Source organism: Lolium rigidum, chromosome 3 (genome assembly GCF_022539505.1).
Source record: "Lolium rigidum isolate FL_2022 chromosome 3, APGP_CSIRO_Lrig_0.1, whole genome shotgun sequence".
NCBI classification, from domain to species: Eukaryota; Viridiplantae; Streptophyta; class Magnoliopsida; order Poales; family Poaceae; genus Lolium; species Lolium rigidum.
This window is the reverse complement of record NC_061510.1, coordinates 297,660,746-297,732,834: the sequence shown is the minus strand read 5'-3', so window position 1 is coordinate 297,732,834 and position 72,089 is coordinate 297,660,746. Positions and strand designations below refer to the sequence as shown.

Below are 72,089 nucleotides of genomic sequence, written 5' to 3'. Positions count from 1 at the left end.
TGTGTCTCTATCTTTTTTGATTTCTTTTTTATTTCCGAAGAAATTTGTTGTATATTGCAAAGTGCTCTATATTGTTGGAGCCCCCGAGCCTTCTGGCTAGAGTTTGTACTGTTTTTTCCATCTCGAAGATTTTTCCTTCTGTTGTAATAAAACATCCTTGTTTTTTCATTGATGGATAGCAAGCCCTCGAGTATCTTAGTGTCGGAGTTCTATATTTTTGTTGCGAGGTTCTTGGACCAAAGCAATAAGATTTTTGACGTGTACACTATATTTATAATTGTTAGCTTCCGATTTTTATATTTGGCGAGGTATTAGTGTACCAAGGCGAAATATTTCGGTAAGTCTAGTTTGTCTATATTGTACGTATTTTGAGATTTGAAGGCGTTGAGCCCCCGAGCGTGTCGAAGAATAAGAAGTATATCTCCACTATCTTTATTATATTGCAGCACCGCGAGCCCGCCTCATTAAAAACCTTTCCGGCCCCACTCGGTGCCCCGAAAAGGAAAAGAGTGCGTCCGAAAACTCGCGGGCGTTTCAAGTACATTGTATTTTTACAAAGTAGGACTATATTTCGACTCTAGGCGTAGAACCGCTGAGTTGTGCCACGTTCCAGGGGTTTTTCTCGGGAACCCTCGTTTTTGTCCTTGATCCTGTACGCTCCTCCGTCGATGACTTCCGTGACAACGTAAGGTCCCAACCATGGTGACTCGAGCTTCTCTGTACTTTGCTGGTTGAGCCGTAGGACCAAATCGCCGACCTGGAAAGATCTCGGCCGCAATCGTCGACTGTGGTAGTTCTTCAGGTCTTGCTGGTATTTGGTGACTCGTGATAGTACTTCATCTCGAGCTTCATCGAGTGCATCCATATCATCCTCCCGAACTTTTCGTGATGTTTCTTCGTCATACTCTGTTACTCTTGGAGAATCGTGCTCTATTTCAATTGGTAGTACGGCTTCAGCTTCGTGGACGAGGAAGAACGGGGTTTCTTGTGTCGCCGTATTTGGTGTTGTCCGGATGCTCCACAAAACACTTGGCAATTCTTCTGGCCAGGTGTGTCGAGCCTTTTCAAGCGGTCCTAGCAGACATTTTTTAATGCCATTGCAGATGATACCATTGGCTTTTTCAACTTGACCATTAGTTTGGGGATGTGCAACTGACGCGAAGTGCAATTTGATGCCTACTTCTGCACAGTACGCCTTGAACTCCTTCGACGTGAAGTTGCTGCCATTATCTGTTACGATGCTCTGAGGTACTCCAAATCGAAAAACGATGCCCTTCACGAACTTTATTGCTGACGCTGCATCTGGTGAATTTATTGGCTTCGCTTCTACCCACTTGGTGAATTTGTCGACAGCAACCAAGGGTACTCATATCCTCCTGGCGAAGCTTTGTGCAACTTGCCTACCATGTCGAGTCCCCATTGGGCAAAGGGCCATGACAATGGTATTGGCATTAATTCCGCTGCACGGAGAGTGCGGTTTTGCGGCAAATCTCACGGCACGCGTCGCAAGTTCGTACTATCTCTTTTGCGTCCTCAATTGCTGTCAACCAGTAGAATCCTGCCCGAAAGACCTTGGCTGCAATAGCTCGACTGCTTGCGTGGTGACCACATATTCCTTCATGTACATCCTTTAGGATTATTCTTCCTTCTTCGGGTGTGACACACCTTTGCAAGACGCCTGAAATACTGCGCTTATATAACTCCCCTTTGACCACTGTGAAAGCTTTGGAACGTCGAATAACTTGCCTTGCTGCAACTGGATCGTCGGGTATTTCCTTCCTGAGGATTAACGATATGTACGCTTGCATCCAAGGGACTTCTACCATCATCACAAGTTCTTGATCCTCTTCGTCCTCCACGGTTTCTTTGAGAGACGCCGAAGTTTTTTCTTCTTTTGCTTTTTTCTGCATCTTCTTCGGCTTCGTTGATCTCTCCGCTATTTCTTCCCAAAATACGCCTGGTGGGATTGCTAGGCACTGCGACCCGATGTTTGCGAGGACGTCGGCTTCATCGTTGCTCAATCTACTGATGTGATTTACCTCGCATCCATCAAACAGCTTCTCAAGCTCATTGTACACCTCCTTGTATGCTATCATGCTATCATTGACTGCATCACATTGGTTCATAACTTGCTGAGCTACCAATTGTGAGTCGCCAAAGATTTTTAATCGAGTTGCACCGCAAGCTTTCGCCATCTTCATCCCGTGTATGAGGGCTTCGTATTCTGCTTCATTGTTGGATGCGTTTGACAATGTCATCCGTAGGACATATTTTAACTTGTCGCCTTCAGGTGATATAAGTATCACTCCTGCGCCAGCTCCTTCTACTCTCTTGGATCCGTCGAAGTTCATGGTCCAAGTTCTCGACAAATCTGGGGATCCCGTGTTTTGCAGCTCCATCCATTCCGCGATGAAGTCCGGCAAAACTTGCGACTTGATTGCCTTTCTTTTTTCATACGTGATGTCCCGAGGGGAAAGTTCTATTCCCCAAAGGGAGACACGCCCGTAGCTTCTGGATTGTTCAGTATATTTGAGAGAGGTGCTTCATTGACTACTATTATCGGGTGTGCCGAAAAATAGTGGCGCAACTTTCTTGCTCGTTGTAATCACTCCATATGCTAGTTTACGGTACTGCGGGTACCGCTGTTTGGAAAGGCGATAAAACTTCACTAATGAAATATACCGGCCTTTGCACTCCATGGAGTTTTCCTTCTTCTTCTCTTTCGACAACTAGCACCGTGCTAACCACTTGGGGTGTGGCTGCGATGTACAACGAGAGAGGTTCCTTTTCCTTCGGCGCCACCGATACGTCTCCGACGTATCGATAATTTCTTATGTTCTATGCCATATTATTGATGATACCTACATGTTTTATGCACACTTTATGTCATATTTGTGCATTTTCCGGAACTAACCTATTAACAAGATGCCGAAGTGCCGGTTCCCGTTTTCTCGCTGTTTTTGGTTTCGAAATCCTAGTAACGAAATATTCTCGGAATTGGACGAAACAAAGACCCGAGGGCCTATTTCGCCACGAACCTTCCAGAAGACCGAAGAGCATACGAAGTGGGGCCACGAGGTGGCCAAACCACATGGCGGCGCGGCCAAGGGGGCCCGCGCCGCCCGTGGTGTGGGCCCCTCGTCAGCCCCCGACTCGCCCTTTCGCCTACTTAAAGCCTCCGTCGCGAAACCCCCGATGCGAAAAACCACGATACGGAAAACCTTACCGAGACGCCGCCACCGCCGATCCCATCTCGGGGGATTCTGGAGATCTCCTCCGACACCCCTGCCGGAGAGGGGATTCATCTCCCGGAGGACTCTACACCGCCATGGTCGCCTCCGGAGTGATGAGTGAGTAGTTCACCCCTGGACTATGGGTCCATAGCAGTAGCTAGATGGTTGTCTTCTCCTCATTGTGCTTCATTGTTGGATCTTGTGAGCTGCCTAACATGATCAAGATCATCTATCTGTAATTCTATATGTTGTGTTTGTCGGGATCCGATGGATAGAGAATACAATGTCATGTTAATTATCAAGTTATTACATATGTGTTGTTTATGATCTTGCATGCTCTCCGTTACTAGTAGAGGCTCTGGCCAAGTTTTTGCTTTTAACTCCAAGAGGGAGTATTTATGCTCGATAGTGGGTTCATGCCTGCATTGATACCGGGACGAGTGATGAAAGTTCTAAGGTTGTGTTGTGTCTGTTGCCACTAGGGATAAAACATTGGCGCTATGTCCGAGGATGTAGTTGTTGATTACATTACGCACCATACTTAATGCAATTGTCTGTTGCTTTGCAACTTAATACCGGAAGGGGTTCGGACGATAACCCGAAGGTGGACTTTTTAGGCATAGATGCAGTTGGATGGCGGTCTATGTACTTTGTCGTAATGCCCAATTAAATCTCACTATACTTATCATGTCATGTATGTGCATTGTTATGCCCTCTCTATTTGTCAATTGCCCGACTGTAATTTGTTCACCCAACATGCTTTTATCTTATGGGAGAGACACCTCAAGTGAACTGTGGACCCCGGTCCATTCTTTTAATACTGAAATACAAATCTGCTGCAATACTTGTTTTACTGTTTTCTCTGCAAACAATCATCCTCCACACAATACGGTTAATCCTTTGTTATAGCAAGCCGGTGAGATTGACAACCTCACTGTTTCGTTGGGGCAAAGTACTTTGGTTGTGTTGTGCAGGTTCCACGTTGGCGCCGGAATCCCCGGTGTTGCGCCGCACTACATCCCGCCGCCATCAACCTTCAACGTGCTTCTTGGCTCCTCCCGGTTCGATAAACCTTGGTTTCTTTCCGAGGGAAAACTTGCTGTTGTGCGCATCATACCTTCCTCTTGGGGTTGCCCAACGAACGTGTGAAATACACGCCATCAAGCATATTTTCACGGCGCCGTTGCCGGGGAGATCAAGACACGCCGCAAGGGGAGTCTCCACTTCTCAATCTCTTTACTTTGTTTTTGTCTTGCTTTATTTTATTTACTACTTTGTTTGCTGCATTATATCAAAACACAAAAAAAATTAGTTGCTAGCTTTACTTTATTTACTGTCTTGCACTCTATATCAAAAACACAAAAAAATTAGTTACTTGCTTTACTTTACTTAATATCATGCATGTTTTTATTTCACTAGTTAAGCATAATGGAAAACAACAAAAATATGAGAGATCTTTATGAACTTTATCTTGAATTAGGACATGATGTGTTTGAAGAGAGAATTAAAAAACCCATGGAACTTTATATGCATGCTAATGGGAATGTTATTACTATGGATGCTTTGAACACCATTGTTGCTAATGCTATGGAAAATTCTAAGCTTGGGGAAGCTGGCTCGATGAGCATGATCTTTTTAGTCCCCCAAGCATTGAGGAGAAAATTTTCTTTTATGATTACAATATGCCTCCTATATATGATGATAGCCACTTTGTTGAATTTGCTCCCACTACAACTAATAAAATTGATTATGCTTACGTGGAGAGTAATAATTTTATGCATGAGACTCATGATAAGAATGCTTTATGTGATAGTTACATTGTTGAGTTTGCTCATGATGCTACTGAAAATTATTATGATAGAGGAAAATATGGTTGTAGAAATTTTCATGTTACTAAAACACCTCTCTATGTGCTGAAATTTTTGAAGCTACACTTGTTTTATCTTCCTATGCTTGTTACTTTGCTCTTCATGAACTTGTTTATTTACAATATTCCTATGCATAGGAAGCATTTTAGACTTAAATTTGTTTTGAATTTGCCTCTTGATGCTCTCTTTTGCTTCAAATACTATTTCTTGCGAGTGCATCATTAAAACTGCTGAGCCCATCTTAATGGCTAAAAAGAAAGAACTTCTTGGGAGATAACCCATGTGTTATTTTGCTACAGTACTTTGTTTTATATTTGAGTCTTGGAAGTTGTTTACTACTGTAGCAACCTCTCCTTATCTTAGTTTTATGTTTTGTTGTGCCAAGTAAAGTCTTTGATAGAAAAGTAAGTACTAGATTTGGATTACTCGCGTAGTTCCAGATTTCTTTGCTGTCACGAATCTGGGTCTATCTCCCTGTAGGTAGCTCAGAAAATTAAGCCAAATTACGAGCATGATCCTCAGATATGTACGAAACTTTCATTCAATTTGAGCATTTTCGTTTGAGCAAGTCTGGTGGCCTAATAAAATCCATCTTTACGGACTGTTCTGTTTTGACAGATTCTGTCTTTTATTTCGCATTGCCTCTTTTGCTATGTTGGATGAATTTCTTTGATCCATTAATGTCCAAGTAGCTTTATGCAATGTCCGGAAGTGTTAAGAATGATTGTGTCACCTCTCGAACATGTGAATTTTTATTATGCACTAACCCTCTAATGAGTTGTTTCGAGTTTGGTGTGGAGGAAGTTTTCAAGGATCAAGAGAGGAGTATGATGCAATATGATCAAGGAGAGTGAAAGCTCTAAGCTTGGGGATGCCCCGGTGGTTCACCCCTGCATATTATAAGAAGACTCAAGCGTCTAAGCTTGGGGATGCCCAAGGCATCCCCTTCTTCATCGACAACATTATCAGGTTCCTCCCCTGAAACTATATTTTTATTCCGTCACATCTTATGTACTTTGCTTGGAGCGTCAGTTTGTTTTTGTTTTTTGTTTTGTTTGAATAAAATGGATCCTGTAGCATATGGACAAGTATGTCCTTAGGCTCTACTCATAGTATTCATGGCGAAGTTTCATCTTCGTTAAATTGTTATATGGTTGGAATTGGAAAATACTACATGTAGTAATTCTAAAATGTCTTGGATAATTTGATACTTGGAAATTGTTGTGCTCATGTTTAAGCTCTTGCATCATATACTTTGCACCCATTAATGAAGAAATACTTAGAGCTTGCTAATTTGGTTTGCATATTTGGTTTCTCTAGAGTCTAGATAACATCTAGTATTGAGTTTTGAACAACAAGGAAGACGGTATGGAGTCTTATAATGTTTACCATATGTCTTTTATGTGAGTTTTGCTGTACCGTTCATCCTTGTGTTTGTTTCAAATAACCTTGCTAGCCTAAACCTTGTATCGAGAGGGAATACTTCTCATGCATCTCAAATACTTGAGCCAACCACTATGCCATTTGTGTCCACCATATCTACCTACTACATGGTATTTCTCCGCCATTCCAAAGTAAATTGCTTGAGTGCTACCTTTAAAATTCCATCATTCACCTTTGCAATATATAGCTCATGGGACAAATAGCTTAAAAACTATTGTGGTATTGAATATGTACTTATGCATTTTATCTCTTATTAAGTTGCTTGTTGTGCGATAACCATGCTTCTGGGGACGCCATCAACTATTCTTTGTTGAATATCATGTGAGTTGCTATGCATGTCTGTCTTGTCTGAAGTAAGAGAGATCTACCACCTTTATGGTTGGAGCATGTATATTGTTAGAGAAGAACATTGGGCCGCTAACTAAAGCCATGAATCATGGTGGAAGTTTCAGTTTTGGACACACATCCTCAATCTCATATGAGAATAATAATTGTTGTCACATGCTTATGCATTAAAGAGGAGTCCATTATCTGTTGTCCATGTTGTCCCGGTATGTATGTCTAAGTTGAGAATAATCAAAAGCGAGAAATCCAAAATGCGAGCTTTCTCCTTAGACCTTTGTACGAGCGGCATGGAGGTACCCCATTGTGACACTTGGTTAAAACATGTGCATTGCAAAGATCCGGTAGTCCAAGTTAATTAGGACAAGGTGCGGGCACTATTAGTATACTATGCATGAGGCTTGCAACTTGTAAGATATAATTTACATAACTCATATGCTTTATTACTACCGTTGACAAAATTGTTTCATGTTTTCAAAATAAAAGCTCTAGCACAAATATAGCAATCGATGCTTTCCTCTTTGAAGGACCATTCTCTTTACTTTTATGTTGAGTCAGTTCACCTATCTCTCTCCACCTCAAGAAGCAAACACTTGTGTGAATCGTGCATTGATTCCTACATACTTGCATATTGTACTTGTTATATTACTCTATGTTGACTATTATCCATGAGATATACATGTTACAAGTTGAAAGCAACCGCTGAAACTTAATCTTCCTTTGTGTTGCTTCAATACCTTTACTTTGATTTATTGCTTTATGAGTTAACTCTTATGCAAGACTTATTGATGCTTGTCTTGAAGTACTATTCATGAAAAGTCTTTTCTTTATGATTCACTTGTTTACTCATGTCATTACCTTTGTTTTGATCGCTGCATCCACTACATATGTTTACAAATAGTATGATCAAGGTTATGATGGCATATCACTTCGAAATTATCTTTGTTATCGTTTTACCTCGCTCGGGACGAAGCGGAACTAAGCTTGGGGATGCTTGATACGTCTCCGACGTATCGATAATTTCTTATGTTCTATGCCATATTATTGATGATACCTACATGTTTTATGCACACTTTATGTCATATTTGTGCATTTTCTGGAACTAACCTATTAACAAGATGCCGAAGTGCCAGTTCATGTTTTCTGCTGTTTTTGGTTTCAGAAATCCTAGTAACGAAATATTCTCGGAATTGGATGAAACAAAGACCCAGGGGCCTATTTCGCCACGAACCTTCCAGAAGACCGAAGAGCATACGAAGTGGGGCCACGAGGTGGCCAAACCACATGGCGGCGCGGCCAAGGGGGGGCCGCACCGCCCTGTGGTGTGGGCCCTCGTCGGCCCCCCGACTCGCCCTTCCGCCTACTTAAAGCCTCCGTCGCGAAACCCCCGATGCGAAAAACCACGATACGGAAAACCTTACCGAGACGCCGCCGCCGCCGATCCCATCTCGGGGGATTCCGGAGATCTCCTCCGGCACCCTGCCGGAGAGGGGATTCATCTCCCGGAGGACTCTACACCGCCATGGTCGCCTCCGGAGTGATGAGTGAGTAGTTCACCCCCGGACTATGGGTCCATAGCGGTAGCTAGATGGTTGTCTTCTCCTCATTGTGCTTCATTGTTGGATCTTGTGAGCTGCCTAACATGATCAAGATCATCTATCCGTAATTCTATATGTTGTGTTTGTCGGGATCCGATGGATAGAGAATACCATGTCATGTTAATTATCAAGTTATTACATATGTGTTGTTTATGATCTTGCATGCTCTCCGTTACTAGTAGAGGCTCGGCCAAGTTTTTGCTTTTAACTCCAAGAGGGAGTATTTATGCTCGATAGTGGGTTCATGCCTGCATTGATACCGGGACAGGTGATGAGAAAGTTCTAAGGTTGTGTTGTGCTGTTGCCACTAGGGATAAAACATTGGCGCTATGTCCGAGGATGTAGTTGTTGATTACATTACGCACCATACTTAATGCAATTGTCTGTTGCTTTGCAACTTAATACCTGGAAGGGGTTCGGACGATAACCCGAAGGTGGACTTTTTAGGCATAGATGCGGTTGGATGGCGGTCTATGTACTTTGTCGTAATGCCCAATTAAATCTCACTATACTTATCATGTCATGTATGTGCATTGTTATGCCCTCTCTATTTGTCAATTGCCCGACTGTAATTTGTTCACCCAACATGCTTTTATCTTATGGGAGAGACACCTCTAGTGAACTGTGGACCCCGGTCCATTCTTTTAATACTCGAAATACAAATCTGCTCGCAATACTTGTTTCTATCGTTTTCTCTGCAAACAATCATCTTCCACACAATACGGTTAATCCTTTGTTACAGCAAGCCGGTGAGATTGACAACCTCACTCGTTTCATTGGGGCAAAGTACTTTGGTTGTGTTGTGCAGGTTCCACGTTGGCGCCGGAATCCTCGGTGTTGCGCCGCACTACATCCCGCCGCCATCAACCTTCAACGTGCTTCTTGGCTCCTCCTGGTTCGATAAACCTTGGTTTCTTTACGAGGGAAAACTTGCTCGCCGTGCGCATCATACCTTCCTCTTGGGGTTGCCCAACAAACGTGTGAAATACACGCCATCGGCCACCGGGATCGGTGGTGTCGAGATTTTGCGTTTCGGATCCTCGAAAGCTCTATCGGCTTCTTCGTTCCACTTCGGAATTTCTCCCCTTGTTTTATCAAAGCGTAGAACGGTAGTGCTTTTTCTCCCAGCTCGGCGACGAATCTACTCAAAGCTGCGACTCGCCCAGTTAATTGCTGTATTTCTTTTAACTTGGTTGGCTTCCTCATCGTTACGATGGCTTGTATTTTGTCGGGATTTGCTTCAATCCCTCTTGCTTGAAACTAAGAACCCAAGAAGTTCTCCTGCTGGGACGCCAAAAGAGCATTTCGTCGGGTTTAGCTTGAGGCAAAATTTGTCGAGGTTGTCGAAAGTTTCCTTCAAGTCCTCGATTAATGTTGCCCCCTTTTTGATGTGATGACGACGTCGTCGATGTATACTTGTACATTTTTCCCAATCTGTGTTGCCAAGCACTTCTGCATCATCCGTTGATATGTTGCTCCCGCGTTTTTCAACCCGAAGGGCATTGTTTTATAACAAAACACGCCATACGGTGTGATGAACGCTGTTTTGGCTTCGTCGTCTTCTTTTAATCTGATCTGGTTATAACCAGAGTATGCGTCCAAAAAGGAAAGACATTCACATCCTGCCGTGGAGTCGATAATCTGATCGATCCTTGGGAGGGGAAAGTGATCCTTTGGACAATGTTTATTGAGGCACGTAAAGTCAACACACATGCGAAGGACTTTCGTGTTTTTCTTTGGCACCATCACTGGGTTAGCTACCCAAGTGGCCTCGGTAGATATCTCTTTAATGAAACCAGCTTCTCTGAGTCGATCAATTTCTGACAGCATGGCTTTGCGGTTTGGTTCCGAAAAACGCCGTAAAGGTTGCTTGATTGGTCTCGCAATAGGATCCAAGTTTAGGTGGTGCTCGGCAAGTTCCCTGGGTACTCCTGGCATGTCAGCTGGACACCACGCGAAGATTTTACAGTGCTCACGGAGGAACTCGATGAGCGCGCTTTCCTATGCGAGGTCCATATTTGTTGCGATGGACGTCGTTTTCTTCGGATCTGTCGGGTGAATCTGTACTTCCTTAGAATCTTTTGCTGTATTGAAAGTTGATTCCTTGTTGGGCCTCCCTACGTCTGGCAGCACATCATAATCAGTCATGAGCCTTGACGCTGCGTACTCGCTTGCATCCCGAAAGTTTCTGATAGTCGATGGAAATCTTTGTCACATTTATCGGCTAGCGCGAAGCTTCCTTTGACTGTGATTGGTCCCTTAGGTCCAGGTAACCTCCAAAGCAAATACGTGTAATGTGGTACCGCCATAAACCTGGCATATGCTAATCGCCCCAACAAAGCATGATACTGCGACGGGAAATCCACAACTTCGAATTCCAACCTCTCTATCCTGTAGTTTTCTCGGGTTCCAAACCGAACGTGGAGATTGATCTTCCCCAGTGGGTAACTTGGCTTCTCTGGTGTGATGCAGTGGAAACGTGTGTCGGTTGGTTTCAAATTTGCGAGGGAAATATTCATCTTCCTTAGCGTACATAAGGTTTAGACTGCTGCCGCCATCTATGAATACTCGAGATACATCGAATCCCGCAATTACTGCTGGTAAGATCAGTGCTGACTGCCCTGGTCGAGGAACTTGCTGTGGATGATCAGCTATTGTGAAGCCAATATCTTGTCCCGACCGGTTAAGGTACTCAACTGTTGGTGGTGGCATTTTCTCTGCCATAAACACCGTCGCGAGATTACTTTCTGAGCTCTATTGGATGGCCTGCCTTTCTGAATCATCGAGACCGCTCCGTTAGAGTTAGGATCGACGTAGGGCGGTGGAGTAGGTGCTGCCGCTATTCTGAGCTGATGTCGATTTTCATCTGTAATCGCGGGAGGAGGTGGTAAGTGAATCTCACTCCTGGGTCCTTGAGGATTCCTATGTGCTGCCTGGGCATTTGCATGTCCTGCCCATCTTAACATTGCCTGGAAATTTCGACAATCTTTTTGCAAGTGTCCCGACTGTCTTTTTCCGTTCGTTGTCGAGGAAAAATGCATCTGACACGGCCCGTTCATCATCTCTTCGGGGGACACGAAAGGCCTCTGGAACCTTGGCCCGCTGTTTTGCCTATTGTTTCGAGGTTCATCTCTATTGTCGCCTCGTTGCTCATTACTTCTCTGGTAATCATCTCTGTTGTTTCCTCCTGCGCTTGCTCGGAAACCAGCTGAGATTTGTCCTGGAGCATCGTAGCTCGAGTACTGCCGAGGAAATCGTCGCCTTGGTTGATAATTTCGACCGCGGTCTTCCTCTGGCGACCTGTGCTGTTTGTTGTGGACATCATCTTCTCCATCTGCCCATCTGTTTCCTATCTCCATTAAAGCTGATACTGTTCTTGGGTTTGTCCTCCCCAAGTCCTCTACGAAGTCTCCTCGTCGAACTCCTGCAACAAATGCATCTATTGCTCTTTCGTCGGATATATTTTCTCGCAGAGTTTTTGATGATGTTCCACCTTTGAATGTACTTCCTCATTGATTCATCATGCTTTTGTCGACATGACCTCAACTCCTCTAGTGTCGCAGGTTTCTTGCAGAGTTGACCGGAAATTCTTGATAAAAACGTCCTCGAAACTTTCCCGACCGTCGATGGAACCTGGGGGAAGCTTTTTTATCCATGATCTGGCGGCTCCGCTCAGATGTATCTGGATGCTCTGCATAGCTGTCGCTCTGGTTCCGCCTATCAATTTCACTGTCTCGAGGTAGTCCACAAGCCAATCCTCGGGGTCTTGCAGGCCATTGAATTTCTTGAAACTATCGGGTAGCTTGAATCCTGATGGGACTCGAGTTTTTCGAACTCTCCTTGTGAAGCATGGCAAACCACACATATCCTCGTCATTTAACTCTGGGGATTGCCGATGGTCCCTTCTGCTTTGTCGCGCTCTGTCGACCCTTGCTTGTGCTGCCGTGTCCCTTGCTCCACTTGGCCCTTCGGGAGCTGTTCGTTGCTGCCGCCGCAGTCGTGGACTATTTTGCCTTGCCGTTCCTTCGGGAGGTGTTGATATAAACGCCGTTCCCATGGCTCCAACTCCTGCCATTGCCATGTTATATAATGCCTCCCTTGGATCTCCTGGGGGTGGCCTGGACGCTAAGATGAAAGCTTGTGTCGCCATGTATCCCGCTTCCGGTGTTTTTGGGATAATATTCCCCCTCGTGTCGATTGACATAAAGGACATGTCGAGGTTTTGGATTAGAGTCTCTCTTTCAGCTTCCGGTATATTTTGCAGCCGAGATCTTGCTCTCCTCCGAGCTTCTCTGTGACTATCTCCCGAAGTTTCTGAGTGTCGACTTAATTCCGCTCGTCGCTTGCTTGATGCGGAAGCTGCTTCCCTTCTTCTGTTTAAGGCAGCTGTTTGTTTTTCTAACTCTCTTCCAGCTTGGGCGAGTCTATATTGATAAGCTTGCAGTTCTTCGACTGTAGCAGTTGTCTCCATTGGTTCAGAGCCATCTAAAGCTTTCGCAGCTCTATCCCAGGCTGCTTGTGGAAGTTGAACTCTGACACGTGGTGTGGGCCCAACATATTTAGTGCCCAAACCTCTCCTTAGATCTGAGGGATCGACATAAGGATTTTCCAAATCGTCGAAAGCCTCTGATGTTTCCTCTTGATCGCGACTTGCTTCTCCAATGGCATAGACTTGGTGATATTTTGGAGTTTTCGCTTTGCTTGGTTCGGTGACACCATCATAGAGATTGGTGAAGACCTTCCCAATAGAGATGGATTTGTCGATGAAGTCGAAGCTATCGGTGTCGCTTGAATCATCGCTTATATAGGAGTCCGCCGATGACTCGAAGGACATGTCGCTGAAGATTTTGGCGAGTTTTTCACTTGCCCTGCTGCCGATGAATCGTGGCGACGAAATCTCCTTGTCGCTTGTCTCGACGGATGATACTGAGTTTGAGAAGTCAAGACCATCCGCCGATAATCCCGACGAAATCGGAACTTCGAGACGATACGATCCTTCTTTCTCGACGTGGAAGTGGAATTTTCCAAACGTCATCTTCATGGGCTCCTCCAGATACGCATATGCATCCAAACGGGAGGGCGGGTGAGGAATAAAATCAACGAGACCAGTTTCGATCTGTTTACCTCTCTTCATGATGTTGCTTGCTACTGATGAAGTCGACGATCTTGAACGTGCCATCGAGATCAGCTCCTTGTCGCCTCTAGATCCCACAGACGGCGCCAATTGACAAGGTATTAACTTGTCAATGCCTACGGATTGTAGACTAGGGTTTAGTTGGATGTAGAGGGCAAGTAGATCTCGAAGGTTTCAGCCGAAAAGTACTCGATAAATATGAAAGCTAGGGTTTTAGAAACAATGATTCGATGATCCCTGCGTCCCTCGACTCCCCCTTATATAGGAGGCGGAGCCGAGGGATTCGTGCTGTACAAGTTACAAAGTCCGGGAAGGTTTCTAACTTATCCCGTAAGATTACAAATAAGACTTTCTATTACAACTCTATCTTTCCTTAATAATATCTTGGGCTTCCGAATCTTCTTATTCTTCGAGTAGTGGGCCTTCAGTAAACCCCGGGTACTATCTTCGGCAGGCCCATTGGGGATACCTATGTCACTTGCCGTCGCATGCTATGGCGGCACGTTTGCCGGCGATGCTCGCCGTCAGTTGCTGTTGCCTCTGGTGGGTCATGCCACCATGGAGAGTGGCGGCAGGTCCGCGTAGAGGTTGCCTCCTCTGCCTATACCGGCAAGTCTACACATTAATTTTTGGCAGGCGCATCTCTGGGCAGACACATGCGGGAGCTAGCTTGGAGCTAACTTGATTAGATAGCCTGGGTTAATTAAAAAATCGTCTTGGTGATTAGCTACTCTATACATTTTTTTATACTAGGAGCATCTTCAATGGAGCCCACGTCCGTTTGCGTCGGCTTAACACTAGTGGAGAAGAGGCCTTTGGTCCCAAGCAAATGACCCACTGCTGAACCAAACCGGGTCCAATGTCCCCATTGGACCCGGTTCGTTCTCGCCCAGGACGACCCTACCCGCCGGCGCTCTGTCTCGTAGCGGCCTTTGGACCCGGTTTGTCATACAAACCGGGTCCAAAGGGTCCACCCGCAGGTGGCTGTCGGCCCTAGGGAACCCTTTAGTCCCGGTTTGTATGACAAACCGGGTCCAAAGGCCCCCTCTCGGCTATATAACCTTGCCCCTGCCCAAGTGTGAGCCACACTTAGCCATTTTTTCACTATCTTCACAAGAGGGGTGTATTGCTCTCCTCTCTTCTTCACATGCACAAGAGGTGTTCGATGAAATGCTTAAGAGGATTTGCCACTTGAGTTTACACAAATCAAGCCACACTTAACTTGCTTTTTTCTTCTTCATCGAGGTTAACGACTTTATCCTTTTCATCCGCAATTGATAAAATGCATGTGTATATATACATCGTGATGTTCTGTAATGGTTTTGATCAGCTTAATTATATCATGCAGATGAATCGGCAATGGATGTACATTGACCGACGGTTTGACGAGTTCACAGGAGGCGGGGTTCAGGTAGAAAAGTTGTATGGAATGACAACAGTGGATCTCAACAATCTTGGGTATAGAGACGAACCATTCGTCCTAGCCAAGGATGTGGCCCAGGTTTTCTATGTGAAGGATATGTCTAGCAAACCAAGAAAAAGGAAACATAAGGAAACAAATACATCAAACGATGAGCCAAAGCGCCACATAGTTCTTTACGGAAAAGAAACATCGTGGGAGTGGAGGACAAGACAGACATGTCGGAAGATTATAATAAGTTTGATGAAATTCCACCCTTCGAGTGAACATTGATCCAAGCATCAAGTTAAATGATGAAGATGCTCCATGGTTAAGGCCGAAGAAGATTAAATGATGAAGATGCTCCATGGCACAAATGAGTATCTCAACATGGCAATCAATTTCCCATTTATTTTTGTGTAATCATTTAACCGTATGTAAGATATGAAAAGTGGAGATGTGGTTGGCTTTTTGTACCATATATATAGAGGAGATGTAGTCGTTCACGGGTTTGCGGGGAAAAATTCCGAGGCGCGAGTTTCCGAAGATGCCGTAGGGCATGTGCACCAACAACATCTTCGAGAAACCGCGCCACGGGAGATTTCCCAACCCTTTCCCCAACACTATTAGAGGAGATGTAGTCGTTCGGGGTCTTGCGGGAAAAAATTCCGAGGAGCAACTTCCGAAGATGCCGTAAGGCTTGTGCACCAACGACATCTTCGAGAAGTTGCGCCACGGGAGATTTCCCAACCCTTTCCCCAACACTCGTTAGAGGAGATGTAGTCGTTCACGGGCTTGCGGGAAAAAATTCCGAGGCGCAGCTTCCGAAGATGCCGTAGGGCGTGTGCACCAACAACATCTTCGAGAAGCCGCGCCACGGGAGATTTTCCAATCCATGGGAATGAATCTCCGCTTGGCTTGTTGATCCGCTTGGCAAGCCGTATCGATGCTCCTTTTATAGGCACAGGCACCGCTTCTACTCGACAGGGTGTCGTGCGCTACATGCTTTATCTCATCGAGCGGTGCGTCCACCCATGCGTTCTTATCCTGCCGACATCTTTAGTCCCGGTTGTACCCACCAGCTCGGGACTAAAGGTTACCCACACGTCCTTATCCCACCGACAGTTTTGTTAGATGACAAAAAAAGGATCTTTAGTCCCGGTTGTACCCACCAGCCGGGACTAAAGGTTACCCACACGTCTTTATCCCACCGACAGCTTTGTTAGATGACAAAAAAAGGATCTTTCGTCCCGGTTGTACCCACCAGCCGGGACTAAAGGTTACCCACACGTCTTTATCCCACCGACACTTTTGTTAGATATGACACAAAAATGATCTTTACTCCCGGTTGTACCCACCAGCCGGGACTAAAGGTTACCCACACGTCCTTATCCCACCGACGGTTTTGGCGCCACCGCGTTCCCGCCTATTTTTCTTCCCGCGCTTTCCACCGCTTCCCGCCTCTCCGTCCTCCCGCCATTTTTTCACTATATATATGTTGGCTTGGCCTCCATTTACATATCACATCTAGACTCATATCTCGCAAACCTCATCACCAGGTCACATGGCTTCCATCGTATCTCTAACCCTCCGGGAGGCGGCGCTTGCGCGTCGAACTACCCCTCGCCCGCCGGGCTACCGCGTCCCTACCGGCTCGGTTGCTCGAGCGTCGGAGGGGTACCGGTCCCTCCTGTCCCTCTAGGTGTGGCGCGCGAGATGGCCATCACGAACCACTACTACTTCGAGCTCACGCCGGAGCAGGCGGAGGAATCCCCGGTGGCATCCCGACTACGGCCCGACTTGGGAGAGCTTCTTCATCAATCGGCGTGAGAGGGCGCTCGCCAGGCACGAGGACGGCGGCCCGCCTCCTTCGAACTTCAACGAGGCCGGCCGTCGGCTGTGGTGGCGCGACCGAACTCTCCGGGGCGTCATGGCCCACCGTGGCCCCCGCCTGCGCTACCCTCAGTCCCAGCCCACGCGTGCTCTCCCGCCGAGGTTTGACTACCGCGACCCCGATGCCGGCGATGATGATGACAGCGACTACGACGACTACGGTGGCGAGTACTATAGGGCCGAGCACGAGTATGACCGAATGACTCGAACGGTCGAATCCGGCCATGTATCTTAATTAATTTTCGGTTGAGCTAGGCACGAGTACTATAGGGCTAGGCACGAGTACTATCCGGCCATGTATCTTAATTAATTTTCGGTTGAGTTCTGTACTTTAATTCCACATGTAATCTGGCGGGAAACTTTTCTCATCATCGGCGTCCGCCACAACGACTTTATTGAAAATACAATAATATAGATAAACAACTAGTCTAGTCGATCTACTCGTCGTCGGAGGTTGTCTCGGTCCAAATGTCGTCCCACCGAGGGTCGTTGTCGGCCCAAGTTGTATTCGGGTTATCGAGCTCGAACACGGCGACGGCCCGACGATGGCGCCTGTTGGACCTGCGTTGTGCCCGGGAGGTCAGCGAAGAACGCGGCGGTGTTGTCGACGTCGTTGGGGAAGCTGCGCCCTCCACCGGCGCATCAACTCCTCGTCGTGCTCGGCGATTGCGATCCGGCGCTGCACTCGGCGGTGGCGGCGACGGTCCTCGTCGTCGACGAGGCACGGAGTCGGCGCGAGGAACTCCGTCTCCTCTAGCGGTTCGACGTGCGGGAAGTTCATGTCGCACCGTGGCCGCGAAATCGCCATGCGGCCGCGTCGTAGCGCGCGCCGCCGGCTCCGGGGTGTTGTACGTGCCGAGGGTGAGCCGGAAGCCACCGGCACGCATCTCGGCGCAGAACCTACCGTTCGGCCGCGCTCGGACGCCACGGAAGCCGGACCGAGCCGCGACGGCGCGGCGGCATCCGGCGACGAATGAGCGGAGGCGACGGCGGCGTGTGGTTCCGCGCGCACGCGGCGCTTGCATAGCACAGCGACGCGGCAAGTTTGGCGGCGGTGGCGCGGGGAAGCGGCGGGCGTGGCACGTGGAAGCGGCGGCGACAGGTGGCGCGGGGAAGCGGCGGGCGTGGCACGTGGAAGCGGGATCTACACGTCGCACGGCGGTGGCGGCGGGGCGAGGCACGTGGAAGCGGCGGCGACACGTGGCACGGGAAAGGGACACGTGTGGCGGTGGCGGTGGGGCGAGGCACGTGGAAGCGGCGGCGACACGTGGCACGGGGAAGGGACACGTGTGGCGGTGGCGGTGGTGGCCGGTACATGGCGGTGGCGGTGGTGGGCGGTACACGGCGGTGGCCCGTACATGGCGGTGACGGTGGTGGCCGGGCGGTGGCGGTGGCGACGAGTGGCCACTACACGGCGGTGGACACGTGTGGCGGTGCGGTGGCTTTTTTTCATTTGAAATAAGGCGGGAATGAAATTTTTTAAAAATTTGGCCTTTGGACCCGGTTTGTAGCTACAAACCGGGACTAAAAGCCTTTTTTGCGCGCGCGGCGAAAACGCAGCAAAAATGGCCTTTAGTCCCGGTTTGTATTACAAACCCGGGTCCAAAGGGGCCTTGGACCCGGTTTGTAACACGCACCGGGTCCAAAGGGAGGAGTATAAAAGCCAACACTTCGTCTCCGCGGGGATCAATCCCGCGGAGACGAAGCCGCACTGCACGACGCACGCCGCCGGGCTGCTCCGCCGCGCGCCCACGCCGCCGCCGCCGCCGCCCGCGCCTCGTCGCTGCGCCGACGCCGTCGTCCACCGCCGCCTCCGCCGCCGCCCCTCCATCCCCGGCCCTCGCCGCACGCGCGCACGGCGCCCGCGCGCGCGCCGCCCGCCGCCGCGGACATCGCCTCCTCCACCGCGCTCGTCGCCCTCCGCCGCCGCCCCGCCACCGCGCTCCGCGGGTTGGTGCTCCCCCTCTCCCCCTCCCTCCTCACGGCCGGCCGACCGCGGCCGGCAAGTTCTTTTTTTTTTATTTCTTGTTAGATTGTTAGATTATTAGATTAGTTAGTTTTGTTAGTTTTGTTAGATTGTTAGATTGTTAGATTAGTTAGTTTAGTTAGAAAAGTTAGAAATATTTAGTTAGATTTAAATTAGTATAGTTAGAAAAAAAGTTACAATTTGTGTCGACGCCACCCCCCGCGCGGACAACCTCTTCCGCGCGCCGGTAGTGTCGGCGCCCCTGCCGATGCCGAGTCCGTGGCGGTGCCCCTGCCGGCGCCCGGCGGTGCCGAGTCCGTGGTGGCGCCGCCGTGACATAGAGTTAGGGTCGAGAAATAGAGAGAAGAGCGAGAGGAGGAGCGCCGAGTCCGTGGCGATGCCGGTGAGTGCCGGCGCCCCCAAAATACGGTCGTTCAATTCCCTCTACCGCTCCCGCTGTCGTTCCCGACCCCGATCCGGATCGATCGATCCGGGGTCGTGGAACGCGGCGTTAGTACAAAAGTAGTGAAGTTTTTTATTTAGCACAATATCATGTTTTTTATTTATATTAGTATACATATATGATTTGTTTTCGTAGCTACGATGCGCGCGACAGCGGCCAGGCGCGGGCCGTGGTCCGACTCTCACCGAGGAGATGGAGCGGATGGGGAGGTCCGGGACCGGGCTCCGCCGGGTGGCACTGGGAGGTCTTAGCTTCAGGGTCGCGCACCTTGGTGCGGGAATCCGGGTCCCGTCGTCGACCCGGATATTCTATGGTGGAGGTCTTATGGGCCACGGTCGTTTCGGAGGAGCCGGCCCCGCCGAAGGAGGTAGCTCGGCGCATTGCGGCGGAGGACGAGCACGTTCGCCGTTACATGTACGCGTTAGACAACATGTATAGGACCGGATGGAGCGTTATGCGGGGATCTCATGTTAGCTATGCTCCCGTTGTTGTTCCGTGGCTTTGGGGGCACACCCGGCAGCGGCTCGGGACCCGGTCGGCGCCCTCTAGGACCCGGTGCCGCGCGGTTGAGTGGTTGTAGTAGTGATTGATATGTATTAGGGTTAAATAAACATGAACCCGATCTATGTATGCATGTAACTGCACTATCTCGCTTTTAGCACTATATTATCGATCCTTAGTTAAGAACTACACATATGTAACTCCATTTTCGGTTTTCGCATTATCCTTAATTTGATCATATGATGGTTCCTATGTATAGCTTGCGAGTCGTTGTAGAAAGCATGGAGAGAGATGAAATTCAAGAAAATTTCATGGAGGAACTCATAGCAAACGGTACTCTGGATGATCGCGACGACGACGTTATTCCGGATGATGGCGGTGACGATGTCACCGCAACTTATTTGAATGACTCCGGTGAGGGAGCGGAGGATATTGAGGAAGAAGATCCTACGGCGCCGGTGAGGAACAAGATCATCATAATGGCTCCCGAACTGTAGTTATCACCGAGGTATATAAATTAATTAAGCCGTCTGTTGATCGACTAGATGCATTAACTAATTAAATTGTACCGACTATGAACTATTTCTTTTTTAGCCCTCCGGATCGAGCACTTATTACAGTAAAATCGAGGAAGCGAGGCCCGGCCAAAAGTTGGATGACGGTGTTAGGCACGACATCACCCACATCGAAAAGGATGGTAAACCGATTGCTCCGGAGAAAGGTGCAAAGGCATTTATAGCTCAATGCGGAGTGCTTGTTAGGGACCACGTCCCGATCACCGTTCGAGAATGGCACAAGCCGAAGGGACTAGTGTCGTTCTGCGAGAGGAAGAAGGTCAAGGTCTTTATATCGATGATGTAGCCAAAAACAGCATTATGGACAAGCTCATGTCACATTTCAACATAGTACCCGAAGAGGGGGTGACGCCGAAAAGGCCAAGATGGAGCAGGCCCTCCGCGAGTTTGGCAAGAAGAAGATGGCCGAACTATTCAAGAGCCACAAGAAAAGATTGCGCCGCCTTATCAAGATAAAGAAGACTCCGGACAATGAGAAGGTAAAAACTCACCGGGAAGAATTCGTGAAGTACAGCACGGAGTCGGAAGAATTTAAGAGAAGGTCGGAAATAAATAAGGCAAATGCTGCGTTGAAGCTATATCACCAAATTACGGGTCCGGTGGATACGGGGCTAACCGTCCTAAGTGGCGAGGCAGCATGAGGCGGGACCGACCGATAAAGGGACCGGATTAGGGACACACGGTTGGATCGAACGGTGCAAGGAGTGGTTCTACGGGATTGGGGGAACGTTGGATCCGAGAAACGAGGGAAGTGCATCTATAAGAAAGCTCATCCGAAGGTTCCCATTGATGCCCTGGAAAAAGCACATAGGGACGTGGAGGCGGGGTTGTTCCGGCCAGAAGAGAGAACGATGAGCTGACACGCGCCCTTGGGAACAAAGAACACGGCGGACGAACACGAGGCACAGCGAGGCTCCGTTCCCTGGAAGTATGGCTTTCTCGCGGAAAGGAAGAGATTTCACGATAAAAGCCATGAGAGGAGGAAGGCAAGGGAAACGGACCGCCTGGCTAACTTAGAGGAGGGTATGAGCACCATGCAAGCCCAATTAACCATGGTAACCCAAGTACTTACATCTCGGATGGCTCGGGGGCAGGCTGTAGATCCTGCATCGCTCAATGCCATCGCCCCGCTGCAATCTCAACCACACCGGAAAAGCAGCGTGGCTTCCTCTCAGCAGGTGGATAATGATGATGATGATGATGACCAGGTGGTCGAGCCTCCTCGCTACCCCCCGTGGATGATCTCACTGAGAGCCGTCCTTGTGAGCTGCATGTTAAAGTTTTCAACCTATCCTTCAAGGCGGCGGTCGGCATCCTCTTACCTACAAGGTCTTACCATTGCCGTTCGAGTCCAAGACGACTTTGTCGTTGTGATGGTGGATGAAGTGATGAGAGCTTATGAGGGGTTGGTGCTTGAGCACCCTGCAGGTGAAGATGGGGAAATCAAAGAAGCTGGGAGAAGCCCGTAGAACCACCGTGCAATGGCGGAAGGAGAACATTGTGTTTCCAGGTGAGAAGCCAACAAGCATGCCACCTCCGCCTCCTCCGCCACCCGAGTCTCCTCCGCGTGATGATTCTCCTGTGCGCGATGATGATTCCCCTATCCATGACCCGATCCGCTCCGCGTGAAAATACTCCGCCGCCTCCTCCTCCTCCTCGTCGGGGAGACTCCGCCGCCTCCACTTAAGCAAAGAGGAAGGCTGTCCATGGCACCTCCTACGACTCCGAAGAGATCATCAACTCCAATGAGGGCACGAGACTCCGGAGTTGTTACCACATGAAGCGGATCGAAGAGCAAAAGGCGTTTCTTGCGCCGAAGAAGGTGTTTATTCGACCGCGAGACGAGTGAAGCACTTTGCCGAGACGAGAATGAAGAGACCTGAGCTGAGAGCTGATTATGACCGCTCTCTTGGACAGTCCTCTAGAGCGAGCAAAGAAGCAAAAAAAGTCGCCCGGCTTGGACGGCAGGACATTCGAGGCCGCACCCCACTTCATCGTGGAGCCATATCATGATCCGAGAGACGGCATCGATGATCGAACGGGCGGCTAGAGCTCAGGGAGCATCAGTTGAGTACGAAGATTACTATCCAACGGCTCAAGTGGTAAACACGTATAGATACGGAAAAGATCTCGTCAAAGCTGGCGAGCTCGCGCGTCTAGGGACTCAGATGCGAAGGTTGCATGAATGGTACTCGAAAGCCTCGTCGAAGAAGTGAAAGCTACCTCACGGTGTATCTTAGAGATGAGCATTACTTCCGGGGGAAGACGAGATAAACCTTGAGATAGAAGAAGCTCGTTTCGGTTATTCAATCAAGACGCCCTCGACAAAGTTGTTATCGATTGCTACGCACTCGTAAGTGATCTATTTGTGTAATTAAGTTTGTAGCTCATTCATTTGCACTAACAATTATCCTTTGTGTACGCTATACATTTAATTATGCGAATGAAGAAGCTGGAATACAAAAGAGGCAAGCTCCTACCGCTGGGGTTCATAGACCCAAACACAGTTCATGAAGTTACGGTTCGACAGTACCCCAAGGACACAGAGGACAACATCGTAATGTTTTTAGAGAAGCAAGCAGACAAAGAGGATATATTCTTTCCCTACAACTTCAAGTGAGTGTTATATATAACATCGGATGAAGCCCGGTGATCAGGTGTATACGTGAGCACGCGGTTTCCATTCAACACGTGTCTCACGCCGTGTGTTGTGCCGTTGGGCTGTGTCCCACAATCTAATTCCCCCGGACCGATACCACGCCTCGCATCCTCCTCTTTTTCCTAGCGACACGTGTTTTACTGGGCCCGCACCTCTGCCTTATCTCTTCTTCCTCCTCCAGTCCTTCCCCGCATCCTCTCCATCCATCGTCTCTGTCTTCCTCCCCGACCAGCGCCGCCCGCCCCTCTCCGGTCTGGACCCCACCCGATTCCAACCTGGGAGTCGCATCCCTTCCTCCCGCCCAGCCATACAGGATCCCTCGAAGGTTTTTTTAGAGGCGTCGTTGCTTCGCCCCCACGGTCTCGAGCTCATGCCGCCGCCATCTATGCAACCTTCCGCGCCACCGCCGTCTGCAGCACTCTGGTTCTCGCTCAGTTTTCTGAATACCCTTTGTTTCCTCTCCATGCCAGCCGCTACAAGCTTTGGATGGGCGACGCCTGCTGCAAGGTAGCGCCAAGCGGGGAGCTACAATGGCTGTCTGCTGGAGCTGCAAGCGGGGATGGTGATTCTGCATGCCCATCTCCGGTGCCCGCGCCATGCTGCATGCCCGTCTCCGGTGCCCGCGCCTGCGCCGCTGCAAGATGGCAATATGGAATACGTGCGGCTGCAACCTGCAAGCCTCCTCTGACCCTGCTACAAGGCGCCGTCGGCCGTTCTGCAAGACTGCAAGGGGAGCGAGAGTCTCCGGCGAAGGTGCTGCGAGGGCGGCGCTAGTTCTGGCCATTCGCCGGCGAGTGCAGCAAGCCTCGGGAGGGAGCGCCCCTAGATGTGGCGACGACATGCTGAAAGACGATATTCGGGAGGTTCTGTTTATCCTTTTTTTTTCTGTTCTGTACGGCGTCAAGTTCTTCAAGGTAACTACAATTCCCTTCCCATCTTGTATAATTATGGTGATTATTCCTTGACAATGAAGATGTGCATGATTTCCACCTGGTCTAAGTAGAACTGTTATCACACCAGGATTCTGGGTGCGAGGAGATTCCGCCTGAGCTCCTCTCGCGCCGAGGCGGCAAGGCCATAGGGAGGCCGCATCCCCCTCCCTTCAGTCGATTTGGGCCGCCATGGCCGCTCCTCGAGCTCCCATTGACTGGAATTTGAGGTGCGCCGTCGGCACTGCAGGGCGCCTCCTCGCGCGCCCGTCGACGACTGCAGCCTCCCCTCCCCAGAGTGTGCCCGGCGGCGGCTCCTCCTTGCGGACGCGTGCTGGCGTGGAGGAAGGATCCTGACGCGTACGCGGCGCCGGCGACCGGCCTCCCGTCCTGGAGCGTGGCTGGCAGCTGTCTCTATGGTGGTCTGGAGAGGGGAGCACCGAATTTTGAGAGAGAAATCGCTACAGCAAAGTACAAGATGTAGAGCATCTTCCTTTTCTTAATCTCTCCACACGAAACTGGTCCCACACACTTTGGCTGTTACTACTCACGCATGCATGCTAGCGACTACTATATGGATACAAAGTTCACAGAACCGTCGTTAGTCACCGTCTATCGATCGGCTGAATCCAACTGTGCCACACACGATCCAACGGTGATGAGTGTGTGCACACGTATACACCCGGTCACCAAATCCACTCTCTATATAACATACATTATGCTTGTGCACCTTCCACTTTATTCTCGTAATCATTGAGCTATGCTTGTGCAGTTTCCACTTTATTCTCCTAATCATTGATCTTCAACTTGGAGTCGTAAACGTCATGGACTCGAAACGTAAAGAATATGCGGAATGGGCGGACATGGCTGCCATCCTCCAGAGGTAGTTTCAATCAATTTCGTATTGGCATCTTCATCTGCTCTAATTCGAAGATATCATCAACTAATCAATTACTCATTTACTCATTATTTTTTGCCGGGCAGGGCTTGGAAACGGTTCATCAATACTGTTCCGGGTGAATGGAAACCGGAGCTTACATTTAGAGATTACCCCGTAAGTAGTACTATATATATAGCTATGTCCGTGAAACTTTATATATGATATTTACTTTCAATACGATGCTTGATTATTAGTTTGATCGAACTATTTTTTCGTAAAGTGTATGAGGCAGGAACAAGGGAATAACTTATGTGGATACTACGTCCGCACCTTCATGCGTGACATGTCCTCGTCCCAAGGGTGGGGACCCCCAAATACACCACACTCGTGTACGATAACGATTTTCACAATTAATCTTAATTAGTACCATCTATTGTATTGAGTTCCATTCATATATTGATCTCCTTTTTTAAATATAGATGACACGCCTGCAGGACACTCTCATAACGACGGATCAAATAAAAGCAATTCAAGAGGAAATCGCGGGATTCTTTATTACCGAGGTCCTTACCCCAGTGTGAGAGCACTATCGGCGGATCGTGACGGGGAACGAAATCCGTCGAGGACATGTTGTATTGTAAATATGCATGCATTACGTGTACTTGTTGACGATGTCGTGTACCGTTGACGATGTCTATATATATTCATGACGATTTTTTGTGGTTTCTTGAATGATATATATGCATTGTCGAAACTTCTGCCGTGGCAGAGAAACGCTCGTTTCTCTGCCGCGGCAGAAACGCTGGTACGGCCTAAACTCGTGCCGCGGCGGAGAAATAGCAATTCTGCTCGCGGCAGAGAACCTAGGCCCGGTTCGTACCACGAACCGGGACCAAGAGCCTTCCACCGCGAGCTCCTCGGCCGCACCACGTGTCGAGGCCTTTAGGCCCGGTTTATCTTTGAACCGGGACTAAAGGGTACCCCCTTTAGTCCCGCCTAGTTGGTCCCGGTTCGGGAACCGGGTCTAAAGGCCCAAATGGACCGGGCCTATTGCCCCGTTTTCCACTAGTGTAAATAGTAGAAATCGACCGCGCGTCCATGTGCGCTAGGTGCTTTCAGCGGCACGACACATTTTTTGGGTTTTGCCTTTTTTTTAACATAAAACATAATTTTCATAGAGAATAAAGAAAGTGACAGGTGGGTCATCGCCGGAAGGAGGTTCGACTCGTGGCAGGTGGGTCCATGGGGAAAGTGAGATGTTCCTAGGCGCTGCCGACACACTAGAAGGCCGAGAGATGCTTCGCCGGCTAGCTCCAGGCTAGAATTTTAGTGGGCAAAGGGCATTTCCAACGGAGCGACGACCGTGCGGTCGAAAAATGCATCTGAAACTAGGATTAGCGACCCGATGCATAGTAACCGGACCGTCCGCGGTAACGCAAACGTGGCGCATATTTGCGCCTGGGATGCATCGCGGCGGATGCTACGCGGACACGTCAAGTGACCGCCCGCTTTTCCCATGGGCCCGCCTGGCAGGGAACTATAGGGTTGTATCGAGCGCATCGCTTCTGCGGCCGCCGCTTCCGCGGTCATCGTTTCTGCATCTGTGCCGCAGCCTTCGCCATTAATGTCGCCGCTTTCTCTTCTGCACGCACACTTGCGGGCGGCGGCTGGACTTCTAGTTTGTATTTTTTAATTTTTTCCTTTATTCACTATGGAAATTATGTTTTATGTTGAAAAAAGGCAAAACCTAAAAAAATGCGTCGTGCCGCTGGGAACACCCTGGCGTAAAAATAGATGCGCGGTCGATTTCAACCATTTGAGCCGACGCAAACGAACGCGTGCGAATATTTTGCATATCTATTTTGTGTCGCATTCGTTGAAGATGCCCAAAGAACTGTTGGAGAATTAGGCACAATTTCCATGATTAATTCCAGAATATTAAGCATGACGACAGTAACTACTAACATGTGAAACTCGAACATACTAGATGTAGTGATCAACATGAACAGTAGCATAGCAAACGAGTACAACATCCATCGCTAAACAGATCGAGATATGTCGCACGTACCGATCCGGTGGAGGTGGCGGTGGAGGTATAGCGAGATGATGTCGCGACGATAACGTTGTTGATGACAACGTTGTTGATGACGGGGACGACGGGTCGAAGTAGACGGCGTTGTAGACGACGGTAGGCGGCACCGCCCGACTTGGACGGAAGGCGACCCGTGATGGAGAGCTTGAGCGGTCGCGCGGAGCGCTTCCCAAAACCTAATTCGCCCTCTCCCGTACAGGATCGCAAGGACGAGCGGTTCCGGAGACCTGCTCTCCCGTTCGCCGATGCACGTCGGCGCGCGGGATGGAGTAGGCTACGATGGCGGCGCAAGCAGAGAGAGGTGGAAACCCTAACTCGTGTATTAGATATGTTTCTGCGGTAGCCGGGCAGGAGATTATATAGGCTCGGGAAACCCTAGGCAACGTGGGCCACGCCCACGTCGCACGAACGTTTCGAGTCGGTTACTGAGATAGCCCACGATCCGGGAGCGACCCGAACCGACTAAGCTGCGACGCGTCCGTCTAGGACTCTGTTCGTTTTCCTGAGCTGCAAAAAGTAAGGAAAGTCTCGGCTCGAGGCTCAATCCACTCACCACGAGCGCGGCGCGCGTCGTGACGTGTCGTGTCGAGTCGAGTCGAGACGAGACGAGCGAGCGAGGAGGAGGAGGAGCGCGCGTGTAGCACTCCTATTCTCACTCACTTACTAGTGGTGGAACAACCCACCTTATAAGGTGGTCTAACTTCCTCCCAACTTTCCATGTGGGACTAAACTTCCCACCTCTTGCCACTCCCTAGTGAGCTGCCTCCAACTTGGGCTCAAACTCACAAGGCTGCCACTATGTGGGCTTTGAGATTTATAGGAAAAACTGAAATCTAATTTGGGCCACTAAAAATGGGCCCAATATTTCAACAATCCCCCACCGGATCTCAAATCCCCATTTAGAGATTTACCAATACTCGCTGCTTGTTTATATACCGGTGTTTCGGCGGAGGCTGTTAAGTTGAACTTCCGCCTAGAACCTTAAGCTACATCCATTCACACTTGAACAATGGACTAAGCCTTGAATTGCAAGTTTTGCGTGAACGGGGTTTCACTCAAAGTCATGACCGGTACATGGCTGCCGGTAGCCTACCCCGCGGGTGAAGCATATGCGTCATACTTCGTGGTCTCTTCATGAGTTTACTAGAGATCACCCAAATCTCATAGATTGCGACGTTTAACAATCGGACTCATATAGGTGTGTTATTTCAAGAATGCTCTGTAGGACAGCATCTTTGCTAAAATAGCCAACATAAACACATTAAGGCTTGTTGCCAACAGCACTTACTGACAAGCGAGAGTTGTGCATCTTCACATAGAGAGGGTTACATAATACTCTCCTCAATTAAACCACTAGTTTGTTCTTCCCGGGTCCTAATTCACGGGATCTCCGATCACAAAGGTTGGGTTACCACTATGGCGTAACATCAACGGGTCTCAAACCCATCTCCCTCGATGCACTTTCTATCACATTACGTGATAGTCCCTTTGTAAAGGGATCTGCCGGGTTTTTGTCTGTTTGAATATATGTAACGGTTATTACTCCGGAGTTTCGCAATTTCACGACGGACTTCAAACGTCTCTTGACGTGTCTTGATGACTTCGCGTTATCCTTAGAATTGTTCACTTTGACAATTACGAGTTTGATTGTCACAATTCAAAAGGATTGCCGGAACGGGTTTTTCAACCACGAGGCAAGTCCATCAAGAGCTCACGCAACCATTCCGATTCAACGGTGGTTGTGTCTAAAGCGATAAGTTCTGCTTCCATAGTTGACCTCGTCAATATGGTTTGCTTACAAGATCTCCATGACAACTGCGCCACCTCCAAAGGTAAATACATACCCACTTGTGGCGTACGGATCAGCTACATCCGAGATCCAATTCGAATCACTATATCCTTCAAGCACGGTAGGTGCCACTGAATAATGAATCCCATAACTCATTGTACCACATAGGTAGCGCATGACCCTATCAAGTGCATGCCAATGATCGATACCGGGTTTGACATGAACCTACTCAACTTGCTAACGACAAAAGAGATGTCGGGTCTAGTCGCGCTCGCTAAGTACATGAGTGAGCCAACGATCCGAGAATATCTCAATTGATCTATGGCAATCCTCCGGTTCTTGCGTAGTGTCACACTCGGGATCATAAGGTGTTGAAGAAGGCTTGCTATCAATATAGCCGAACCGGCTCAAGATCTTCTCAACATAATGGGATTGCGTTAGAGTAATCCCACTCTCGTTCTTAATCGGCTTGATGTTCGGAATCACATCGAGCTTCTCCCGGATCTTTCATATCAAAGCTCTTTGACAAGAAAGACTTGACCTCGTGTATTACTTTCATGTTTGTACCAAAGATCGAATATCATCCACATACAAACATAGTATAACACCTTCGCCCCCACCATGGCGATAGTAAACGCACTTGTCGACCTCATTGACAACAAAGCCTACGAAGTCAAAGTTACGTCAAACTTCTCATGCCATTGCTTAGGTGCTTGTTTCGGGCCATATAAAGATTTCAGCAACTTGCACACCTTTCTCTCTGCACCTTTTACTACAAACCCATCGAGCTGATCCATATAGATTTCCTCTTCCAACTCTCCATTAAGGAAAGGCTGTCTTTACGTCCATTTGATGAACGATAAGACCATAGGAGGCAGCCATGGATAGTAGTACTCGAATGGTGGTAAGTCTAGCGACAGGTGAATAGGTGTCGAAGTAATCTTCGCCTTCTCTCTCGTGTGTAGCCTTTCGCTACAAGCCGCGCCTTGTACTTTTCAATAGTACCATCGAGGTCTTAGCTTCTTCTTGAACACCCATTTGCGGCCTACGAGGCTTGCATCAGTGGGGTCGTTCGACAACTCCCAAGTTCCATTAGAAAGAATCGAGTCCATCTCATTATGGACAGACTTCTTTCCAGATCATCCGCATCCGGAGATGCATATGCCTCTCGCAATGGACGTGGGAGTATCATCCACAAGGTACACAATGAAATCATCACCAAAGGATTTTTCAATCCTCCGTCTCTTGCTCCGTTTAGGAGCTTCATTGTCATCCTTCTCAATGACAATCTCATGTGATTGTTCAAAATACTCATTAGATGTACTAGATTCGGGAACTATCTCGGTAGAAATTCTAGCAATGCTATGCATATCTTTCATAGGAAACATATTCTCAAAGAATGTTGCATCACGAGATTCCATAATAGTATCAACATGCATATCGGGTACTTCGATTGAACTACTAAAAATCTATAGCCTACACTCCGCGGAGCATAACCTAGAAAGATACAATCCATCTGTCTTTGGTCCGAGTTTGCGCTTCTTAGTAATTGGAATTTTGACTTTCGCCAAACATCCCCATGTGCGCAAATACGAAAGTGATGGTTTTCTCCCGAGACCACTCCTCGTAAGGGGTTTTATCTTTATTCTTGTTAGGAACTCTATTCAGGACATGACATGAAGTCAATAAAGCCTCCCCCACCATGCCTTTGATAAACCGGCGAGTGGCTAACATGGAATTAACCAAGTCGATCGGCGTGCGGTTTTTCCTCTCGGCAACCCCGTTTGATTGGGGCGAATAGGGAGGCGTCCTCTCATGAATAATGCCATGTTCCTCACGAAATTCATCAAAGATTTTAGGAAAATATTCGCCACCACGATCCGACCTAAGACGCTTGATCTTTCTCTCTAGTTGATTTTCAACTTCAGCCTTATAAATTTTAAAGTAGTCTAAAGCTTCATCTTTAGTTCGCAACAAATAAACATAGCAAAATCTAGTCGCATCATCAATCAATGTCATGAAATATCTCTTTCCACCTTTTGTCAACACACCATTCATCTCGCATAGATCGGAATGTATGAGTTCTAGAGGTGCCGGAGTTTCTCTCCTCGGCCGCCTTGTGAGGCTTCCGAGGTTGCTTTGATTGCACACAACTATGGCACTTAGAACCTTTGGCAATGGTGAAATTCGAATTAAACTTAAACTGGATAGCCGAGACATTAAACCAAAATTAATGTGACATAAACGAGAATGCCAAACACTCGGTATCATCACTAACATTGCCACATATATGGTTCACGAGACTTATTACTGAAATCGAAAGCGAAAAGCGGAACAAGCCTCCGCACTCATAGCCTTTACCAATAAATTGTCCAAACTTGGAAACAACTACTTTATTCGACTCTAAAACAACCTTAAACCCATCTCTCGCATAGAAGGGAGCCGCTAACGAGATTCTTGTTCATAGTAGGGACATGTCCGCACGTTCCTCGCTGCACGATCTTCCCCGAAGTGAACTTCGGATCTACAGTGCCAACACCACGAACGAAGCATGTGACCCATTCCCCATCAAGACGGAAGAATCCCGGGCGACCTGGTAAGAAGTGAACATGGATATGTCAGCACACACATGAACATTAGCACCTGTATCAATCCACCAACATGGAGATTGAAGTACCGAAAGAACAGTAAAGAGATTACCGTACCCATCAGCATTGCTAGCGGTCACCGTGTTGACTTGCCTCGCCTTTTTCTTGCGGTCTGCCCTCTCTGGACGAGTCCTTAGAAAAGTGGCCGATCTCTCCACATGTAAAGCAGCTCGGATCTGCTTTGTTTATCATCTTCTTCTTCTTGAAGGTTGTAGTCTTCATAGGCTTATTGAAGGAGGGCTTGTTATTCCCTTTGTTCTTGCTTCGTAGGGTTTCTTACGCACCATGTTGGCGCTAGACTGACCCTCTCCTTTCTCGGTATTATCCTTAGCCCGAGCTTTCTCCTCAACATCAAGAGATGCTATCGGATTTTCAGCTGATATCTCCTGTCTCTTGTGTTTGAGAGTTGTGGCAAAGTTCCTCCATGAAGGGGGCAACTTAGCGATGATGCATCCGACCACAAACTTGTCGGGTAAGGCACACTTAAGGAGCTCAAGCTCTTTCGCAATGCACTCGTATCTCATGAGCTTGTTCGACTACGAGACGGTTGTTAACCATCCCGATGTCATGGAAGTTCTCCATGATGTACGATTCATCGTCTGCATCGGTTGCACCGAACTTAGCATTCGGTGCCTCCCGGAGCTCTTTACCATCCGTTATGTGCATGTACACATCACACGGACGATCGGCAAGAATGCCGTAACGCATCCGACAAAGAGAGTATTGTTTTCCTTGAACTTGTTCCGATCTTGATCAGATATAGTTCCTTCGGAGTAAACCATCAGTAACATCGAACACTTTCGGATGAGTAAGCCGGAGCATGGCCTTATACTCGCCATCTCTTAAAGTGCACACCGGTAAACTTATCCGACCTCGGTGCATCGGAAAAACCAGACCATTGTTAACTCGAGAAATTGCCTACATTTAGGTTTTTGGATTGTTGGAGAATTAGGCACAATTTCCATGATTAATTCCTGAATATTAAGCATGACGACGGTAACTACTAACATGTGAAACTCGAACATACTAGATGTAGTGATCAACATGAACAGTAGCATAGCAAACGAGTACAACATCCATCGCTAAACAGATCGAGATATGTCGCACGTACCGATCCGGTGGAGGTGGCGGTGGAGAGTATAGCGGATGATGTCGCAGCCAGTAACGTTGTTGATGACAACGTTGTTGATGACGGGGACGACGGGTCGAAGTAGACGGCGTTGTAGACGACGGTAGGCGGCACCGCCCGACTTGGACGGAAGGCGACCCGTGATGGAGAGCTTGAGCGGTCGCGCGAGCGCTTCCCAAAAACCTAATTCGCCCTCTCCCGTACAGGATCGCAAGGACGAGCGGTTCCGGAGACTCGCTCTCCCGTTCGCCGATGCACGTCGTGCGCGCGGGATGGAGTAGGCTACGATGGCGGCGCAAGCGAGAGAGGTGGAAACCCTAACTCGTGTATTAGATATGTTTCGCGGTAGCCGGGCGGGAGATTATATAGGCTCGGGAAACCCTAGGCAACGTGGGCCACGCCCACGTCGCACGAACGTTTCGAGTCGGTTACGGATAGCCCACGATCCGGGAGCGACCCGAACCGACTAAGCTGCGACGCGTCCGTCTAGGACTCCGTTCGTTTTCTCGAGCCGCAAAAAGTAAGGAAAGTCTCGGCTCGAGGCTCAATCCACTCACCACGAGCGCGGCGCGCGTCGTGAGCGTGTCGTGTCGTGTCGAGTCGAGACGAGACGAGCGAGCGAGGAGGAGGAGGAGCGCGCGTGTAGCACTCCTATTCTCACTCACTTACTAGTGGTGGAACAACCCACCTTATAAGGTGGTCTAACTTCCTCCCAACTTTCCATGTGGGACTAAACTTCCCACCTCTTGCCACTCCCTAGTGAGCTGCCTCCAACTTGGGCTCAAACTCACAAGGCTGCCACTATGTGGGCTTTGAGATTTATAGGAAAAACTGAAATCTAATTTGGGCCACTAAAAATGGGCCCAATATTTCAACAAGAACAAGATAGCTCCAGGCCAAGAGATGCCCCGCGTATCACAAACGTATAGAGTAGTTAATCACCAACACGTTTTTTTTATTTTGTCCAGGCTATCTAATCAAACTAGCTCCGCGCGTGTGCCTGCCGAGAGATGCTAGGCTTGCCGCCACAGGCACTGGAGGCAACCTCCACGCAAACCTGCCGCCACTCTCCATGGCGGCATGACCCATCAGAGGCAACAGCGACTGACGGCAGGCGTCGCCGTCCGAGGGTAAGGGTCTGCCGCCACAGCTAGCGACGGCATGCACCACGTATCATCTGGGGGCGCTGCCGCTATGTAAGAGGTGGTCTTTTCTGTCAATTGTACTCGTAGTCGTAGGTGATCTTTTTTGTCAATTAATTGCGCTAGTTGGTCCTTTGTGCCAAAAATTCCGGCCTGACTCCTCCAACTTGTGCAGTCGGCCAAAAAGTGAGAGCGAGTTCTCTTCTTTCTTTTGCCTTTTATTTCTTGCTTCAGGCTTTGGTCATAAATCTCACATAAAGCTCCTTTTCTTGCCTCTTAATCTCATCGACAGGATTGGAAAGTCCGGAGTTCCACTCCAAGATCCCGAGCTTTTTCCCAGTTCTTCCGTTGCAATCCGCAGGAATCCCCATCGGAGGTGAGCGAACTTGCCTTTTTTGACCGGTTCTTTCTTGATCGCATCCTGCCCCACGATTTGTTGACCCCTCTTCGTTTCTTTATCCAGGGCGTCGCGGCGTTCTTGCGGTTCTTGATCCGGGGACTCGCCAATGCAGCCGGACGGGACCGGCAGCGCCGGGGCCGGCGCGAATGCGCGGCCGCCGCCGGTAACCGCCGCGCCGGCGCCGTCGGGCCGCCCGGTGTCGGTGCTGCCGCACAAGACGGCCAACGTGCGCGACCACTACCGCATCGGGAAGAAGCTGGGGCAGGGCCAGTTCGGGACCACCTACCTGTGCGTGGCCAAGGAGGACGGCGCCGAGTTCGCCTGCAAGTCCATCCCCAAGCGCAAGCTGCTGTGCCGCGAGGACTACGAGGACGCCTGGCGCGAGATCCAGATCATGCACCACCTCTCCGAGCACCCCAACGTCGTCCGCATCCGCGCAGCCTACGAGGACGCCCTATTCGTGCACATTGTCATGGAGCTCTGCGCAGGCGGCAAGCTCTTCGACCGCATCGTGGCCAAGGGGCACTACACTGAGCGTGCTGCCGCGCAGCTCATCAGGACCATCGTTGGGGTCGTCGAGGGATGCCACTCGCTCGGCGTCATGCACCGGGACCTCAAGCCGGAGAACTTCCTGTTTGCCAGCACAGCTGAGGACGCGCCACTAAAGACCACTGATTTCGGGCTATCCATGTTCTACAAGCCTGGTATGTACTACTATGTTTCTTTGCTTTACATTGCTCAGTTGCGCAGTTCTTAATATAAAGATGGTCTTTCATGTGTAGTACTACTTTCTTGAACAGTTGGAGCCTTGTTGTTGATCAAGTTGATTAAACTGGCAATAGTACTTTGTGTACATTGTTCTTTTGGATAATGGAAAGAGATGGGTATTAGCACCTTGTTGGATTTCCAATGGAAAGTGACAATCAGTCGGTTATTGTAGTTGTTGACCAGAGGAGTGTCATGGAATTTTTATGCCCAAAATCCTGATTCATGGAATGCTTCTTGGAGTCAATCTGGATGTAATGATTGCAGATCTTATTGGGAGGGTCAATTTCTCCATGGTGGAAATAGTTCCTAGTATTAGTGAATGATGGCATGTGGGTTCTTGTGTCATTGTGTGGTTATCTTGTTGGAACTTCTGAAGAAGTTTATTCATATAAGTAGCCAAGTCTAGTTCAAACTTCTGAAGCAAGTTTAGATTAGTTGTGTGTTTCATATTTGGTAGAAAGATATTGTAAAATGCATAGCTGTATCCAGTACTACCAATCTGGTCGTTATTCTTCTGGTGTGCAGTATTGATTTGGTATTCTCATCTGGTACTTGAATACTGTTTTGTATTGAGGCTTATATTTTGGTAAAAAACTTCTATGATTATGAAATGTTTGTTTCCATTTCCTCAGGTGATAAATTCTCTGATGTTGTTGGGAGCCCCTACTATGTTGCGCCTGAGGTGCTTCAGAAATGCTATGGTCCAGAAGCTGATGTCTGGAGTGCTGGGGTGATTCTGTACATTTTGCTATGTGGTGTTCCCCCATTCTGGGCAGGTAAACTGCTATTTTCTATTAGACCATCAAATTAGTAGGCATCCATATTCTCATGTTTCCATTGTCATGTTTGTTTTCTTCCAGAAACTGAAGCAGGGATCTTCAGGCAGATCCTTCGAGGCAAACTTGATTTTGAATCTGAACCCTGGCCTAGTATCTCTGACAGCGCTAAAGATCTGGTCCGTAATATGCTTTGTCGGGATCCTACAAAGCGACTCAGTGCTCATGAGGTTCTATGTAAGTCGACCTCCTTACTATCACTTACTCAAGTCGTATTTTGAAATTTTAGCTTCTCATAATGGTATTGTCTCTGACATCTGTCAGGTCACCCATGGATTGTTGATGATGCTGTGGCGCCTGATAAGCCTATTGATTCTGCTGTTTTGTCAAGACTGAAGCATTTTTCTGCAATGAACAAGCTCAAGAAGATGGCATTGAGGGTATGAAGATCTGGTTGCCCCCTTTTAAATGTACTATAGCTGATTCTGCACATATAGGTTGTATTCATGTAAATGTAAGGCGTGGTTAATGTTTTTCTGGTCAATGATGCACAACTTTGACTATGATTTTCACTTGTACTATGTCTGCAAATTTTACATATGAAATCAAAGTATTTCACAAGACAAATACAAATGGTATGAATTACATAAGCCGATTCCATATATTTTGGTATATATCAGTGGTCGAAGTAGCATCAAAGACTAATCGTGTGCACCTTACATATTGGGACAGAGGGGGTACTTCATTGCCATGTTAACAGCTCAATAGTTAATGCTTCGTTTCAGTATTGTTAACAATACTGTTACCTCATTTGCTTCATGTGCCAAAGGCCCAAAGCCAACTGTGCGTGCCTCTTCCTATTGTTTGTACTGAAATCCTGCTTTAAACTCTAATAGCGAAGTTCAAGCATTTCTGGTTACCACTTGGTATTGCTTTTATTCTGCAACCACTAACCATATACATTCAGTGAAGGGCATGATGGAGCCGCTTGATGTGCCTGCTTTCTTTCCTCTAATTTTCTTGAGTCTTAACCAACTTTGTTTGGTCCAGATGGTTTTCTAGCTTTCTAGAATGAGTTTGTTCAGATCCATATATCACATTAGATCATTATTAATACTGTAGGAGTTGATCGATTTATATTGTTATTAACTCCCCCATCCTTTTGTCATTTGCTTGTGAATTAACTACACATATGGAGTCTTTGTGGGTTTATGGGTCGTTGATACATTGTAAAGATTGCATAATTTCTCAAATACTTGATATAGAATATGCAACTTGCAATGGTCACCTTGAGCTTCTTTTTTCACATACTATAGGCATCTTATTATTTACTTGCAGGTTATTGCTGAAAGCCTGTCTGAGGAAGAGATTGGAGGCCTAAATGAGCTGTTCAAAATGATTGATGCCGACAATAGTGGAACCATAACATTTGATGAGCTGAAAGATGGCTTGAAAAGGGTGGGCTCAGAGTTAACCGAACATGAAATCCAGGCTTTAATGGATGCAGTAAGTGCTTTTTTTTTTCTAGCTGAGTAAACGATTCCTTCATCTGTGGATTTTATGATTTAGAATGTTATCCGTGTATTTTCTTAAGGCGGATATCGACAACAGTGGAACTATCGATTATGGTGAATTCATCGCAGCTACATTGCATATGAACAAACTGGAGAGGGAGGAAAACTTGGTGTCAGCCTTCGAGTTTTTCGACAAGGATGGAAGTGGATTCATAACCATTGATGAGCTATCACAGGCATGTAGTCAATTCGGTCTCGATGTTCACCTTGAGGATATGATCAAGGATGTCGATCAGAACAATGTAAGTCTTCTAACTCTGTCCAATTCTATGCCTTTGTTTTTTTCGGTTCCTGGCTTGTATGTTGCCAATTAATTTCTGTGCTGTTTTCAGGATGGGCAAATCGATTACAGTGAGTTCGCAGCGATGATGAGAAAGGGCAACGCCGGCGCGGCAGGGAGGCGAACCATGCGGAACAGCTTGCAACTGAATCTCGGCGACAGTCTTTGCCGTTCCAATCCCGTTCGCTGCCCTGCCCCTCCGAAGGGATTCAGCACAAGTCTAGTTCCCATCCCATCTTGTATCTCTTCTTCGGTAGGTTTCCCCTCTCTTACTTTTGTGCCGCATCTGTAGAAATTGGTCGCGGAATACATCTGATGATCTGTGCCTGGTTGTGTTTTGGTGACAGAAAGCGATATTTATGGAGCTGAGTCCAATTAGTGCTTCGCTGGGTGCCATGGGCTCCCTTCCAGGGAAGCTCGGTGAGCTCCTGGCGACCCGACACTGGGCTCTGCGCGGTGTTGTGATGGATGAGATCGAGCAACTGACAAATGATCTTCACACCCTACAAAACTTCCTGGTGAAGCTCTCAAATGCGCAGGACCCTCCTATGACTGCGAGGTACTGGATGAAGAACGTGCGCGAGTTGACTTATGACATGGTGGACTGCGTCGACCAATTTGTCCACGCTGATGCCCGAGCTAAGATCTGTAGAGCTACTCGCCGTAAGGTTATTGCTCGGTTAAAGATTAACCGACTTCCAGAGAGGTGGAAGTGGCGCCCATGGATCACCAACAAGATCTCAGAATTCAGGACTCGTGCGCAGGAGGCGACTCAGCGATATTGGAGGTATAGGTTTGATGCTTGCGTCTGCAATCCTGGATACTCACGTATTGGCCAGGATCTTCCAAATATTGTGCCAGATCCTGATGATCTAGTTGGCATAGAAGGCCCAATGAATCAGCTTGAGCAGTGGTTGACCAGTGGAGACGAGCAGCTCAAGGTGGTGTCGATTGTTGGCGTTGCAGGAATCGGTAAGACCACTCTTGCCCAAAAAATGTGGGGTAAGCTCCACGGACAGTTCGAGTGCCGGGCATTTGTGCGGGCAGCCCAAAAGCCCGATATGAGGGGGGTCATCAGGAGCATACTCTCACAAGTTCGTCGGCACCAACCGCCTGGCCCTGGCGATATGCACCACCTGATCTGTGATCTCAGGGAATATCTACAAGATAAGCGGTAAGAGTCCTTATATCCAGCGTAAGTTGTCTAATAGTTGTTTGCAACATAGATCTATTATCCTGTGAATCACTGCTTTATAATATGAGTTTTTTGTTGAGAAAATCGGCTTACAAATTTCAATTTTCAATGATGTGAGAGGTTGTGAATGTGCAGCCACTTGTACAACAGTACATTGTTTGGCATCTCAATGTCTTTTAACATCGTCTTGCTGCAGAGGCTGGTTATCATTTGTATCGCCTTGATGATTTAATGAAGTACCCATTATCGGAAAAAAAGTGGATCCAGCAGTACAACCATTGTTACAAGCCACATGAGGAGACGATAGATGCAGCAAAGGCTTACAGATATTGTGAAATCTGAAATGGACAAATCATATATATTGTCATGTGAAGATATTACTCCATGCATTCTTAAAAAATGTCATTTTCAAGTGTGTGTAGTCAAACCTCTAGTAATTCAAGTACTAATGTCTAATATACTCAAAACTGTTTAGAGTTGTCATAGGTGTACGATATTAATGGGTTTATATGCAAGTACCTTCATAGTTCTTTTCTTTAGTTTGTTAGTTTTTTACTGACATATAACTAGAAAACTAGTTCTTAGATGTGTAAACTGACCACATTGGTATCCAAATCATCAATTAAGAAAGAACAGAGGAGTTTTTGTTTATGACACTGAAATCTTCACTTCAAAATTTGTGACAGAAATTATAAAGATCAAATATGTGAAAACTGAAGCGAAGAATCCATCCGCTAAGGCTCTTTTTTTACATTTATTACAGAAGTAAAAAAGAAATAGAGAGAAGAGTCAAAATCTAAGAATATTGCTGCCACAATTTTCTATTGGCTTCTTGGTTGTTTGCTATCACGTATAAAAAAAGTCTTCATGCTTATTGTACATTCCAAGGGGGGCCATGAGGCAATGAGGGGTGTCTATTCATAAGAGAATGACATTCCATGAAACAGGTGTTTAGGCATCACATTTTTTTTTTTTGAAAGATAATATATTAAAAAGCTAGCAAGCCGCCTCATTAAAAACCTTCCAGCCCCCTTAGGTACCCTGGTAAGGAAAAGAGTGCGTCAGAAACTTGCAGCCCACAACTCACACCAAGTTACAATCAGCCCCAAGGCTGTGAACTAGAAAAGCAGGTGGCTCAGCATCCCAGGAAAACGACCCATCTTGTAGGCTTATATATTTTGCACAAGAATGAGCCGCCTGGTTAGCCTCGCGACGAGCATGAACTAAGCTAAAATTTGTAAACAACAAACTCAACTCACTAATCTCATCTAAGACCTGCTTGACTACTGAAAGATCATTAGCTCTATTTTTCCAAAGTCGGACCAAATCTTCAGAGTCAACTTCAAAAACAACATTAGTGAAACCCCTGCTTCTTGCATACACAACAGCATCTCTAAAAGCAAGGGACTCCACCGTCAAAGGATCAGACACACCTCGGTAAGTCTTACCCGTAGCACCACGGAAGACCACCCCCTCTCGTGCAACAGCACCAGTAGCTGCCAGATTGTCATTGACATTAACAGCACCATCAGAATTAATTTTAACAACTCCATCAGGTGGTCTCTGCCACTTACACTCCGGCCTAGCAGATTTAGGCACACCCTTGTCCCTTGGTAATTCAAGAGTCTGCAAGGTTTCCTTCACCATCTCCATAGTTTTAGCAGGATTAAAACCACTCTCACCATGAGTCAGATTATTTCTCGATGACCAGATCGAGTACATGACTGAAGTTATAATAGCTTTCTCATGTTGATTGAAAAAAGACTCACACAGGATATCTTTTGCCCATGTCACTGGATGTAGTTTCGGCAATTTGACTAGAAAAATTTCCTTTGCGGCTTCCCAAAACAATTTCGCATGACTGCATTCAATTAAAGCATGCATCACACTCTCAGATTCTGCTCTACACAGAGCACAAGTGCTGTTATCCATTATATGTCGCCGTGACAAAATCCTATAGTCAGGAAGAATTCCTCGAAGAACTCGCCACCAAAAAACACGCACCTTAGGAACTACTGGCAGTTTCCATAATCTTCTCCATAGATCAGTATCATTTTCAGACGAAGACACAGCATGTCCATTATTATTTCTAGCCTCCTCCGACTGACGCGCATCCATCAAGGATTTGTAAGCCGACCGAACTGTATAAATTCCAGATTTTTCTTTGGACCATGCCAGCCAGTCATCACCCCCTGTACTCCTCAATGGAATACTCAAAATGGAATCAACATCTGGAGCAAAAAAGATCTCACGGATCAAAGGCTCATTCCAATCATTACTTGCAGTTAAAAGCTCATTTACCATGACAAGATCAGTATCCTTCAGACGACCCATTGGCCTCATTGTCGCAGAGTTAGGGAGCCAGCAATCTTCCCAAATCGAAATAGACTGACCAGAGCCCATTCGCTTTATCAGACCCAATTTCAGTGCCTCCCTTCCTGCCAGAATCGCACGCCAGGTTTTCGATGCTGTCCTTGGAGCATTGGCAGTCATCAACTCCTGATTATGGAGATACCTGGTTCGAAGAACCTGGGAACACAAAGAGTCTGGTTTCATAATTATTCTCCAAGCCTGCTTTCCTAGCAAAGCTACATTAAAAGCCTGCATATCTCGGAAACCCATTCCCCCTTGGTTTTTTGGAATAGCCAATTTATCCCAGGCTAACCAATGCATAGACCTCCTGTCTAAATTTCCACTCCACCAAAATTGTCCCATAACAGAAGTGAATTTCTTGCAAGTACTTTTGGAGAGTAAAAAGCAACTCATACCATGAATCGGCTTAGCTTGGACCACTGATTTTATTAAGACTTCTTTTCCTGGATAAGATAAATTCTTTTCAGCCCACCCATTCACACTACTCCTTGCACTTTCAGTAATATACTCAAAGGCCTCGCTTGTTAACTTGCCAACAGCAGTAGGCAGACCCAGATACTTTTCACTGAAGGCTTCAATATGAATATTCAGATGTTGTTTCACCACTTCCCTGTGAGTATCCGACGTACAAGGACTGAAGAAAATAGCACTCTTCTCCTTATTCACTTTTTGTCCAGACGCCAAGTGATATATATCCAGAATTTCATTGAGCCTGGCAGCACTAGCCCCATTTGCATTGATGAAAATAAGACTATCATCAGCAAATAACAGATGAGAGATCCATGGAGATCTGTTGCACACACGAACTCCCCTATCAATAAAGCCTGAATTGTAGTGATGTATCAGAGCAGTCAATCCTTCCGCACAAGCAAGGAACAAATATGGTGACATAGGGTCTCCCTGCCTGATTCCTCGAGATGGAGTAAAAGGTTCGAGCAGCCCACCATTCACCTTAACAGAAAACCGAACTGTAGATACACACTTCATAATTATCTGCACTAACCTCCCTGGAAATCCGAGTTTAGTCAGTATCGACTCCACAAAAGGCCATTCCACACGGTCATAAGCTTTCATCATGTCTAATTTGACTGCACAATGACCCTTTTTCCTTTCTTCTTTCTCTTCATAGCATGAACACACTCAAAAGCCACCAAAGCGTTGTCACTAATTAAACGTCCCGGCACAAAGGCACTTTGTTCCTCGGCTGATAGTATACTCCAATACAGGCCTCATTCTGTTCGCCACCGTTTTAGTTGCAATTTTGTAAAGAACAGTGCACAAAGAAATAGGCCTATATTGCTTAATGGACTGGGGATTTCTCACCTTTGGAATGAGAGTTATAGCAGTATCATTAATCTCCTCCGGCATTTCCCCTCCATTCAGAAAACCTAGCACCGCAACACACAGCTCCGGGCCAACTAGACTCCAGTGGCGTTGGTAAAAACCTGCCGTGAAGCCATCAACACCTGGTGCCTTAGAGGGATGCATTTGGAAAAGAGCTCTCTTGACTTCCTCTTCAGTAAAATCGGCTTCAAGATTGACCTTATCCTCTTGCACCACTTTCTCATGAACTAAATCAATAAGTCCCCGCATATCGTGAGCTCCTTCTGAAGTATACAAGTTTTTATAGAAACCCTGTACCTCATCTTTTACCTCTTCCGCATCATCACACCAAGTACCATCCTCTCGTTGGAGAGAGGATATTGAGTTCATTCTCTTGCGCTGGGAAGCACAAGCATGGAAATAAGCGAGATTACGATCGCCTGATTTTAGCCAGTTAACCCGAGACCTTTGCTTAATCCAAATCTCTTCTTGGAACAGAACCTCATTAATTCTTTCCATAATTTTCTTCTCCTCGGGCGAAGGACCTCTGCCCAAAGAAATTCTCCTCACCCTGTCAAGCTCCCTCCTCAAATTACTGAGCTTTTTCTTGAAATCCCCAAAGGTTGCTGTACCCCAGGATGATAAACCATTCTGCATACTTGAGAGAGTTTTCGCAAATCCCTCAAGACCAACACCTCTTTCAGCCTTCTGCCAGAGATCCACAACTACTTTGTCATAATCAGCATGGGTTTGCCAAACATTCTCATATTTAAAAGCTCTCCTCCCCAATGGACGATGACTGACATGTTTCTTTAACTCCGTTTGAATCATGCAGTGATCAGACTGAACAACACTAACATGTTTAACTTTCACAACCTGAAAAAGATTCAGAAGGCCATCATTACCGAAAGCTCGATCAATTCTTGCCTTAACATTAGCACTTCCTTCTTGTCTGTTGTCCCAAGTATAAGGCAAACCAGAGAAACCAAGATCAATCAGACCACAATCTTCAGTCACTTCTGTGAAGGCCCTCATCTGCCACTCATCTCTATCATGCTCACTAAAATGTTCCGTGCTATATAGCGTTTCATTGAAATCACCACTACACAACCACGGGAGATTTCGGAGCTGGTGTAACCTCCTCATAAGAGTCCAAGTTAGATGTCTATTCTCTCTGCGAGATTCACCATAAATTCCTGTGAAACGCCATGGAGGAACAGACCCATCCTTGCACTGAATTACTGCATCAATATGATGTAAGTTATAGCTCTTGATATCAACTGTCACTGCTGATGACCAGAACAGTCCAACACCGCCACTAAGGCCATCACTATCCACTGCAAACACCCCAGAGAAACCGAAAGTGCTTTTTAACTTCTCAACTCTTTCCGCAGATATTTTCGTCTCCATCACAAAGAGCAGAGTGGGATCCAATTGCTTCACGAAACCGCGAAGCTCTCGAACTGCAGGGTGGTTCCCCAGCCCCCTGCAGTTCGCACTAAAACAATTCATTGGTCCCGGCGGGGCTGGTTCTCAGCCTCCGCCAAAAAATCAGAATCAGATTGATGCTCGTCCTCTTCTCCAGTGCCCTTAGCTCTCTTTGCCGGGACAGAAACCCCAACAATTTTACTTGGAGAATTGACTAAAGCATTTCTTTTTGACCCCTCAGGATCCTCCTCGAACATGATTACATCATGTGGGCCTTTAATAACTGGAAAAGTAAAATCCAGCGATGCTTTGGGAGTCTCTCTCCTCCTGTACACTTGGGTACCACCACCTCGACCACCTCCAAGAGCTTTAAAATTAAAATTTGAAACCACATTCTGCACATGGCTAGTGGAAGGATTGGTGTTCCCATTAGATTTTTCAGTACCAACAGGCTTAGCTTTTGAACCATCATCCTTAGTCTGAGAACTCGCTTTATTTGTATCTTTTGTCAGGGGCTGCTGCCATTGAGTTTCTTGCATCCATGGTTCCTGATATCGCAGCGAGCCATCGTAAGGACACTTCCCATTCTCATCTCTTTCAGCGGGAGTTGGGCAAAAATTTTCAGAGTGGCCAATCCTCCCACACGAGAAACAGAAATACGGTAGTCTCTCATATTTAATTGGGTACCATTCTACCGTCTTCCTCTTCTTGGATTCAATCGGGAAACCCCTCATAAGAGGTTCATCAAGATCAATCCAAACTCTAGCTCTCAAACTCTGTCCCCAACCAGATCGAGAACTACTGTCATGAAGATCCAGCCTAATAAATTCTCCAACTTGGTTAGCAATAGCCTCCCCCGTGTGTCATTCATCCAGTTGAAGGGCAGATCATCACATCTGAACCACATCGGAAGCCTCCTGAATTCGATCTCCGATGGCTTCATACTCTCATCGAAATCATCCAGAACCACCGCAAGTTTTGATATTGTCCATGGTGCTCCATCCCAGATGCGTTTCCGATCCTTCTCAAAATCCATACTTGCTAAGAAAATATTATCCCCTTTAGCCATGAATTTCAGACCTCTAGGGTTTCCCCATTGCGGGCGAAGAGCACTCTCAATAGTCTGGATATGAAACTTCTTGGCAGCGAGAACCTTGCCCATCACTGCAAACTTGACCGGAGTCTCTCCCTCATCCTGATCATCTTCCATGACCAAGATCTTCTTCTCCTTGGCCGTGAGGCCCAGCTTGGAAAGTTTGGACGTGACCCCTAGGATCACCTTCTCCCCTCCTCCCTCTGCTCCCGTGCTTGCACCAGTCTCCGGCACCGAATCCGCCATGGCAGATCTTGCGAGAGGTGGTCCGAAGCCCTTCTCTGTCCCGCTCGTCGAGCTCGACCAGAACCTGCGAGAGGTGGCTTGAAGCCCAACGCCGCTGATCCCTATCGTCAAGAACGACCAGATCCTGCGAACGAAGGTCCGAAGTCCCGCGCCGCCGTTCCCCAAGCGTCGAGCCCGATCAGATCGCCTCCTGATCGCCACCCACGTCGCCAGGAGCCCCTAAACCCTCAGAAAACGGTTCGGGCTTTTTCGATCCGTTTGTGTTTAGGCATCACATGAAAATCACAAAAGTGACCTTTCTTGCCAATCATGGTCTGCTCTGTATGCCCGAATTTTCTGAATCCTTGTATCCCAGAGAAACTGATGCTGTAGAAAAAGTTATCGTCATATAATATATTTTTAATTAGGGCCCCACTGTATTTTAGTTAAAGAGGAACTTATTAGTATCATTTTTTCCATTTGATATTGTTATTTCGTGTTTGGGTAATAAGCATGTTTGTTTAAAATATTTGTCAGGTACTTTGTTATAATTGATGAGTTATGGACTACATCAGTATGGGATGTTTTTAGTCGTGCTTTTCCAGAGGGTAACTATTGCAGCAGAATAATAATTACAACAGAAATTGTGGAAGTAGCTTCGGCGTGCTGTGGTTTTTGCCCTGAGCATATATTAAAGATGGAATCTCTTAGTGATGATGACTCAGAGAAATTATTACTCCAAAGAATGCTTGTCTCAGAAAATCAACAGTTCGATAATGTTTTACCTCAGATTATGAGAAACTGTGGTGGCTTGCCACTAGCAATCATCATTGTAGCAAGTATTTTAGCATGCCAACCTGAGAAACTAGAGCAATTGGGCCGTATTTCTTTTGGAGCAAATCATACCATGGAAGGGTTTATGGGACAGATATTGAACATTAGCTTTAATAGTCTCCCACATCATCTAAAGACATGCCTGCTTTATCTTAGTACATATCCAGAGGGCTTCCTATTGTTGAAAGGTGATTTGGTGAAGCAATGGGTAGCTGAGGGTTTTATATGTGTAAAAGAAGGGGAAGACATGGAAGAAGTTGCCGGGAGCTATTTTGATGAGCTTGTCAGTAAGGGCCTGATCCAAGCTATGGATATCAACTATAATTATGAGTTGTTGTCATATACAGTACACGACATGGTACTTGATTGCATTACATACAAGTCTATTGAACAGAACTTTGTCACTGTAGTGGATTATTCTCAAACAACAGTACCAGTTACTGACAAAGTTCGTCGTTTGTCGCTCCACTTCGGCAGTGCAACATATGCAAGTACACCTACCAGATTACCACAAGTTCGATCGCTCTTCTTTTCTGGCCTGTTTAACTGCATGCCTTCATTCATGGTGTTTAAGCTTCTTCAAGTTCTAATCCTTCATTTTTGGGGTGACACTGGAAGAATGAGTGTGAACCTTTCAGGAATTTGTGAACTGTTTCGGTTGAGATATTTGCAGGTCACATGTAATGTCGTTGTAAAGCTACCCGATCAGATTGAAGATATGAAAAACTTGCAAACACTGGAAATAAACGCAGAAGTGTGGGATCTTCCACCGGACATTGTTCGACTTTCTAGCTTGTTGCATCTCCGTGTTCAAGGTGGGACAAATCTACCTGATGGGATTGGCTCTATGAAATCCCTACGCACATTAAAGTATTTTGACCTTGGCAATAACTTTGAAGACAATATATGGGGCCTTGCCGAGCTTACGAACCTGCGGGATCTTCATCTCACCTATTCCTCACTAGCGTCTGGTGAACATTTGAAGAGAAATCTTATGGTTCTGGCCGCTACACTCCAAAAACTTAGCAACCTCAAATCTCTCACTCTGACTGCTAGTACTGCAGGCACGGTTGTTCTCTTTGATGACACTGGTGGCATGTCTTCTGCTTCGGTCTATCTCGAGAAACTTGAGTTGCCACCCATTTGCATTTTTTCCAGACTTCCCAAGTGGACCAGACAACTCCACAAACTCCGCATTTTGGAAGTTGCTGTCAGAGAACTGCTGAGGGATGATATTGATAGCCTCACAGGACTGCAGTTCCTCACAGTTTTCTCATTGTGTATCCAGACAGCTCCCGAGCAAAGGATTGTCTTTAATGATGGGGCATTCCCGGTTCTCAAGTATTTCAAGTTTAGGTGTGGTGTACTTTGCCTGGGTTTCATGGCAGGAGCAATGCCTAATCTTCGAAGGCTCAAGCTAGCTTTCAATACGACAATCAGGGACAAGTACGGAGATATGCTTGCTGGAATTGAGCACCTTGTAAACCTCCAGGACATTATTTCACAAATTGGGGCAAGCACAGAATCCGTCAGGAGAGCTGTGGAGGCAGAATTCAAGGACGCCATTGGCAAGCATCCGATGTGCCCTAGATTTAGCATACAATGGGTGCAGCTAGTTGAGGAAGAATATCTTCCTTCAGAGAAACAGCATCTGAGGCAAGAAAAATACTCACCAGGTGAAAATTATGGGGTTCTAGAGAAAGCCGGAGATATGAACAAACATGCTGATAACAAGTATGAATCTTCCTTACTCTAGCAGCAACTCTTTGCAAATTCTCCCTTTTCATTCCTATCTTCTCCAACATATTTTTTTTTCTGCGGGGGTTCTCCTCCAACATTACCATTATCTCTTAGATAAAAAGATTAGTACCCAAAAGACCCAAGTGCCGTAGCAGATCTTTCTTGGACATTTTCTCACACTGTAAAACAAAACATCACACAATAAAGTTGTGCAAGACCAAAGCTGACATATTATATGTCAAGTCTGTCTTATTGTCTCATAGTGCTCTAACAGAAAATAATTTTGTTATCATCAGGATATCTCAAATTTCCGACCTGCCAATAACTGTCGCTTCATGTAGCCTGAAGTCAGGTAATTCTGCTTCTTTCCTGCTCCAGTCTCAGAATTCTCATATGCTAGAATTGGATCTTTCCAAAAAACAATTCGTAGCAGCTAGCATCTCCGGACTACCCGATCCATCAGTAGAACGAGAGGTCGAAAGTAGAAGTTTCCCGACCATTGAGATCTTCCTTTTTGAGGCTAATCTCTAACCATAGAAATAGGACTTGATGCTCTCGCAGGTGCAGAAGGAGTCAAAAACGTCATTTATTTCGTAGTTGAAAAACTGCCATCTCAGTATAACCTGCTTCAATTGCTTTAGCTTTGTGCTCTTCTTGAGCAAAGTCCGAGAATAAACTTGAAGTGCTTTTCACCTTTCCGCCAAACCAGAACGAGAGCCAAGCGGGTCGATCAGAATGTCCTTCTTTCGCTGCGCTATAACATTCTCGACGTTATAGTCTCCGCAAGAACCGATTTGGATGTGTCTCCGATTTTAAACGGACCAAGGATCACCTTAACTCTGTCTTTCTCAAAAGAATAGGTATTCAAACCCATCATGGACTACCTTTCTTTCGTACTGCCAAGGTTACGATGGAGCAAGCAACATGCGCGGTGAGTTGAATGGTTTAGAAGCTTTGATTCTTCAAGAATGTCCTTGTCCTTACGGATATAATGTTCATTGTTTAGCCCACCAAAACCAACCTGTAGGGGCCTGTTGCGGCATCAAGAGAAGTGTATTATTAGTATTAGATCCACTCTTTCAACATTTGACTTTCTTAATCAATGTGGTTATTTCCTCTTCCAAGCGTAACGACGAGCTACGAGAATCACAAGTCCAGTTTTCCATTCCCTTTGAGCCTACTGACGCTGCAAGAATCCAGTTCCAGCACCATCCTATCCTATCAAAACAGCGGGCTTACGCCTTAGGGTTCATGTCGGGAACCATTCGAACCACTCACAACTTCTTGCATGACAACAGCTAATCAAAGCAGACCCCACCAATGTTGATCGACCGGTGGTCACCTTCCTCGAGCAATCAATCGTTACCTCTCCAAACACAATATGTTGACCGGAACCATGTTCGGTGCTGCAAAAGCAGCCCCCTAGAATCTTCGGCTCCTCGTTTTTATTCAGTTATGAAATTACTCATTTTAATGGATATTTAGAGCATTATTCAAGTAAATGCAAATTGAGATCGTAGAAACATGAGTTTGTGATATAGCTACACCTAGTTCCATACTGGTTAATGCTAGAACTATAGATAAGGGCAAACCCCATGCGGATTTGGATAGCTTCATAAAGTCACAAACTACTGGTATCTATCTGGACAGGAAGTTAATGGGATGGATTTTTTTTAATGGAATTACAAGGTAGACACACCCATGGACACTCATCATCACACAAGCCCAACCCACAAAACGTGAGCCCTAATCATACACCTAGAAAACTGGGCCTGCTGGAATGACAGTGGTGGCACCTTGTTCTCAGTGATCTTCCTTGTCCTTTAATGCTTCTTGCTGATGCCGCCCAGAAGATGGAGATCGTCGTCGTACAACAACTTGTCTATGTTACCATGGCATTGGTGATGTGCTTGAGCTTGGTGCAGTAAGTGGGCAGCTGAGATGACCTTGCCACTGTGCGTGGATCTCAGTCATGAGGTGGAGCTCCCATGCCTGGATATTGTTGGTGAAGAGAGCCTTGGTTGACGAGCACATCAGCCATCGGATCCATGATCATGGTGAGCAGCTCGGAGGAGGACGTGGAGTACATCCACAACTTGACGGTGAGGTTGATGAGGCGCCACTTGGTGTTGCCATCGTGGTTGTCGAAGTCGCTGGTGATGTGGTCAAAGAATGTATAGTGCCCAATGTTAAAATATGCCCTTTCCATCAGTTCGGACTTTTGGAAAACTTGGCTAGTGCATCTGTTATGACCGGCCTATCATATACTAGGAGGGGGCCCAACCGTGGGCCCAATTAGGGGCTTAGCCCATTCATTTTTATCTCTTTTCAGATCATAAATACTAGTTGTAATCAGATGTGAACAATTAAGCAATAATCATATCATTATTGCCGACTCCCAAAGGAGTCAGTCTCCCCTAGCCCTAGCCGCCGCCGCCTCCCTGCCCGCCGCCACGGCGCCTTGTCGCCGGCGCCCTCTTCCTCGGCCGCGCAAGCCTCCCTCCTTCCCCTACAATCTACGCCCTAGACACGGCAGGACCCGAGCTCCTACCAACTTGGTATCAGATAGCTCTCGTTCGATCATGTCGTCGCCACCGCCAGCGTCCACCACGCCGGTTGGCCCGCTGCCCGCTACTACGGACGCGCCACCACTGCCGCCGCCAGCGCGTCGCCTTCCGCCCCGCTGCCGACTCCCGTCGTCTACACCCCCGAGCAGATGAGCGAGGCCATCAACGACCTCGTCACCGCCGTCCAGGGGATCCGGCTATACCTGATCGGTTCCCAGGGGCCACCGGCGCCACCGCAGCCGTCGTCCCGGCGCCCGTGCCCTAGATACCGACACTCCCCAGCGGGCAGCTGCTGCCGCCCCCGCCACCAGCCCTGCCCTAGCCGTCATGGCCGCCGCCCCTCACCATAGGGCCAGCCTCCACCGCCACGAGCGGCATCCCTATTCAGCAGGTCCGCTTTCCCCCATTGCCATCACCGCTACCGGCTTGGATCACCGAGTCGTCGTCGTCGCCCCCACCGGTCTAGCGACAGCCTCCACCGATGCCCACCCTTTCGGACGCCACCGCCGTGGGTCTCGCGGGGCCGTACGCCGGTCGCGCCGTGCCATACGGCCATGGCGGCGCTACCCCGACACCGCCCCGTTTCGCCAAGCTCGACTTCGCCACCTTCGACGGCTCGGAGGACCCCCTCAACTGGCTCAACCAGTGCGATCAGTTCTTCCGCGGACAGCGCACCCTTGCGTCTGATCGCACCTGGTTTGCCTCCTATCACCTCCGGGGCGCCGCACAAACATGGTACTACTCCCTCGAGCAGGACGAGGGCGGCATGCCTCCGTGGGACCGCTTTCGGGAGCTCTATCTCCTCCGCTTCGGGCCGCCGATTCGCGGGAGCCGACTGGCTGAGCTTGGGCGCCTGCCCTTCACTACCACGCTGCAGGACTTCACCGAGCGCTTCCAGGCCCTCGCTTGCCTTGCCTTGGGCGTGACAGGTCAGTAGCGCGACGAGCTCTTCATTAGTGGACTTCCGGACCACATCCGTGTGGACGTGGAACTTCAGGCCCCCCAAGACCTCCAGACGGCGATGCACTATGCCCACGCATACGAGCGTCGCGCACAGGCGATGCAGCACGGACCACCGGGCCGCGGAGGCCGCCCGGCCACCACCGCCTGCCGCACGGCCGGACCGGCCGAACCCGGCCACGCCAGCGGCCAACGCCCTGGCCGTGACACGTACGTTCCGGCGGCTTACCCCGGCCGAGCAGCTCGAGCGCCGCCTCCTCGGCCTGCGATGACTTTGAGGCGGACACACTCGCCGAGATGCTAGCGCCGACCGAGCCCGTCACCACGACCGCGCCGGCCACGGCCTTCATGGTCTCGCCACGCGCTGGCCGGTATCCGCCACGAGCGCACCATGCTCCTGCCAGTGACGATCCGAGGAGAGCACCTGGTGGCCCTCTTGGACACGGGTTCCACGCATAACTTCCTGCCGGCCACCACCATGCGCCGATTAGCCCTCCAGCCGTCGGGCGGCGATCATCTCCGCGTCACGGTGGCTAACAGTGACCGCCTTCGGTGCCATGGCCTGGCGCAGCACGTGCCTCACCATCGGTGACGAGCACTTCACCATCACATGCGTCGGCGTCGACTTGGGCTGTTTCGACTTCATCCTCGGCGTCAACTTCTTGCGGAGCCTCGGCCCCATCTTGTGGGACTTCGACACCCTCACGATAACCTTCTGGCGCCAGGGCCGCCGCGTCCGGTGGGAGGGCATTGGGGGCACCGCAGCTCCAGCTCGCCACGACCGACGCAAAGGCCGAGCACCCCCTCCTGACACACCCCTGCAGCAGCACGGCGACCTCTTCAATGAGCCGCAGGGTCTACCGTGGCCGGGTGTACGATCACCATATCCACCTCTTACCGGACACGGCACCGGTGGCCGTGCGGCCCTACCGCTACCCACAGCTGCAGAAGGATGAACTAGGGCGGCAGTGCGCGCTCATGCTCGCCGCGGGTATCATCCAGATCTCCACGTCGTCATTCTCGGCGCCGGTACTCCTCGTTCGCAAGTTGGACGGCACGTGGCGTTTCTGCATCGACTACCGCGCCCTCAGCGCGCTGACACTTAAGGACAAGTTCCCTATTCTGGTGGTTGACGAGCTCTTCGACGAGCTCCATGGGGCGCGCTTCTTCACCAAGCTCGACTTGCGGTCGGGCTACCATCAGGTGCGCATGCACCCGGAGGATATCGCCAAGATGGCGTTCCGTACTCATCACGGCCACTTCGAGTTCTTGGTGGTGCCTTTTGGCCTCACCAACGCCCCAGCGACGTTCCAGACCCTCATGAACGACGTCCTTCGCCCCTACTTGCGCTGTTTTGTGCTTGTTTTTTTTCATGACATCCTCATCTACAACACCTCGTGGGCGGAGCACCTGCAGCACATCGCCATTGTCTTCAACGAGCTTCGAGCGCATCATCTTCACCTTAAGCGCTTGAAGTGCTCGTTCGGAACGTCATCGGTCGCCTACCTCGGCCACGTCATCTCCGCCGGGGGGGTGGCCATGGATGCGGACAAGGTGGCCGCCGTCGCGGCATGGCCAGCACCGCACTCGCCGCACGCCCTTTGCGGTTTTCTGGGCCTCGCCGGATACTACCGGAAATTTATCCGGGACTACGGCCTCATCGCGGCCCCACTCACGCGCATGCTGCGTCACGACGCCTTCGCCTGGGATGACGAGGCCACCGCGGCATTCGAGGCCCTGAAGGGGGCCCTCACGACGGGCCCCGTTCTCCAGATGCCGGACTTCACCCGGCCCTTCATACTGGACTGCGACGCCTCCAGGGTGGGGTTCGGCGCCGTGCTGCACAAGGGTGACGGGCCTCTCGCCTACTTCAGCCGACCCCTCGCCGCTTATGAGCAGGAGCTCATCGGCTTGGTGGAGGCCGTGCGCCACTGGCGCTCATATCTTTGGGGGCGGTCGTTCCGAATTCGCACGGATCATTACAGCCTCAAGTTCTTATTGGACCAGCGGCTGTCAACGGTGCCGCAGCATCAGTGGACCAGCAAGCTCTTTGGCTTCGATTTCACTGTCGAGTATCGTCCCGGGCGCCTCAACACCGTGGCGGACGCCCTATCCCGCCGCGACACAGACCCTTATGAGGCGGACGGTGCCTCCGAGGGGGCGGTGATGTGCCTCCGCTCGGGGCCCTCCTTCGCCTTCTTCGACGCCATTCGCCGGGCCATCGAGGCGGCACCCGACGCCCAACTCCTGCATCAGCAACTGGAGATGGGCGAGTTGGCCGTGCCATGGCGCTTGACGGACGGTTTGCTCTTGCATGGGCGTCGCATTTTCGTGCCCGACCACGACGACCTCCGCCATCAGGTGCTGTTGATGGCCCATTCTGTAGGTCACGAGGGCATCCAGAAGACCCTCCACCGTCTCCGCGCCAACTTCTATATACCCGGTGATCGGGCCTTGGTCCGGGACTGGGTGCGCTCTTGTGCGACGTGCTAGCACAACAAGACCGAGACCCTGCGGCCGACAGGGATGTTGCAGCCGCTGGAGGTGCCTTCCCAGGTCTAGGCCGATATCTCCATGGACTTCATCGAGGGCCTCCCCAAGGTGGGCGGCAAGTCGGTTATCCTCACGGTGGTCGACCGCTTCTCCAAGTATGCACACTTCATCGCGCTCGGCCACCCATACACTGCTGCGTCCGTGGCTCGTGCCTTCTTCGACGGCATCGTCCGCCTCCACGGGTTTCCGTCTTCGATCGTCAGTGATCGCGACCCGGTGTTCACGGGGCATGTGTGGCGCGACCTCTTCCGGATGGCGGGGGTGAAACACTGGTTTAGCACCGCCTTCCACCCTCAGACGGACGGCCAGTCGGAGGTGGTCAACAAGGTGATTGCCATGTACTTGCGTTGGTCACCGAGGACCGTCTGCGCCCATGGGTGGATTGGCTTGCATGGGTAGAGTACTGCTACAACACCTATCACTCCGCCCTGCGTGCCACGCCATTCGAGGTAGTCTACGGTCGTCCGGCACCGCCCATACTATCGGTGGACTCGGCGACGGCTCGGACGGAGGTGGCGGGGGAGCTCCTCCGCACCCGCGATGAGGTGTTGGCCGAGGTGCGGCAACGCCTCGTGCAGGCCCAGCAGTTGGCCAAGCACTACTACGACGGACATCATCGTGAGGTGGAATACGCGGTCGGCGATTGGGTGTGGCTGCGCCTCCTGCATTGCTCCACTCAGTCCCTGGACCCGCGTTCGAAGCGCAAGCTGGGCCCCCGCTACGCTGGACCCTTCATCATCTTGGAGCGCGTGGGGACGCTCGCGTACCACCTTCGCATCCACGATGTCTTGCATGTGGGGCTGTTGAAGCCTTACCGAGGAGAGCCGCCTGCTGCGACACCGTCGCTTCCTCCTACTGCTGATGGGCGTCTTAGCTACGTCACGGCGCGGAGGAGGCCACTTGGGAGCAGCGCGATGACTTCTGCCTCCACTACCCAGACTACCAGCTCGAGGACGAGCTGTTTGCGCAGGCGGGGAGAGATGTTATGACCGCCTGTCATATACTAGGATGGGGCCCAACCGTGGGCCCAATTAGGGGCTTAGCCCATTTATTTTTATCTCTTTTCAGCTCATAAATACTAGTTGTAATCAGATGTGAACAATTAAGCAATAATCATATCATTATTGCCGACTCCCAAAGGAGTCGGTCTCTCCTAGCCCTAGTCGCCGCCGCCTCCCTGCCCGCCGCCACGGCGCCCTGTCGCCGGCGCCCTCTTCCTCGGCCGCGCAAGCCTCCCTCCTTCCCCTACAATCTACGCCCTAGACACGGCAGGACCCGAGCTCCTACCAGCATCAGTTCAATATGGTATCACAGCCAAGAGGTCTTAAGTTCAAGCCCCGGCTAATGCACTATTTAATCTACTCCATATAGTTGCAGCCCCTGATTAGCCACGTCTAGTGTCTTCCCATTTGTCCAGCCTACACGTGAGGGGGAGGGGGGGGGGGGGGGTGTTAAAAAAGTATAGCCTAACCCTTCCTGTCAGTTTGGACTTTTGGAAAACTTGGCTAGTGCATCAAGTCAACACCGATTGGGCATGAAGAGATAGAGTATCATAATTGCAGTTAGTGGGGTTTTGCTTTATAAGATTCGTGGCAACGCACAGGAATTTAGGTAGTATTAGTATTCATCCTCAAAGGGTCTATATATAGAGAGAGTACATGAGAGGGAGGAAAAATACATCGTGCTCAACTAATTCTCTTGAGATCCTAGAGCTACGGCTAGGCCTAAGGGCGCGCTACAGACGTGCACACCTTTGCAGATCAAATTACAGTTTCAAAGTTTGTAATCAAGATTATTTTAAAACATACTATTTTACAAACTAACAACTACATGTTCTTATTTGAACCAGTTGAACTTAGTATTAAACATCATGTGCTGGAGAAGATGCTATTTGATGAAAGTGCCAAGCCTGAAAGTCTTGAGTTATCACTATTGGAAGACATCACGACTAATTTCTCTAATGATCATGAGATCGGTAGAAATAGGTTTGGAGTGGTTTACAAGGTATGCATACTTCTTAATTGTGCCATTTTACGGATTTTTGAAATGATGTGAATCTTAAAATGAAGTAAAGATTAAATGTCTGTTGCTCATCCTAACATGGGAAGTTAACCAGGGAAATCTTCCAAATGGGAGGATTGTTGTTGTGAAGAGGCTTGCAATTGCAATTGATGACGAAGTATTTCTGGATGGTGTTGACTGCCTGATGAGTGTTAAGCACAGGAACATAGTTCGTTTTCTAGGTTACAATGCTAACATACAAGAGAATGTGACAAAGGAAGGGGGCAAAAGCATCTGTATAGGGATGCATGACAGGTTTCTCTGCTTCGAGTATCTATGCAATGGGAACCTTCGGATGCATCTTGATGGTATGTATGATGATGGGATCCAGTTGATTCCTTACACTTTTTATTTCTTTTTAAATACTGCCACTTGTGCAGCATGCCTCATAAGACTACTGCAATAAACTAGACACATGATAGAAATTTAAGTATTGTTCACTATATAATTAATTTATAACGATTTGAAATTGAATGTTTCTGTTCTCTATGTTTACTCCTGCAGATGAATCTTTAAGGTTTGATTGGCCCATGCGTTATCAAGTAATTAATGGAATTTGTCAAGGCTTGCATTATCTTCATGATAATTGCATTACTCACCTAGATCTCAAACCAGACAATATACTATTTGATGACAAAATGGTGCCGAAAATAGTGGATTATGGTTATTCAAGACTCTGGAATGAAGAGATATGTCCAATTGTTCCTAGAAACATTGGTGGATCGCTGTAAGCCAAGTCTAGTTGAGAACTCCCTTGTTTTTCAAACACTAATATGGTTAGATTTCCTTTTTGTCTGATATCAACGTCTGTGCAGGGCATACATGGCAACACCAGAATACTTCGGCGGTGGACCAATCACACTTAAGTCTGACATATTCAGTTTGGGGGTTATAATTATGCAGATAGTGTTTGGACAATATGAATTGAACTATTCAAGTATACCAAGTGTAAGTCTAATTTTGTTAACCATTTATGGTAATTTTTGAAACTTTTATATTATCGTTTTTGAGAGAATATTTGGTATGCTTAAATTTGTAGAGTTAATGGTAATAAAAAGAAAATATAAGTAATACTGTTGTGGACGTTACTTCAGTGCATCAAAACAGTACCGGTTCAATTACGGCAGCTTGGTGACTCCATCTTACATTTGATCTCCCTCCTTTCCATGAAAGAGTCGAGGTCCCTCTGGACTTCTCTTTTGCCTCTCTCCTAGATTCATAAATAGGAAGCAAGAGGGTCTCTCCCCAAAAGAGATCTGCCCCTAGCCAAGCCAATGCAAGCCAAAAAATACTTGGAAATATACATGACAAACTTACATTGCGCCACACGAAGAACACCAACATGGATAGTATGACACAATCGTAAAGGATACTAACTTATGACCTAAGATAATTTGGATTACAAGGCGGAAAAGATATCTAGACTCAGTTATTAAGTTTCATGCACCAACCACTCTCGGATACCATATTAGACTACTCATAGTGGGAATAACATAGCTAGTAATATCACACATCTCAAGACATTTTGGTGACAGACATAATAAATGAAGAAAGAGAGTAAAGTGGTAACTAGCTATGTTACCATAATATTCACACACCTCAAAGCAAGATGAGTCTACAACATAATAAATGATACACTGCATTGACACCACATATAAGTTACTACCTACTATGAAGGTAGTAACCTAAACTAGTAACATGGCATATGTTACTAGTCTAAGTTACTCCCCACTATGACCAGCCTTAAGTTTCACGTACCAACCAATAGAACCCAAAGTTTTTGACAGTCCACATATTTAACAATATTTTTGCCATTTTTCTGCCGGAGAAAGAATTGTCAAGCTCATGACTCATAAGGAGGTCAGTCAGGCTCATCCCGGCCTGCCACTAGATCATGACTATATACCCGGATCTCATTCCTTGGTCAAGAAAACCAAGTGACCGTAATGAAGGAGATGGTCACGTGCTTGGCAAAGGCTCGCAGCGGAAAAAATGTGGGTCCTTTTAGGAAGGCATAGGATTATGAGGGCTCGCATGAGCAGTCTGGCAGCCAAGCTAATGACGTCTTTGTCGCCTCTGACGTGTTGGCCCACGCTTCTCGCCACTTTGATGTGATTGCCCCCATCCTCACGTGGCGCTCAGCCAATGTTCAGGTTCTTCATTCACCACGCAGTTAGATTATTCCATGGAAAACAATTAGTAGCATCTCGTCAGCTCGCTTGTCCCGCCAGAGACGGCATAGAGGCCAGTGCTGCGCAAACCCCGCCTTAGAGCCCCCCCCCCCCCCAAGTGCGCGCTAATTTCGGCTTGGGTGGACGAAATTCCCAGCCGGCCCCTGCACATCACAAACCGGCCACATATTTTTGAAAGTTCTGTTTCCGGCTAGCCAAAAAACATCACGAGTTCGGCAAACATTGCCCGATCACAGCGGCAGTTTGGCGATTAAATTACAGGAACACCGAATTAAAGATAGGCTACGCGATCACGGTGGCCGTAGTGGCACTCAGGCGAGGTGGAGTACCTCGACCTTGGCATGGACTGGCCGTAGTTTTCTTGGAAGAATGCCGGAGACGATGGTGAGTAGCTCCACGGAGACGCGCTGGCGGTTTGGCTAGCCCACCCGACGACGACGTGCGGCAGATGCTGAGGCCGCTCTATGGCCGCCCACGCTGCCGCTGCTTGACCCCGAGCCTTCGCCGCCTCCTCATCCTGCGCCAGGTTCCTAGTGACCTTCAGGGCCCTTGACCTCCGGCCAGACGTGACCGCGTCCTGGCGCTTCTATTCGGCCGCTCAGGCTTCTCCTTCCGCGCCTTGGGCTTCCGCTGCTTCGGCAGCTTCTCCGTGTCGTCGGCGGCGGCAGACCTTGGGCCGGTGAATTTTTTGAGTGGCATCGGGGGTGTATCTGGGCAGTGTTCGCGGGAGGGCAGGCGAGAAATGGCGGGAGCTGGCCGGGAAGAAATGCAGGGACACCAAATAAATATGGAGGAAACCGGCTCTCCGGCGATGGTGCTAGCCCACGCTCCTTTTCCCCTTTCACCGGTGTCCCCGGGAGCACCCCAGCGCGTTGGGTTCGGCCTGGGATCGCCGGGCGAATAACAGGCCCAATCCAGCGAAAATTGGGCTCCTAGGGGGGCAAGTGGGAGAAAGTACTTCCGCCGGCGTGAAAAAAGGCGCCATGGGGGCTCTGGGGGGCAGTGGAGATGCTCTTAAGACTAGCCATAGTGGTAGGTAGTATCATGTATTTCATGCATGCAAAAAACTGATAAGCCATTATAATTAATGATCAGATAGATCATGGTGGTATCTTAGGTTGATACTACCTTATCATAGCACATACAACTAGGAAAATTAATGTCAAATAGATTTTATGCATAATTTTGCATGGGTAGTGCTGTGAATGCCCCGGGATCAAAACTTCCCTGCTCCTGGTCCCAGTCGTTAGATCAAACCGTTCCAGACCGTTAGATCGGTTTCTATGTTCAGTTTTGCTACATCATCGAACCAAAAACCGGTTGTACTAACAAACAAAAGAAAAAGACCTGTCGGACACAGACCTCGCCGGAGACCTCATAGGAATATTTTTGTGGTATTGTAGCTAAACTGACCTCGCCGGAGAACTCACTGGAGAGTGGAGACCTTGTAGAATTTTTTTTGTACTGAAGTAGTAAAACCGCAGAACGTTTGCAGCAGAAGATTTATACTATTGTAGCATCGTCAACTACCTGCAGTGAGGGTCCCACTACGTCTCGTGAGAGTTATGCTAGGGCGATCGCATCTCTTCTAGGGTTTCTCGGGCGTGGGTGGGTTCAACCTGGACGGCGGCGGCTTCACGGCGGTGTGGCCTTGTTTTCCGCTGGTCTCTCGGCTCACCTCGCTCTGGTGCTGTGCGGCAGTGCAGGGAGGTGGTAGTGCAAGATGGCCTCCGGTGAATGTGGCAAAAGGCCGGAGCTCCTCAAGCAGAAGTTCAGAACTCCCAGGCGATCGGGAGCGGACGAGGTGGTGGCGAGGCTCTCGGCTAGGCTGGGAGGCCTGGTCCTGACGGAGAAGGAAGCTGCGGGGCTTGTGGTGGAGGATAGCGACCCTATTCTCCCACAAAACCCTAGATGGGTTGTAGTTGGCATGGTCTACGCGTCAAGAAGGCTCAACATCCCTGCGCTGGATCGTGCTATGCACCGTGCTTGGGGACTGCATGGATCTGCTAGGTTCCGGGATCTGGGTGACAACAGATTCATCGTGAAGTTCAGCACAGAAGGGGACTGGAAGCATGCCATGTTTAATGGCCCGTGGCGATTTGATTTTCCTGCAGTACTGTTGCAGGAGTATGATGGCAAGTTGAGCCCAGCTGACATGAAGTTCGATATGATGGCGATCTGGGTTTGTGTGCTCAAGCCAACTCTTCATATGATGAACGAGGCGTATGGGCACCGTATTGGTAAGTGGCTGGGTTTGAATGTGATTAAGGTGGATGTTGATCAAGATGGCATGGGGGAGTATCTGAGGATCCGAGTAGAAATTCCCGCATCTGACTCACATCCGAGGGGGATTCTGATCAGACCCTTGGCTGATGCTACAGAGGGACGCTGGTTCGATCTGAAGTATGAGAAGGTGCCACATTTTTGTTTTGACAGTTGCAAACTGGATCATGGTGTTGAAAAATGCGAGGGAGACAGTGAAGCTGAAGTGAAACAATGGGGAGACCGGGAGAGTGGCTGTGAGCATCACAGGGGCTCTCCTGAGGCCTGAGCACATGAGGGTGCCTCCACTACGCCCCTCTATCTCCACAAGTATCTTTGGCAGCAAATCTACTGAATCTGGTTCGTCGATGAGAGGCAAGATTTTCATCAGAGACTTGGCACCGTGCCGTAGTCTGTTCAAGGAGCATATAAACTCGGAGGTCTCTAGCACTGGCAGGAACCGGAATGTGGGCGATCAAGAGGCTTCTAGTCCAGATAGGCACCACAGGGTGCTTTCGGACAAAACAGCGAAGCTGGATCAGAGGTATAAACAGAAACCTTGTACTTATGTACAAAGGACTAGAGCTCCGAACAATCCCAGGCAGATGTTGAGCAGAACGGCTCTCAAATCCCTAGGACCGGTAAGAGGAGAGGCCGACAGGCTCAGCCCAACCAAGCGTGGAGGGTTTAGAGGCTCTGGGAATGGACAAGGAGGAGGCAAGATGGGTGCCGATGGGAAAAGGCAGAAGACTGCTTCTTTATTAGACGGCATCGAAGAACCAAGTGCTTATGTTTTTGACCGCATCCAAGAACCAAATGACCAAGCGGCGACCACTGTGAGGCAAGGGCGCCGAGCACAATGAATATGGGCGGTTGGAACTGTCAAGGGTTGGGGTTGGACTCGATAGTCGGAGAGCTTAGAGATTTTGCAAGATCCTACAACCTAGAGGTTGTTTTTCTCAGTGAAACGAAGAACAATGATAGATCTATGGAGGGCCTGAGATGGAGCATTGTCTTCAAACACGGAGTAGCAGTCAGCTGTGCAGGACGGAGTAGGGGACTAGGGAGGGGTATTGAAGTTTCAGTTAGGCCGTGGAGCCACCGATTTAGCTCTCGGTCTTTGCAGATGATGTCAGGGTGGTTCCGGACTTGCTGCCTGAGTTGAAGCGTGTTAAGATTCTAGATTCGCAGCCCGAAGTCAATAGCTTTGACTTCCCGTGGATTGAGTAGCTATTTTTGCCCCTATGCAGCCCGATTGCACTCCGACCTTTGAACCTGGAGATGAGCCTTCCTTAGGATCTGAGTGGCTCATTGGCACACATCTTTTGAACTGGTTGTAGATATGGGTCATGAACCGGCCTCCTCTGGACCGCGCCATGATGATGTCAGATATTCCTATCAACTAACTATCACAAAAGACCGACTGGTAAGGAAGTGCAAATGATGAAGGCATACGAGCAAATTTTTTCTTTTCTTATGAAGTTCGACATCGTCAAAGCTCTTGCAATCAGCCACAAGAAGGATCCGCCGGGCAAGGCTCGCCCTTCGTTTCTCCCCTGCTAACCGCCTCGTTTAGGCTTGACAGCGGGGTGCCTGCGTGCAGTCCTTTTGTTCCCAATGGCGCCCAATCTTTGTGTTTGTATATGGAATGTGCATGGCCTCAATGATAGCGCGTGTCGTGGCATCGTCCGCTGGCCTGTCAATTTCACCGACGTGTGGATCTTCTACTTAGAGGAAACAAGAAACGAAAATTGAGTCCATGACGGATCACATTCTGCTTGATTCCCTATGCTTAGCATACGACATGTTTCTCGCCTTGCCCACTTACGGGGCTCATGGAGGTGTGCTTTGCTTGGAAGAGTGAGTGCGCACTAGCCAATGCAACCAAAAGTCTGAACTTATAGAAAGGAAGCCAATCTACATACACTATAACACCCCCTCTCACATGCGACACCGGGACGCCAAGAGGCCTACACGTGGGTAGGGGGGGGGGGGGGGCAACAACAATTTTTAATAAATTTGGAAAGAATAGACTTGACCAAGACTTCATGCTCTGACTAATGTAGCAGCCAACGTAACCCAAAATCCGAACTCAGAGAGAGGGTCAGTCATTATACTACAACACTCCCCCTAACGTCAATTTTTCATCAGTTTGGACTTTGGGTCTAAGTCTAATCATATTAGGAGACGTCAAGGGCATGAGCATCCGTTATATATGGATGTCATGTATCTATGTTGAGACAAGCAAGATATAACAATCTGATCTCTCTTTGTTATTCTCTCATATCAATCCCTTAGCCATGTCGTTTGGCTAATCCTCAGCACTGTAGTTATGCGGTTGTGTATCAAAGTTCACAAACTGTACTGCAATGAAGATAAAATCAGAACTTTCCCCCTTTTTTTGGACAAACTGTATGCAGTTTTTTTATTTCACGTTTTTTGTATTGATATCTGAATAGCTCTGGTCTGCATAGTTAATTTCAATATACCACTGATCTATAATTGAAGCTCTGTTGCAAATTGATAGGTACTTGAAAGTTGGAGGAGTAGGTTAGAGTCAGATGCATCAGAACGACACATATCAACAGAGACATGTTACCAGCAAGTTAAAGTATGCCTTGACATAGGGATAAGCTGCATGAACCATGACCCGGAGAACAGATGCATTACACAGGATATCATCCATAGGCTTGCTAAAAATGAAATTGTAGAACTGTCAGTAAGAAGTGATGTTGGCAATTCATATCTAGAGCAGGTATGGTCACATGTGGATTCATTTTTTTTTTTGCTACAAATAAGCCCTCTCTCTAAGTTGATGTCTTACATGCAGATGACTGTTCATTGTAAAGAAATATTCAAGCCATTTGCAAAAGCATTACTGGCACCACCAGTGCACCATAAGGTGAGTTCCCTCAAACAAGCCATAAAACCTTAAGGATTTCCAAGTAATGCTTATTCCTTAAATGTTTATATTAGTTAGTTTTTGAAAATAATGACATTAGAGCTGAATTGTATGGAGTATGTTTTTAACAAAATCTGGTTTGCAAAAAATGTGTATCAATATTTTAAATGCATACAAAGATCTCATTACAAAAGAATGCATATGAATTTTGGATGATGGCTTTCCTATATGCTTAAGTGTGCAAGTGGAAAGTGGCTACAAATTAAGTTGTTTCTCAGAAAATAGGCACATCTGAGTTCTGGACAATGCATCTAATAAATGCACGTACTCAAGGTCAAAGCCTCCTCCTCTTCTTGTTTTGTTTGTTGCACGTCATCTAAAAATAGTACACGAATGTTTGTTTTGAATATGGAAGTTTAAGATAATTTTTCTTCTAAAAATTAACGAGGGATACCATGTAGGAGCTAGCACCAAACTTAATTAAAGGGATGTGAGGAGGCTGGCGACTATCCTTGATGCTAGTTAGTAAGCCCCTTGGTCACTGCTCACAAGCGTAAGCCCATGCTCCATAAGGCCCTGGGCATAATTAGTGTGTTAAAATACATGTATGTGGTGTGGCGTACATAGATTGTGAGCCTACCTCGTACTCCAAAAAAAACAATATGTGATCTTTAACACATCAGCCTATTAGGTGGCCCATGTGTATAGTAGGGGCTACGGGGTGGGATTAGTTCTACATGGAATTGTGTAAGATCGGAGGACCAAATAAACCCAGCCAATATTATACGAAGAGTTTTTTCCCTAGCGAATTAACTAGGTTTTTTCGGTCCTCTAGCGGCGCTACGGTGTGGCCGAGAGTTTACCCTGTGAGATCACGTGTGGTGCTGGATTTCATCGAAGCTGAGTTCCCTCGTTTCTGGTTGGTGACGCTCGTGACGGAGGGTGCGATTTGAGGAGATGGCGGATGGAGGAGAATCGAGTGGGACGAGGGCGACCATGAATGAGGATGTGAATGATCTGTTGCGTGTCAAGCTCGGAGGGGCACCAACAATCTATAGGATAAATTGCGCCACACAGGACTCGATCTCGAGACCTTGGATCTGATACCATGTCAAACTTAATGCACTAGCCAACGCAACCAAAAGCGCGAAATGATGGACATGGCTTATAGACTTCAACGTTGGGGAGGCTACACCTGCATGAAGATGAGATTGAAGATTTCATATGGAAAGAGGAAGCCGAGGAACCTAAGATTAAGACAAAGTGGTTGGCCATTGCTAGGGTTCACACGCCCAAATTGGGATTCAGCCAGAGCGTTCTGTTTGCCGACATGAGATTGGCCTGGAACCTTGCAAGGGACCTTGTATGGAGAAGAGTGGATAACAATTATTCATAGTGCTGACCTTCTTCAATCTGTCATCAATAAGGCATGCGAAATCAATCTCCTCAAGCACCCCATCCCACGGGTCAATGGAGATTCCTGATAATCCAATATATGCGGACGACACACTCTTAATTATGCAAGCCTGCCCTCGGCAACTTCTCTGCCTTAAGGGCATCCTAGAAACCTTTGCCCAATCCATGGGTCTTAGGGTAAACTTTGCCATGCCCTGCATACTCCCCGTTAATCTCTCTAATGAAAAAGCAGCTCTCCTGGCGGGGCTTTTTTGGATGCAAACTAGAATCCTTCCCCTTTACTTATCTTGGCCTTCCACTTGGTCTTAGCAGAACTGGCATTGGCGATCTCGCTCCACTATACTCCAGAATCAACCACTGTCTCGCTGTCACTGACTCCTTCCTTTCCCTTGATGGAAGAATCATGGTGACAAAGGCCATCCTCATCTCTCTTCCAACTTTCTACCTTTGCCCTATGAAACTTGCGGATGGAGCCATTGAAATCGTGGATAAAGGTAGAAGAATTGGCCTGTGGGGTAAATTGGAAAATTCGGACAGACCAAAATCCTTGGCGATTTAGTTTGCAGGCCAAAGTCCAAAGGGGACATGAGCATCACTAATATAGTTTCCCACAATGAGGCTCTTCTCATCAAGTTCTTGCATAATTTTTTTAATAAAGAGAAAAATCCCTTGGGTCCATCTAATTTGGAGTAGTTACAACAATTCTACTCCACAAGCCACTAATATAAAATTCAAAAGAATTGCCTCCTGCTCGATTGCTTCTGGTGACACTGCCATTATTTGGAGTGACAAATGGACTTCGTATTTACTCATGACAAAGTTCCCCAGGCTTCACTCTTTCGCTATTGACAAGTTAGCCTTGGTCAAGAATATCCTCAACCTGGATGACCCCATTGATGCTTTTCATCTTCCTTTCGAGGAATTTCAGGACTTCAATCTCCTTGTGAGCCAAACTAGAGCCAATATCAATGCCGAAGAGAAAGACGTTTGGTCCTGCAGTTGGGGCGCCCGTTTCTCTGCCAGCAAAAATCTACAAGTTGAATTTTGAACATATTCAGGCTCCCATTTTCTCTCCTTGTATCTGGAGATTGAAATGCACACCTAAGATCAAATCTTTTTTCTGGCTTCTCGCTAATGACCGCCTCAATACGCACGATATGTTACTAAGGAAAAAACTTAACTCTCAACGATAATGGCCTCTGCAGCCTATGTGATGCCGGTTCTGTAGAAACCAAGGATCATCTTTTCTGGAGCTACACTTTCTGTAGACAATGTTGGCAAGCAATCAATATGACAATTAATGACAGCCTGGATCTCCCTCAGTTGATCACCACTTCAAGATGCAACTTTGGAAGACCTTTCTTCTTCGAAGCGTTTGCCACTGCTTGTTGGCAGATTTGGAAGCATAGGAACCCTCTCATTTTTGATAATGTAACACCTTCCATTAGTGCTTGGTCTTTTTCTTTTAAAAGGGACCTCTTCTTTCTTACAGAATGAAGGATGGCCTGAAATCTCCCCTCTTGGCCTGGCTAGATCCTCTGTAGTTTGTTTGGGCTATGCCCTGGGCTAGACCCTTCTTTTGTACATTCCTTCTTCCTTCCTATACATTTTATCTCTTTTAATAAAATTTACTGTCGGGCCTCCCCTACAGTTTTTGCCTCAATTTCTTTTTTATTCATAGTGCAATTTAACTGCGTAACATATAGGAATAAAGCAATAAAGAAAGGTCCATGGCTTTTTCATGATCAAACTCTGATCATGCAGGAGTACAGTGGGTTTACAAACCCTGGATCGGTGAAGCTGGATAGAGTAACTGTGTGGGATCAAATTCATCAATTTCCATACAATTACCTAAAGGAGCAGGTAATTAAAGGTTTTTGCCGAGAGGTTGGTGAAAGTATACGGAGGTTCAGGTGAAACTTTTGGCTGGTTTTGTGGGAAGCTTTGTTCGTATAAAAGTGAAATTAGATGTCCACAACTGTTATGACCGGTTTGGCCTGGCCTATAGCAGGAGGAAGCCCATTAGTGGGCCTAAATTAGGGGCTTAGCCCATTTATCCTTTTCATTAGCTTATTTATACTGCTGTAAAACGTACGTGAGAAATCAATAAACTGATCTTATAGATCGTTACTGCCGACTCCTTGAGGAGTCGGTCTTCCCTGCCCTAGCCGCCGCTTCTTCCCCTTGCGCCGCCTTTCTCCAACCTCGCGACGGCGGCCAGCCGCCGGTGCCGCCTTCCTCTCCCTCGTCCAGCACACTTCCACCCCTACAATCTACCCCCTAGACCAGGTAGACTAGCTGACTCTACCAATTTGGTATCAGCTTCCTCGGTTACGATCATGTCTTCGGGCCAACCCGCCGCCACCATCGCCGCCACCTCCGAGACGCCGTCGGCCTCCACCGCCGCCGCGCACTTGCCGCCGCGCTCGCCGCCGCCCTCCACGGGCGACGCGACGTCCATGGCGGAGGCCGCAGACGCCGCTCCCCTCCTCTCGCAGCAGGAGCTCTCGACGGCCATCCGCGACCTCGCCACCGCGGTCCAAGGCATCCGCCTGTACCTGATCGGCACTCAGGGGATGACCACGCCGCCGCTGCCGCCGACCCTCAGCGCCTACTCGGCCGCGCCGGCGTTTCTGCCCGTCCAGGGCGTGCCCACCCCGCCCCCGGCCTCGCCGCCCCCACCGCTGTGGTCGTCGTGGCAGCCGGCCCCCAGCGCCGGGCCCGCCTCGCTGCCCCGGGCGTCCCCATCCGGCCGAGTGCGGCTTCCGTCGTCGCCCTCGCGGCTCCCGGCATGGGTGACCGCGACGGATCCCCCGCCCGTCTACTCGTGCACATCGGCGCCTCCTCCTGTCTACACGACCGTCGGGACCCTCCGAGGCCCTCCTTTCCGGAGCCGGCATACTCGCGCTTTGCGGAGCCTTCCGCTGGCCGCGCGGAGTACCCCGGCCAGGGCGCCGCCGGCCCAACTCCCCCACGCTACGCCAAGCTCGACTTCGCCACGTACGACGGCGTCGAGGACCCCCTCAACTGGCTCAACCAATGCGAGCAGTTCTTCCGAGGGCAGCGCACCCTCGCCTCAGACCGGACTTGGCTCGCCTCGTACCACCTCCGCGGCACCGCCCAATATTACTCCCTCGAGCAGGACGAGGGCGGCATGCCCCCATGGGACCGCTTCCGCGAGCTCTGCCTTCTACGCTTCGGCCCCCCGATTCGCGGAAGTCGCTTGGCGGAACTCGGGCGTTTGGCCTTCACCACCACGGTACGAGACTTCGCCGACCGCTTCCGAGCCCTCGCATGCCATGCGCCCGGGGTGACGGGGCAGCAGCGCGCCGAGCTCTTCATTGGCGGACTGCCGGACCACATTCGCGTCGACGTGGAGATGCGGAATCCCCGAGACCCGCGAGCCGGCCATGTACTACGCTCGCGTCTTCGAGCAGCGCGCGCGGGCCATGCAGCAGGCCTTCCCGGCCAGCGACGTTCGGCCAGCCGCCTGCCCTCCACCGACACCACCAAGCCAGGCGCTCACGGCCGTGACTCATGCGGGGCACTCCGATCCAGCCGCGACGCGGCCTTTCCGTCGGCTGACCACGGCCGAACAACTGTTATGACCGGTTTGGCCTATAGCAGGAGGAAGGTCATTAGTGGGCCTAAATTAGGGGCTTAGCCCATTTATCCTTTTCATTAGATTATTTATACTGCTGTAAAACGTACGTGAGAAATCAGGCAATAAACTGATCTTATAGATCGTTACTGCCGACTCCTTGAGGAGTCGGTCTTCCCTGCCCTAGCCGCCGCTTCTTCCCTTGCGCCGCCTTCCTCCAACCTCGCGACGGCGGCCAGCCGCCGGCGCCGCCTTCCTCTCCCTCGTCCAGCACACTTCCACCCCTACAATCTACGCCCTAGACCAGGTAGACTAGCTGACTCTACCAACAACAAACTCAGCAGATTAGTGTCGCCAAGGACAAAAAGAAGGAATAGTCCACAAGAAAATCAGAAGATTAGTGTCGATCACCAAGGACAAAAAGAAGGAATATTATCAGGTTAATTATGAGAAAATGCCAGATATCTGTGGTAACTGCGGGATGATCGGGCTCTTGTATGAGGAATGTGAAACTGGTGAGCATGATCTGACTAAGCTAGAGTGGGGTGATTTTATTCTGGCAGATGGCGGCCGGGACAGAGGTCATGGAAGAGGCCTTGCTCGAGGCCAAGGTGGAAGAGGCAGAGAGCAAGGTCCATGGGGGCGTGGTATGGGCAGAGGCTTTAATAACTTTGCTAATGAAGTGGTTGGCAATGCGGTGAATATAAACCAACCTAGTGATATGGACTTTGAAGGGTATTCTCTAACCTGTTTATTAGGAAGAGGCTTGCTCTTGATTCCACGCATGGAACAGGTGTAACAGAGGATGCTGCAGCTCTAGGAGCTAAGGGAGCACGGGACTCAAATGTTGCAGCTATCGTGGGTCTCAGTTCTAGGGAGTTAAAAATGTAGGAAATACAACTATTGACACACCACAGGAAAACCTGATTAAGAAGATGCGGATAGGAGAAGATGACTCAAGCAATGATATCCACAATGCCGGATCCGCGGCCTCCTTCCAGGAGGAGCGCCGGGAGCAAATGAAACTCTTGATTTTTAACTGTCGAGGCCTTGTTGAGGCACCGGCCTCCTTCCAGGAGGAGCGCCGGGAGCAAATGAAACTCTTGATTTTTAACTGTCGAGGCCTTGTTGAGGCACCGGCAATGGGGGCGCTTCTGAATGTGTAGAAGCAAAGGGAACATATGTTTATTCTTGCAAGATACCCATTGATGAAATGAAATGTTTTCAGTGACGACTGCAAATGGATCATAAAAGCGTCATTCGAAGTGAGGGTCCAAGTGGAGGGCTTTTGTTGTTTTGGCTAGTTCATGCGGTGCATGGCTCTCAACGGGCTGAGAGATGGGAGACTAACAGGTGGGATCCACTTCCACCTCATTAAACAACCAATATGTGCTTGCAAATCACTCTTAACACGTTGGCCATTCTGTCATAAAAAGCATCAATTCGTTGAACACAGTCATTTAGTATTTTCTGTAAGAAACTTTAAAAGATCAATTTCGCCTTAATTGTAGTGGTTTCAGCTGTTGGGATCCAAAAAAGTTGCAGCCTCAGGATCCTTTAAAATAGTGTTAAAGTGGTTCTAGAGCATGGACTTTTAGGGTATCTGGTAGTGTTAGCAAACAGTTGTAGCCCAAGTAGTAAATAAAAGTATACCTACAACAGGAACATATCATTGGTTTGATTCCATGCATTAACCCTAGGACTTACTAGCGGGGTGTTGCCACTTTCCAAAACCTTTCGATGAATGTGATCATAACCACAAGGCTCTAATTGCCCGCCTGAAACCACTGGTAACAAAATTTCTGGATACTATAACTGTGAGTTGGTAAATCGACCGAGCTGTACTTGTTTTAAATTTATATTCGTACTGCATCTCCTTTATCACCTTTCTTTTTTCTTGCTTGTCCGTTTGTTCCCCAGATTTTGAACAAGCATTTGGAGCAAAGGATAGTTATAAGTGTGCGGATGCAATCCGACAAAGCTCGGGACTTAGCGATAAGGTTGGTGGCACGTACAAAAGGTACATATACAAATAGACACGGAACTGTTCTGTACAATGTTCTTCCTCCTATGCGTTCCTGATCAAAACTGGTGTATATGTGGCTGCAAGGGGTCAAAACGGTGACTGTTACCTCCAAGAGTAAGAACCGGTTAGAGGTGGTCGGTGAGGATGTCGATGTGGTTGCCCTGGTGAGCCTCCTGCGCAGAAAGGCTGGCCATGCCGTAATTGTGACGTTGGATCACGTTGAGGTTGCAGAAAATCTGGCCATGGGAGATGAGATCGAAATGATACCCAAGTTTGGCGACTGGAGTGAGCCGTCTTATTTCACCGGGAGTGGTACCAACTTCAAGTCATTTAACACCGTGGATGAGAGCGCAGTGATGATACAGCATTCAGAGGGTTTCTCTAAATAAATGCAAGAGCAACTGTAGCAGACTCTGTAAAAGAACTCACACTGCGTTTTCAAAAGCTTCATGTCAACCGGCTCCTATTTCAATCCGTGTTGAACCGATTGATATGTGATCAATAATAAAGTCTCCAGTCCACTGGTGGAAAACATCGCATCAACTTGAAAGCATTAGCCGATCTGGTACATCAATACATGTTTCTTTGCCCATTTCAATTTTGTCTAACTTTGCTAACTTACCCTTCTCTACCTGAATCTTTCTGGAAACACGTCTGCCCGGAAACTCCAAACAGAGCCCGAGCTCCTGCGTCTCACACAAAGGTTATATCTGCTAGAGTTGTATAGTCTCTTTTTTCGTATGTCCCATTCTATAAGGGGATTTCTGCACTTTAACACACCTGTGCACTTTAACTATGGTGCTTTTGTGCGCATCCATATATGTGATCTTCGACTTTGGGGTGTTCTCAGTGTCTACCTACGGCTGGTTGGCTTGGCCCAGGGTATGCCATGGCATACCGGGCATACTCCTTGGGTCCGCCACTGCTCACTGGCGGTCGCTACTCTTGTGGTGGAGGGTGCTCCCGCTCCTCCGCTACTGTCGGAGGCCTAGCCATTATGAGTCTGATTTCTACTAGAAGCATGGCTTGCTCTCCTCCTCTATGCGACCACGTGCCTCTTCCTCGACTGTTGACTTCATCGACTGCCTCTTCCTCGACTGTTGACTTCATCGACTAGGATATTGTGAGGCTTAATTGCTTGCTTGCCTCCTTTGGTTCCTCTTTGACGAGTACTGCTAGCTCTATGACTGGTGCTTTCAACATTGTGCGTCCACCGTCCATATAGTCAGGTACATCTTTGTGGGTTCTGTATTTTGGAGCTTCTTTTCACATGTCTTCTAATTCTTCGGCTCTCTCTTCTCTTCGACCTCTTGATTTTCCTATTAATGCTCTCACTTCTAATGGCACTTCTCTTTCAGTTGCTAGTCGCGGCAAGCTTTCCATTTCGTGCTTTTCGGTTCCTGATGTTTCTCATGTTTCTTGTCTTACCATGAACTTCGCTGCTCAGCTTGCTGATTCTGTTTGTCGTGTCATTCTTGATGATGATTCTTGTTATGTCCAATATCGTTGCACCAGGGCTCCGGTTGGGGCTGGCCCTCGGCGCCGTGACTCCTAGGGTCTTTGGGAGCTTGTCTGACTTCGTGTTTCCTCCGTTGCTACTACACACACCGACCCATGCGCTCTTGCTGCTTCCGTTACGTCCTCCTTTCAGAAGTGGCATCATCGACTTGATCATCTTTATCTTTATGGTTCTCATTTGTCCTCTTTAGTTCGTCGAGGTCTTCTAGGGCCTATCTCAGGATGTCTCAGCTTCAGTGTCAAGGTTTTAGACTTGTCAAACAGACTTAGTTACCCTATCCCACTAGTCAGTGTTTGAGCGTCCTTTCGGTTTGGTCCATTCTGATGTATGGGGTTCGG

General features: G+C 48.4%; 1 protein-coding gene across 4 annotated transcripts; it reads left to right on the top strand.

Annotated features, from left to right (window-relative positions):
* The first annotated feature begins 33,931 nt into the window (after positions 1-33,931).
* On the top strand, positions 33,932-70,771 carry LOC124703597 (calcium-dependent protein kinase 24-like). 4 transcript variants are annotated; one of them, XM_047235817.1, is made up of 19 exons: positions 33,932-34,059; positions 34,147-34,787; positions 35,484-35,627; positions 35,712-35,864; positions 35,952-36,067; positions 36,966-37,133; positions 37,222-37,443; positions 37,534-37,734; positions 37,829-38,655; positions 45,656-47,686; positions 47,989-48,044; positions 55,622-55,776; positions 55,889-56,141; positions 56,338-56,560; positions 56,649-56,781; positions 62,815-63,042; positions 63,118-63,189; positions 70,127-70,226; positions 70,317-70,771. In XM_047235817.1, the coding sequence occupies exons 2-19, from the start codon at positions 34,190-34,192 to the stop codon at positions 70,619-70,621; spliced, it is 5,985 nt and encodes a 1,994-aa protein (XP_047091773.1). In that variant the 5' UTR covers positions 33,932-34,059; positions 34,147-34,189; the 3' UTR covers positions 70,622-70,771. The 4 variants fall into 4 exon arrangements, with proteins under 4 accessions (XP_047091773.1, XP_047091774.1, XP_047091775.1 ...); XM_047235818.1 differs by lacking the exons at positions 70,127-70,226; positions 70,317-70,771 and adding an exon at positions 69,435-69,559; XM_047235819.1 differs by lacking the exons at positions 47,989-48,044; positions 55,889-56,141; positions 56,338-56,560; ... (3 more) ...; positions 70,127-70,226; positions 70,317-70,771 and having other exon boundaries at positions 55,622-55,714.
* The last annotated feature ends 1,318 nt before the right edge of the window (positions 70,772-72,089 follow it).

Excerpts from the sequence above, each read along its gene's own strand:
- LOC124703597 (XM_047235817.1), top strand. The coding sequence starts at position 34,190 with ATGCAGCCGGACGGGACCGGCAGCGCCGGGGCCGGCGCGAATGCGCGG. Across the intron at positions 37,444-37,533 it reads AGGATGTCGATCAGAACAAT|GATGGGCAAATCGATTACAG; the intron begins GTAAGTCTTCTA and ends TGCTGTTTTCAG. Across the intron at positions 56,561-56,648 it reads AGAAACATTGGTGGATCGCT|GGCATACATGGCAACACCAG; the intron begins GTAAGCCAAGTC and ends ACGTCTGTGCAG.